Genomic DNA, 72,089 nt, shown 5'->3' on the forward strand with positions numbered 1-72,089 from the left:
TGCCTCCTCCCTTCCTCCAGAGCCCAAATTTTTCCTTCTTAGTTCTTCAAACTTACAAAAATTAAGTCAACCCTTCTGCTACCTCTCCCAAACTAGCTAAGGTGTCCAGGTTCACTACCCATGAGCTCCTCTCCTCCCAGCAGTTCTATCTTCCTGACTTGATCATTTGAAAATGTTTGATAGGGCTTTTCATTTTCTTCTCTGAGAAGCCAGTTTGCTCTTAAGAAATAAGGTGCCAGGCATGGTGGTGCAAGCCTTTAATCCCAGCATTCACAAGGCAGAAACTGGTGGATCTCTGTAAACTGGAGTACAGTCCAAGTCAAGCTCCAGGACAGCACAACAACATAACAGAGACCTTGGATCAAAGAAAGAAAGAAAGAGGGAGGGAGGGAAGGAGGGAGGAAGGGAGGGAGGGAGGGAGGGAGGGAGGAGGGAGGGATGGAAAAGGCTGAATGAATGAGTAAATGAATGAATGAATCAGAAATCAGTTTATGCACAGCAAACTGAAAAGCCAGCTGCAGACTTTGAGAAGAAATATCATGGAAACAAGTAAGAGTCTCTTCCCCTAAAGCAAACAGCAGAGCCGTGGAGATGAGGCCACAGGTAAAGGCCCTGGCCATCAATCCTAACTTCCCGAGTTTCCTTCCCATGAGCCCTGGAGTGGAGGCAGACAGCAGATGTCTGCATGCAGCCCTGACTCTACCTGTACACCGTAGCACGTGCACACCCACCAACGCACACACAGAGAGATAAATATAATTAAGAAAAATAAAATCAAAGAGACTATTACAGCTCCTTGGTATGTAATTTAAAACTTCCTTTTATCCAAGGGTCAAGTTTAATTTCTCAAACACTGTCAGAATCTCGTGTTCCACTCTGGATATGAATGTACTTGCAAATATACAAGAAAGCAGTAACTGTACTGTAGTGGCACTGTTTGAATAATACTAATAGGCAGAACGTAGTGAAGTGGGAAGAGTCACTTCTGCCCAAGTTCCTTTTCAGGGGTGGAGTGGACGGGGAAGGCACAACTTGACAATGTGCTGTAGAACATGGGACGGACATGCAGCACATCAGCAGAGCAGCCACTATGAGGCAGAGGACCAGAAGCTGGAGGTGATAAAACCCAGTCCTGACCTGCTGCTGGGGCTATAGTCCTGGTGACAGCGGACTTTAATGTCATGATACTATAATCCCTTTCAGTCTGGCTCAACCACCACACACAATTCACAGTCATGGTTTCTGCCCCATTTTAATTTTCACTAAAACCACGGTAAATCAAATAAAAGGCTAACAATGGCTAGTCCTGAACCTTAAGAGTCCGTTCTTGGTTTGATAACCACGTAGGGTCCCTTCAGTTTGCCATATATATTCTTTAGCTGCATTTGTCAGTTCTTCAAGAAAGAAGTAAACACCTTGGCATGTGCGTTAAGAGACTGAAACTCACCTCTGGTTAAAAGAGCTCCCTAAGATGATTACTGGCTCACCAAAAGGTAATAGTGGGAAAGAAAGTAAGGCTGTCGCATGGAGCCACCATGATCATAGCACAGCACTGCCCAGAAACATTCCTCATGGTGCTATGAAGGGGACCAAGTGAGTCACGGGCTTGCTGTGTAAATACAACAGCCTGAATTCAAATCCCTAACATTCGTGCAAAAGCCTAGCCCAGTGGTACACATCTGTAACTCCAGGACTGCATGTGGGACAGGCGGATCCCAAGGGCTTGTTGGTCAGCCAGCTGAGGCAACCATCGAGCTCCACGCTGATTCAAAAAGAAAGAAGGGCTGGAGAGATGGCTGTGGTTAAGGGCACTGATCGCTCTTCCAGAGGTCCTGGGTTCTGTTCCTAGCACTTACATGCTGTTCACAACCATCTGTAACTTCAGTTCCAGAGGCTCCAACTCCCTCTTCTGGCCTCCTTAGGCAGTACACATATGTGGTGCACAGGTAAAACATCCATACACAAAAAGTAAAAGTGCATAATTTTTTAATAAAAAGAATAAAAGAGCAGCCAGGTAGGGATAGTGACATTTAATCTCAGCACTTGGGAGGCAGAAGCAGGTGGATCTTTAAGTTTGAGGCCAGCCTGGTCTACAGAGTGAGTTCAAGGATAGCCAGGGCTGCACAGAGAAACCGTGTCTCAAAAAAACCAAAAGGAAATAAATAGAGAGCAACTGATGAAGACATCCAGTGTTGACCTCTGCCCTCTATACAAGGGCAAGCGTGCACGCACGCGTGCGTGCACACATACACACACACACACACACACACACACTCATGCATGCGTGGGCTTGTTGTACTCAGATCACCCCAACATCAACTACACTGTTAGGGTGCACCTGTCTTCAAAGGTACAGGGAGTGAACTCTCCTGACCTTTCTTTCACATCTCAGCCTCTTATTTTAGAAGCCTAGGTAGCTTTATGGACATAAATATAACTCCCAGTCACGAGGGTCCTCATATTTTTCATTATAAATTTTAATACAAATAATTAGTCAGTGAGTTTATCTCCCCTTGGACATGGTAAGTGCATTTTAACACTATTTGAAAGATTTTGCAATGAAAATTGTAGAGCTGTAGTTTTGTTTTGTTTTGTTTTCCATCCAGAAAACAAGGTTCACTTTGTTGGACACATTTCTCTTGTAAAACCAGGAATTATTTTTTTCAAATATGAATTTCGATTTGAACTTAATATGTAGTCTTACAGCTAGCAATACCGTGTCCTCTTGGGACACCAGAAAGCAACCGTGTTCTGTAAAACTTCTTGGTTTTGTATTCAGTCCAACAATTTATGCGACTGCACCAAGAAAGGGGTGTTCCATTTTTTGCAACATTCAACTTAAAACATAATAAGCCGAATGGGGAGGAGGCATGATTAAGAGCCAAGACGTAAACATGAGAAAAGTAAACATGAAAACAAATCACTTTAAGAAATCATTTAATTACGAGAAAATTAGCCTGGAAATTGCAGACTCCCAAACAAATTGTCTACATAAAGACAACAGCTCCTTTACAGTCATGGGTTTTTATTTCTCCTCCAGACAATCCCGTCGATTGAACCTAGTCTCTTCTGGCAAACGTTAGAATATATGGGATCTTTTCATGTTTAATATTCCATAAAACAGGACTCACTTTTCTTCCTGAAATGAGAATGATTTTGCTTCAGAGAGGTTTCAGATTGCTCTCTTCTGACTACTTCAGTGAGCCCATCCCCAAAGGCAGCGGGAAAGCACAGAGGCTGTTTTAGCATTGGTTCCTGTCATTCATTCACCTCATTTCACCAGCCCAAGTACACACTCTGAGAAGAGCTCCTGAAGTCCTGCAGTTTCAAATTCCTTTTGTAACTCCTCCAGTGTTGAATACTCTTTGACTTCAAACGCCAGAAACCTGTATTATACAAGAGAAGCTCATGAATATGCGGGGATTTGTCAGAGGATAATTACCCATTCAGTTGCTTTTGCATCTGCAATAGTACTAAATTATACCTTTTGTGTTCCGTTTGTACTTTTGTTTCAGACAGTACACTAATCATTTTCTCTTTGCATTTCTTTCCACTTGAGTCCACATCTACTTTGGAGGTTTTCTGAAGAATCAGGTACTCCTAAACGATAATCATCGGTAGGTTAAGTGCAGAGCGTGTGTTAAACGGCACAAGTCCTGTTCTAAAGGAACCGTAACCCACAGACGTTTTCCTGCTTAAAGAGCATTCTCAGAATGTAGCGGTGAGTGACACGGTGTCTTTACATGGCTGGCAGAACACTGCTCCGGTGAATGCAGGTGTTAAGATCAATAAGAACCAAGCGTTCACCTTTAAGTCTGGACTGGACCACTACTAGGGTGAGTTATTTAAACCCTCTGTTGTTTAAACCAATTATTTAAACTAGTTACTTAGGCTGGTTCCTCAAAGTCTCTGTCCACGCCACACACCTGGACTGGTGAGAGGATCCACCTCCTGGTGAATCTGGGACAGCTGAGAGAAGTCAGACACGCAAAGCACCTCTAGGACGACAGCCTTCCAGGGCACAGAACACTGCTTTACAACAACCACTGCTGTCACCAAGCTGGCTGCAAATGGGGCCATCAGGTACACCACCTACTGCCCACCTGTAAATGTACCTGCCGGCTCCTGTCCTAGTATACAATCATTCATATATATATATGTATGTATGTATATGTATATGTGTGTATATATGTATATATATGTATATATGTATATGTATATGTGTGTATATATGTATATATATGTATATATATACATATATATATACAAATTCATGTAAAAATGACATTTTAGAGAACGTTATTAAAAATGTGTTTGTCTGAACTAGTAGAATGATGGCCATAAATACATATACATGTTAGTAACTCATGATTCTGTCGGCAAATGCTGCATTTATTCTAACGTGCCTGAGCTGACCACAGACAGTCAGAGCCTTAGGTAAACGTGAACGAGGAACTGGTTCCCCATTTTTGTCAGCTAGTATGTTACTCTAAAGGATCAAAGGTTGTAGTACACACAGATTGCCTCAAAATCTGTGGTCCCTCGGTTAGGCCCCACTGCGGGCTGTAGATTAAATCTGGTTTCTTACTTTATCCATAGCAGAAGCCAGCATGGACCTTGCTAAGCAAATGTCAGTGAAGGTTGGGGGTAGAACCCACCTTGGGAAAACTCCGGGCTTTAAGATTACAGGCTGTTCGCGCTCAATCTGTTTTAAGTAAGATCCTCTGCAACTGTGCCTTGCCCACTCTGCCAGTGTAAAACTTATTAAGTGAGCTGTAGCGCTGTTAAAATTTAAGACATAATAAGCAGGTTTCCTTGTCCGGCTCCTCATAAAACAGGCTAGGGGGCTTCCGGATGAAAGCGCAAAAGTCTGAGGATGACGGCTTTGAAAGCTGCCGCTGGGACAAGTCAGGTGGAAAGAAGAAGTCAGTCGGGAGGGGTGACATGCTGACAGTATTGCCGACCCTGCTTCTTCTGAGGCTGGCTCTCAGCTGCAAAGGACAAGCCTTCCTCTCAGGTACCACAAGCACAGCACTGAGTGCCGGGGTGCACGTTTAAGTGCCTGCATGTTGGGAATTTTGCAGCCTACTTACAAACATACTCCTTGTTGTGCTGAGCTATGGGAAACATTAAGATGTACAAGCTTTTCATTCTCGTTTATACAGAAGCAGCTTCTCATTAATACAAAACAAATACATGTCCTCGGACTTTCTCAAAAACTGCTGCTGGTGCTGGAGAGGTAACTCAGCAGTTAAGAGCACTCTGTGCTCTCTCAGAGGACCTAGGTTTGATTCCCAATGCCCAAATGGCAGTGAATAGCTGCCTGTGACTCCAGTTCTAAGGATCCAACACCCTCTTCTGGCTTCCTTCGGCACTGCTCATACATGGTGCACAGACATGCATGCGAGCAAAACACCATACACATAAAAAAATAAAAAATAAAAATGAAACTATCAATTCATTAAGTGGCATAATTTTTACATTATAAACTTATGCTAACCCTGAATCTTGCAAGTTTATAACTGTTGTTACGGACAAGACACCACTTTTTTTTTTTAAGAACTGGGGAAAGATGGGAGGTGGGGGAGGTGCCTAGAGAGATGATGGCCCAGTGGTTGAGAACATGGTTGCTCTTCCAAAGGACGTGTTTGATACCCTGATCTCACAGTCACCTGTAACTTCAGTCCCGGGAGATCTGGCACCCTCCTCTAGCCCATGAGCACCAGAAACTTTTCTAAACTCACAAGGTGCACAGACATATACAGAGAAAATATCCACACACATAAGATAAACAAATATTAAATAGAGAGAAAAAAAACCAAAGTACCATTTTACATGACAGTAGGCAAATCAGAAACACCATGCTTCGAGTATCCCACTTTTATAAAACACACTTAAAAATACACCATGTTCAACAGAAAGCAAGCAGATTCATATTCAAAATGAAGTTTTCCGGCACCTTGATGTTGCTTCTGTCTCCTTGTAGTAAAATCAGTATCATTTTACCCATGAACATCAGTCTTCCTGTCAGCCTTAACTCTGAAGCCCACTTCTCCACAACTTTCACATATTTAGTCCTCGCTCTCATGTGATCTAAACGCAAAAGAGTCATCCACAGTCCGCCGTCCACAGTTGAGCTTTCTGGCAGAGTACACGTCCCATTGCTGCTCTCTGTCTCTGTCTGGCTGAGGATGTGTCTGAGATTCTGCTGAGTCCAAAGAACCAGCTCGTGAACCATCGGTTCTGACAGAAGCCTCCTGGCTTCTCCGAGTAGTTTCTCCTTCACGGTAACACACTGGGCCCTGGTCAGACGTTCCGAGTTAACCGAAATGCCGGGTAGACACGATGGGTAACCGGCTGGTAAGTGGAACGCCAACTCTAAGGGCACATCCTCACCCGCAAGTCCTTCAGCTGTTGTGTGAATTCTAAAGACAGCCCCATCTGTCTCTGGAAGACATCCAAAAATAATCATTAGCTCTACATAATTCAATCTCAATGGAATACTAATCAGTTAAAATTTTCCCTTTTAAACCCCAATTTATTTCTCAGAGGAAAACTCCGAGTTTATTTTATGAAGAGACACACAATGCAAAGAAAGGCATGATTTACAGGTCATTTCCCCCCCAGTCATAAAATACATATGAACAGCACCACACAAGTGCACATGCTATTCACTCTCTATCACCCATCTTCACGGAATTATCAAAAAGAGCAGTTTTGATTCATTAATTTCCTTCCACATTTCTCTGATAATTATGAAAATCATGAATCAGCTCTTAAGTTCAATGGAGGAGCAGTGTGGAACCTGGGTGGTGGCGGGGCCATGCAACGCAGCTGACTGGCTGGGAGGCTGAAAGTGACGGGACCCAGTCTTCTGATTCAAATACGCTCACGTCAGAGTAACCTGAAGGCAGCAGGATGACCTGAACCGGACCACACAGCCTTCAGCCTCCACTGGCTCCCTGAGAAGGGGCAGAGCTCGCCTAGGAGACGAGATGAAATATTCTGCTCTCTTTCAGACGTGCTTGGCTTCCCGACTCTGATGTGTTCCACATCACTTCACCCCACTTTCCAAAAAGTTGATAAAATGTCAGGCTAATTCATTCTGCGGGGGGCAAAAGTGCCCTGATCAGAGAGTGGAGAAGGGAGCCAGGTCCAGACACAGGGCTGTGGGGCGAGCCTGCCTCTCTACGCTCTTTCTCTGTGCCCCTGCTCTATTTCTCAACACAGGAGCAGCCAGATCCTACACCTGGATGGCTGCCTCAACAAAGGACACCTGAGCACACCCTCTGTAAAGAACCTCACAGAACACGGAAATCTTCTCAGCCATCTGATCCCAACGGTATATGAAAGCTGTTGGGTTGTGACCATATAGGACCAAGCACATCTGTTACAGAGTGTTTCTTTAATAGATGTCAATACCAGCTGCCAGGAACTATATTCAGACACCATTCACAATCACAGGCAGTAGCCATTCCAAAGACCATATAGTCTTTTCTTTTACGTATGTAAAGTATATGCTATATAAAAACAAAACTTTTGGGGTTGGGGATTTAGCTCAGTGGTAGAGCGCTTGCATAGCAAGCGCAAGGCCCTGGGTTCGGTCCCCAGCTCTGAAAAAAAAAAAAGAAAAGAAAAAAACAAAACTTTTCTAAATGCTATCACATGCTTCAAGTCTCTTTGTTCCTCCTTCCTTCTCCTAGCATACTATCATCATCACTATTATTATTATTGGGGTGTGGTGAGGGTTTGGGGGAGGGTCAAACAGTTCTGCCTCATCATCTTGGAGGAGTCTGGCATTGTCAGACCCTTGTGCAAGCATCTCCACCCACTGAAACATCTCAAGGCTCCCCTTTCTCTCGCTGCATTCATCTTTTTAATGGTGTATTTTACTGTCAAAGTGGGCTCCCATAGTATCAGTTCAGTTACTATATTTTGCTGTGTAGGGCTTTAATGGGCCTGTAAACAACACAGGATCAACAGGCAGAATAAACTTGTCAGCAAACGTGCAGTGAGCCTACATTCTCTCTCAATGAGGGGGTAGAATCTTTACTCTTTGATCATTCGTCATTCCACAAGCATACATTGAGTACCTGTCAACACCATGCACTGTGCTGTTCAGAAAAGAATGGGTAAGACACAGATCTGTCACCATGGCTCAGTCCAGGGTGGACACAGATCTTCCTGAATGTCTAGGCTACACCTGCAAAGTCTGCCATTAGAGATATGTGAGCATACGGTTTCTTTCTTTAAGGGTTTTGTGTGTGTTTGTGTGTGAAAGAGAGACAGAGACAGAAAGAAGCACAGAGAGACAGAGACAGAGACAGAGAGACAAAGAGACAAAGAGAGAGAGACTTACATAGTCCTGGTTGGCCTGGGGCTTACTGTATAGGTCAAACTGCTTCCCAAATGCTGAAATTAATGGTGTGCTTTGGCATCCAGTTTTAAGTGTGTGTAAGTGTGTGTATGTGTGTACGGCAGGGGGTGGGAGGGAGAGAGTTCCCTGTGGCCTCTCTCAGTGTCTGTGGAGCTTTCCTCTGGGTCTGAAAGCAGATGCTTTCTGACCAGCACAATACGCATAGCATATTCTTCTAAGATCAAAAGTTGAGAAAAATTTCAACAACTTTCATAAGAAAGGAAGGTCTATCTTTTATTAAATGTATTTACCAGATATACAGAAACATTAAAATTATACAGATTTATGTAGTGTTTATCATGATATTTTGATACCTTGTAAATCAAGGTAAACTTACTGATCTCCTGAAGACTGTGGGGTTCTTAAGCTCAGTGTCCCTCAGTGTGACAAAGACCCTTAGTGTACAGTAACTATGCATCTACACCCACTTAACCCATGCACTACCTTGTGCATGACAGTCTGGATGTAAATTGCATGCCACAAGCTCATCTGTTTGCACACTTGGTCTCTGGTGGGTGGTGCTGTTCTGGAAGGTTGTAGAACTTTAGAAATATGGGGCCCTGCTGGAAGAAATGGGTCTCTGTGGAGTGGACCTTCAAGTTTATCCTCTGGCCATACTGGTGTGTGGTTTCTGCCCTAATCTGTCAGAAGCCATCTAGGAAAGGCTGAGGCATGAAAGTGAGTTTTCTAGAGATGGCCCACCATTTTGCATGCCCTTCAGTGGGTGACCTCTGAGATGCTGGTCCTTAGAGGATCATCCCAGAACTGCTTCTTGCTGCTGCTATGCCTTTCCTGTCACTATGACATAACCTAATGATCCCTGGGTATCAGCTGCCCTATTGGGCAGATTTCCTGCAGATCAACATGAAGATCTACTCTCATACAGTAATGCTGTATAGACAAATCGATGGTTTCATGATTTTCTGATAATGATTCTATAGAACTCTTAAACTGATACAAGTAATCTCAAGCCTCCTATAGAATAAAGCTGCAACTGGAGCTCTGCAAACCTTGACATATCACAGCCTAGTTGAACAAGGATAAGAAAGCAGGCTTGGAAGAAATTTGTGATCGAGGAAAAACATTTATTCTTGGTCAGGTCCAAGGATGAAGTCACATGTGTACACTATGATAAAAACACGCCCATGTGAAACTGTTGCTTTGAACTTATGAGCTTATAGAAGGAAACACTACTTTGAACTTACTATCAACATCCTTCTGTATCTCCCTTTCGTGCAACATTTCATCTATGAGGTAATTTTATAAAGAACTTCTCTCTAAGAAGATATAAGTGGCCAGAGAGAAGGAATAAAGTTTGGCATTTGAAGCTCTGCTCCATCCACCAAATGTATAAATGTGCCATTTGGGACTCAGCCTCATTCATCAAATGTATATGCCTGACTGTCTATACAAACATACATACATACATACATACATACATACATACATATGAAGGTTTATGTGTATGTATGTAAATATGCATGAACACTTGTGGAATTGTTGAGACAAGTGATCAGGCCTGGTCAAAGTGTGTGTATATCTGTGTGTGTCTATGTGTGAGCTTGAATTCTCCCTTTTCCTCTTCTCTCTGGCTAACAAAGAGTTAACAAGCTCCAAGCCACTCTCCTGGCCACCAAGGAATCCTTAAGCCAAAGAGAAACTAAGTTGTTTTTGTTGTTGTTCTTTTGTTTTGTTTTTTCTTAATCCCCTCCTGCTAACAGCAGGAGTTAATTACCAGAAGCTTTTGGGCTTAGAATAGCAAAGAGTTAAAGGAAGAGAAACTTTACAAAGAGTAAGCAACTTTTGACCCCTACAAGGACTGATGCCACCCATCACTGCCTGCCTCAGTCTACCTGGATGCCTGGCTGGTCACTTAGACATGAGAAAAACAGCCTCATTCTCCTGCGGCCACAGCTGAAAGCCCTTCTGGAAGCCACTCTTTTCCCACCATGATGAACTGTACTCTTAACTATGAGACAGAATAAACCCTGTTCTCTCCCGTTTTCTTGTGTGGTGTTTGCTCACAGTACACCATGAGATGTGAAACTAAGAGAATTTACCCAACACACACAACATGCTGGGCGTTCAGGGAACAGTACCATCCATCACCACTTGGGGGTGCTGCCTCCTTCTTGCTGAAGTCAGGAAAGCTGCCCCTGGCCCAGAAAGTGGCAACTGCTGGATCACTTGGCAATATATACATTTTTTTCTCTCTCTCTCCTGCTCTTTCTTCTCTCAGAGAAAGAAGTGTCTTTCTCCCACAGCAAATCCTCCCACCGTAGTGTCTTATTCTAACCATTATAACTTCCTGTCCATTTTCTCACCCTTTCTGCTTCTTTCTCTTACTTAGAAAATGTTTGCTTATAAAATACCACAAAAACCCAATGCTGCTAATTCCCCAACAAGCGTCAGACCTCTCTCTCTACCATTTGTCAATCTCCACAAGATATAACTTTAGCCACCTATTCCCATTTTCGCAGAAACCAGCCTCCCCATAACTGCTTAAACGGTAACTTCTAATGCCATTTCTCTCTGAAGCGTCATTCTCAAACATGACACATGACCTCTACAATGCTACTCTGAAGAATGGGGAGAAGTTAACAGGCCTGGATTGCTTAGATGAGCCTGAGTCCTTAGAATATTCAGTCTGATAGAAGTGTGTTTGGTATGCTTAAGGGTTTGGAACCCATGGCCCGAGAGAAGCTGAATGATTTACACTTAACCGTGGTACTGTGGAGAATCTTCTTGCTCTGAGGTTGAAGTCAGCCATGCAGGTGTGCATTCCTACGTGAGGCCTGATGGAGGCAGACATTTTAAATTGTACTGAAACACCTGCTCTCTGAAGCTTCAGTCTCAAATGAAGCTATCACCTCCTGACTGCTACTGTGTGGGAAAAGTGCACTTTCCGGTTGGCCACACTTCTCCCAGGCATCGGATGCTTCTGTAAGGATCCGGCAATGCTTGCACAAGTCCGCCAGAGGACCATGTCCCGTCGCTTGCTCGTGGATTCTCCTGTGCCTTTCCTTGACGATTTGCTCTCCCCTGCTAGTGTAACAAAAGGCACTTCTGAGTTTAACAGATTTTCTGTGTCTTATAAATCCTTGTAGGCAATCCCTGAGTTTTCCCTGGAACTTCACCTCAGGATTGCTTCTTGCAGCTGACTTGACTTTCCTGACATTTTAAATTAACATAATAGTCCCTGGGCACTAGCGTATTGGGCAGATCTCCTGCAGATCAACTTAAAGATGAACTTTCATGAATTAATGCTGTTTGGATGAATCAATGGTTTTATAGAACGCCTGATTTGATTCTAATAATCTTAGGAGGAAAAGTTTTAAGAGATGGTGTTAGTTGTTTTGCTGGAGAGGTGTAATAAAGTAGAATCGAGGATGGAATGAGTCCACTCCTCAGAACAGTAAGTAAAGTCTGCATATAAGAAATACAATGAGCTTTCATAATGACACTAAAAAGAGAAATAGGCTTGGGACAAATTTGTGTTCAAGGAAAAGCATTCAGGTCCAAGGATGAAGCCACAGGTGTGTACCACGATAAAACAAGGCCATGGAAAACTGTTGCTTTGGACTTAATATCAACAGCCTTTTGTAACTCCCATTTTGTGTACCATTTTATCTGTGAGGTAATTTTCTAAGAACTTTTGTCTACAAAAGGGCCCGAAAAAAATAAAGACGGTGTGGTGTGGTGTGGTGTTGTGTGGTGGCTTGGAAAGGTCTGTCCCATCCATCCATCCATCCATCCATCCATCCATCCTTCTATCCAAATGTATATGTCTGTTTGTTTATATGTACATATATAGGTACATGTGCATGTATGTCAGCACGCATGAATACGTGTGGAGTTAATTGAGACAGGTGGTCAGGCCTGGCCCAAGTGTGGATGTATAAATGTATATGTGTCTGTGCAAATATGCCTGTGTAAAGGATCTTAATTCTTTTCCTTTCCTTCCTCTCTGGCTTACAAAGAGTTAACCAGCCAGGTTAATGGATGACTTCTGACTGCCTGGCCAGAGTGCTGGCAATAAATCCGTTACCTAATCCCCCACTGTCAGGCAAAAGGTGGTAATTCCTCTGGGGCTTCTGGCCCCATATAACTAAGAATTGAAGAGAGTAAATATTATCAATACTAAGCAACCTTTACACAAAAAGCAAAACCAAGCTCCTCACCCCCAACCCCCTTAACTACCACCCCCTCACCCACCTCACCCCCTCACCCACCTCACCCCCAACCCCCTTAACTACCACACCCTCACCCACCTCACCCCCTCACCCACCCCTGCTGATGATCTGCTCACTCTCCCAGAGCAGAGCAGACCCAGCCATGGGCAGGCTCCCCAAAATTATACTTAACCCAAACTAACTTTTTCTCTACCTCTGAAGCATCCCAATTTTGTCTTTAAAGAGTAATATCACCCTCCCCAAATGGAGAAGGATTTAATAAGAAACATGTTTTATAGCTATATAGATTTTATAGCTTATAGCTTAAGTTTTCGTTACTGGCCATAACCATGGATGTCGTAACTATAGGAGTCCTTGAGACCTGTGCTGTGCTAAGTAACAGACCTACGAATGTATGCACCCTGTTCCTCTGACCCTGAGTAGACTTACCCGCATGCGAAGGGCCTTTGCAGACCTGAGTGAGGGGATGTCACTGGCCAGTGCGTGCCACAAACACACACCAGAGCAGCAAACTAAGGCGCTATCTGCTAAGCAAATGAGAAGAACTGAACAGGCCCCATTCTGATGTCAAATGTGGTGGGAGACCAATCAATTAATCAATCACAGGATCTCTTTAAAAATTCATCTTCTCCCCAAGAACTCTTTAGGGGACAGGTGGAGATGCAGATTTTACCCACTGACTCATGAAGCTCTGCTTTAATCTGATGATGGAGGAAGAGGCCCCTCAGGGATGGGGTGCAGGTATACAGCAAGAGAGGCAGGCAAATGGACTCCCAGGGGCTGGGGGCGGGGCTGGGGGGGAGCATCACTTCCATCAGTCTGATTTCATCTGGGTGGAAACTGACTTTGGACTTCTGGCCTTCACAACTTCATTCAGTACATTGAAGATGTGCTGTGTTTAAGCCACCCACAGGCGAGGACTGGATGCAGCAGCCACTGTGCACCACTGGTAGCCCCTGTGGTAGCCTGTTACTCTGCTACATAAAAAGCCAGCATGTTCCAGCCCAGTGCAGTACATGAACGAGGACAGTCCAGAGAAAGCTGCAGGAGGCCAGGCAAGTTTTTACCTTCATTCTTGTCTTCCTCCCCTTCCTCCTCCTCTCCCTTCTTCCTCCTCTTCCTTCCCCTCCTCCTCCTCTTCTCCTTCCTTCTAATTTATCAAGACAGGGTTTCTCTGTGTAGCTCTGGCTGTCCTGAAACTCACTCTGTAGACCAGACTGGCCTCAGACTCACAGGTCCACCTGCCTCTGAGTCCCAAATGCTGGGATTAAAGGTGTGCCACCGCACCCATTTCCTTTGTCCTTCTGTTATTTTCTGGTCAGCACAGAACTCTCACTTTAGAAAACTGGGAAGGAAAGCACTCCTTACATATTCAGAAGGAAAACTGCTTTGGTTCTTAACACTGGCAGAGTCACAGTCTTCCTAATTGATCTCCCCGGCCAGTGAGTGCCACAAACACACACCAGAGCAGCAAACTAAGGCGCTATCTGCATAAGCAAATGAGAAGACCTGAACAGGCCCAGTTCTGACGTCAAATGTGGTGGGAGACCAACCAATCAATCAATCAATCTCAGGATCTCTTTAAAAATTCATCTTCTCCCTAAGACCTCTTTAGAAGTGTCTCTCTCTTTTTTTTTTTTCTTTTCTTTTTTCCTTTTCTTCTTTTTTTTCCGGAGCTGGGGACCGAACCCAGGGCCTTGGCTTGCTAGGCAAGAGCTCTACCACTGAGCTAAATCCCCAAACCTAGAAGTGTCTCTCTTACCCTTTCATGTTTGATTTGCCCTGGCCTCCATGGCAATAACCAGCTCCCCTTGCTCCAGAATCCTTGTGTGTCTCGTTCTCTCAAAGTCTACTTCTGTTTTTTTGTTTTGTTTTTTTCCTAACAAAAAAGAAAATCGTTCTGCTCTAAAGTTATTATCTGCTTTGAGGTTATTTAAAGTTACTAACGGCTTAGCAAGAGAATGGGTATCAGAAATCGTTCATCCAGGGTTACTCTTTGCCCCCACTCCTCCCAAACCAGGACAGCTAGTACCTCACAAACACCATTCTCCACACACCTCCATCCTAAGAGCTCGTGCCCACCCTACCAAAGTGAAACTCCCAAAGACCCAAGGCTTATCTGGGTCCAAGACGGGGCATTTCCACCCAGCCTAAGCCTTCTAACAAAGATGCAGGGCTTGCTTTCTAGCTCAAGCTCAGACGCACATCAACTATTTGCTTGGAACAGCATTGATGTTACAACCACAACTCAAACTGAAAGAGACCCGAATCCTACTCTTCCTAGCCCAGGCACACACAGAACTTTGGAAGATGAGGCAGGGGGATCTAGAGTTCCTGGTTACATGGGTAGATCCTGTCTTGAAACAATCAAACCTTAACCTTTCCCGAAGACACGAAAAAGAATTCATATTCCTAACATGGCAGACAACAGAAGTTCAAATAAAGAAACTGAATTAGACCCCAGGTCCCATTCTGATTCTGTTTCAAAGGTTTCTCCCTACCTCATCCCTACAACACACGATAAATACACAATCCCATCACAGTGATGCTGGGAAAGTAAACAAAATCTATGAGAAGGAGGTCTTTAGGATTTGTTTAGTGTGCATCCAGAAACCATTTGCATAACATATGTAACTCACGTTCTCTGCACTTGCTTTATTTTGCCCGGTTTTTAACACGTCCTCAAAGCCTTTGCACAGAAAAGCACTCAAAAGCCTCCCGCACACTCCTCGTGCTTCATGAGAGCAAGATTTTCTTTACTCCCACTCCCAGGCCACTCGCCACAAATACGCATACAGAAATGTTGCTTTACGCTTACATTGTTTGTAATCCTCCGAGATTGTTACACACAGTGTCTCTGGGTTTTCTCACGCTTTCATTGTCCCCGGAGAAGGAAACAAGACAACTAAAGAGAATGGAAGGTAAAGGTGGCGAAAATGATGTCTAAGACTATGCGGATTGTAGAGAGGTGCATTCAGCCAGGACAGTCGGCAAACAATGTCAATGTGCACCCATAATGGTTTTGCAAGAGGGTGGAATCCAATCCGAACAACACAAAACCCTCTGGGAAGCTCTCGCCAGCCTACTATGTGATGCACTTGTGTGATTCCTCTCTTCTGCAACTTTTAATCCCGTAAGACAGTTTCCAAAGTGCAACTCCATTAATAATGAGCGCCGGCCACAGTGATATACTCTCCATGACCCCACCAGGAAAATGGATATATTCAGAAGGGACCGCACACATGTATGGTTGAAGGGGAATGTGCCCTGCACCAATGCCGCCACCACCACCACCACCACCACCACCACCACCAGACCGTTCTGACTATAAGCCAGAGCCCACCCACACTATTGTTCCGGATGCTCAAATTGTTTCATTCTCAACGCCTGGATTGTTTTACTAAGAACTTTTCCTGCACCAATCCCTCTGCTACAGAGGAAGGGGACAGAGGGCCAAGCCCAGCCCTGTGAGCTCGGTGGTTATTTAATCTATGTGATCATTTGTGATCTTCAATGTGAAATAAAGCTAAGAAAGCCTCTCTTCAAGAGCCACGTGAAGCCACAGCAAACCTGGCACCTGCCTTGACTCACGGGATGGGGACGGGAAACGCCTGATTTTTTATCCCCACTGCTTTCCACAGTTAAATATACGGTGTTTACATTATTTGCAACCCTAAGAGATTGTCACACACAGCACCTCTTCCTTGGAACTTCCTCTAACATCTGAGTGGCCAGGATGTAGATTCCCTCAAATTCTTAACATAAATTACTCCCCACTAAACTGAACCCATTTATTCAAGCCTTTTCAGCTCAGGACCCAAAGAGTTGGCCCTTAGGGTCAGCCTGGGCCTTCCTGTCTTACAGAGAAACACAGGCCCACTGCAATATTCTTCTAATCCCACTGAAGACAGGAGAGACTTATTTGGCAAAGGCTAGGAGTGAAATGATGGGGTACAGGGTGATACCCTGACTGCCACTAACAGTGAGGGTGGTAGCCACGCAGCCTGCTACCCTTAGTCTGCTCGGATAACAGCTCCCACTGTGAGTGTCAAACATTCCTGTTTCAATTGCTGAACTGTTCTACTCTCCAATGAACCTTCTAGAAACAAAATGTCCGAAGTTGTTACACTGAATTCCTTTATAATTCAATTACTTATTGATGCCAGAACACTGAATTAAATTAATTAGGAGGCATGACTTGAAGTCATGCTCAATTTAAGAGCAGATAGAGGGCTGCAGTGTTCTCGGTATTAAGACACCTCTCTCTCTCTCTCTCTCTCTCTCTCTCTCTCTCTCTCTCTCTCTTTCTCTCCCCACTTCTTTTTGGGGGTCTTTCTCTGGCCTATCAACAGTATCTAATGGTCAACCATGAATTTATAAAGCAGTGTCACCAGACAACACAGGTTCGTTCCTCCCAGCTATTGCAAGTAAGCCATGATACAAGAACTCAAAGACACAAGTGATCCCTTTAAATATCTGCCTCAGGCAGAAACAATTATCAATAAAGAGATTTGTGGAGACAGAGGAGATGCTAACCAATTAGGATGCTACCCAATCAGAAGAGGGTGACAAATCCCTACAATAAATCCTTTCATAGGGGGATCTTAAGGAAGTTTCAAAAAGATAAGACAGGTCTAGGCACTTAAAAAGAGAGCAGCTCCATTTTTCTAGAAAGTTCACATTGCCTGAAATATCACAGAGCACCACAAGGGTCTGCAGATGGGTGCGTGCAAGAAGGGATAAAAAGAAAGGGTGAACTCCCAGAGTCTCTGACTTACCATATGGAAACCCAAAGCCCTCTTAATGTAGCTTCCTTAGGTCTAGCACTTTTCACACTTTGTTCTTAGAGGTAAGCCAATGTATGGTCAGAGAGGCGATTTCAATAGCAGTTACAAAGTAACAGTAGAGTGATGGCTCCTATTGACGTCAGAATGTACATGACTTATGACAGCTCGGGGGAGAAGGGAGGATGATCTGCATCAGCACACTTTCCCAAAAGGGGGGAGTCGGGGGCACTTAGTGGTCAAGAGAATTGACTGTACTTCTGGAGGTCCTGGGTTCAGTTCTCAGCACCTATAGGGCACACGGCTCCCAAACCTCAGTAACTCCTATCCCCTGAACGCCCTCTTCTGGTCTCCTTGTGCAGTGGGCACACATCGTACAGGTATATACTGGCAGGTAAAACACACAAACACATTCAGAAAAAACTTTAAAACTTAAATGTGTGTGAGTGGAAGAGGGAAACCAAGGCAAGAATGAAATTTCAGCTTTTTAAAATAAAAACAACAACAACAATAATTGCTTTACAGATTATAAACTCTCAGAGAAGGGGCTCGGTGTCATGCCTATGTTAGAAGAGAAGGCATTCATGAATGCGCGCTGCATGATTACACATCTAGCAGGAGTCTGGAACTGGCTGCCACTTTTCAGCAGCCTAAAAAGATAAAAATAAAAAAATTTTTTTAAGAAAAACAAAACGAAAAATAAAATAAAATCAAAGCCAATCAACTCTGGAGAATTCAAAGCTTCACCCAACCTACAACAACCTTTTCCTGACTGCCTTCCCCGTGGCTGACAACCAAATACTGCGTACTGTTGTCAAGGACGTAATGCACAAATGCTTATGGGGGTACTGACTATTTGGAGGGGCTGGATTCCATGAGGAGGGCAGTGCGCACTGTTTAGTGGCCAGAGAGCACAGGGGAGAAGGAGAGCGAGCTCGGGGAAGGCACTGCCAGCGCAGGCCACCCCCAACCCCGACAACTCCCCTCCCACTCCTACGCAAGGCCACAGGACACCGGGTCTCCCGGGTCCCCGCAGTGGCCGCAGGGTGAGAGGCAGGGTATTCACCTGAACAGCTCAACATCTCCCACTCGTGGGGCCCGCAGAAGATCGCGGCCAGCGCCGAGAGTTCCTGCCTCATCTCCTCCGCCATTTCCGCGTGACCAGAATCCGAAGCCGCTTCCGCCGCCTCCCGGAGCAGAGCGCGCACACGGCCACTGGGGGGCGCCCGAACCTCACAGCCCGGCAGGCTGGGGTGGGCGTGTCTATGGGCGTGGCGAATGTCTGAAAGCTCCGCCCAGGCCCTTTTGCTCTCTAATTCCAATTCGAAGTTCCTTCATTCCCAGAGTTTTTGCCCCCGTTGTTTTCTAGAGCTGAGAGAGACCTGTAAAGCCCCAAAGACCCTACAAGAACACCCAAGCGTGAACCCCTGTGCTTGACCTACACTAGGCTGGGAAGAGATGGAGAGAGTAAAAGAAACCTAAACAAACAAGAAAAGCCAAACAAGGCGAGCCCTTGGTCTTTTGAACCTTAGGTCCCGAGATGTTGCTGTCAGTGATCCTCGCAGTCGGGATATTTCAGAAAAGACTTTGATAATAACCTCCAAGATACTGAACTGGTCACTAGCCCCAGGCTTACAGACAAGGTCTAGATTCCCGGGCCTCTTTTCTGTCAAAGGTGCAGAAAAGAGGAGGGAAGATTGAGAGGAGACTCCCTAACTAGTGGGATAGGGTCCAAAACCATAAACTAGCTTTGACAATTGGTTTGGTTTGGTTTGGTTCGGTTCGATTCGGTTCAGTTCGGTTCGGTTTGGTTCGATTTAGTTCGGTTTGGTTCAGGTGATATTCGATGCATACAATATAATGTGTCTATTTCCACTGTGGCCCCTGAAGCTTAATGGTGAAATCACCATCATTGAATCTTGACCTAAACTTTAAAACACATGCAGTAACAATGGGATAACAGAACGGTCAATGCATCGTGTTCCAACCTCGACTTTGGTGAGCAAAATTAATTTGTGGTAAATAGTTCTTTCTAGGTGTGTTTAACTTGTTTTTTGTTTTTGTTTTACAAATAAAAATTTTAAATTCTGCAGCTCCCAGAAGCCCTGACTCACTCGGGGAGGTTCCCTACCTCTAGTTTGTATCAGAAATAACATTCTGTGTACATCAAAGAACTTAAGTAGGTCTACAGTAGCTCATTTCACTGACTTCTACAAGTCAGAATAATTTTACCTGGCCCTGATCCCAATCACCATTTCTGTTGCTAAAGGGGAATTAGAAAAAGGAAGAGAAATTGGCTTCCAAGCAGAGAAAGGAAATCTGACAAGATAGACCAGAGAAGCTTTCCCAGGGATGCCCTGAGATTTCAGTGACCCCAAGCAATTAGGGACCATGCTGTGCACATAATTAGAAAGATAAAGGTTTATTTAAACACATAATTATCTATAATGTGGCCAATTTGTATTAGAAGAAAGAAAAAAATAATTCCTTTGAGTTATTTCCAAAATAGCAGTTCAATCAAGTTCAGTGGGTTCGTAATTAACTGTTAGAGAGATTTGGGGAACAGATTACACTTTTGATTTACAATATCACTCTGTTATTCAATTTTAGTTTAAAGTCCAGTGTTACTGTTAAAAGTAATGGAAAAGATATTAATGTGGTTATTTGTCATATTTGTTAAGGTGGTCCACACAATAATTGAATAGCTCTCATCCTGCTTTTAATTTTTCATATTCAATGTGTGATAAGAACGAAATAACAGGAACAGTGTGATTCCAGTTGTCAGCAGGATTAGGAGGCGCTCACCAGAGCCTGCTGTCAGCAAGGGGTCCGTGAAAATTGATGTAAAAATACAGCCATCTATTACCGTACTTAAAATTTTCTGGTCAGTGGGTTTCTCTTTTGCTTTCCTTCCTCCTGATTCCTTAACCTGTTTTTCATACTTCATTTAGCATGTTTAAATAAAAAGTCGATGTGAGTGTCTTTTAAATTGACACTACCCTGAGACACTGAAGTCCCCTGAATGTGTTTCTTGCACTCTGACATTTAGAAGTAATCATCACAGAGGCAGTGTAATGTCTGCTTGGCATTTCTCACACTAGGAAAGTGGCAGGTACGTGGCAGATCTCTGAAGCTACCGCACCATAATCATTTTTCTTGTAATAAAATTTCTTCTAGTCGGCGGCTACTGAAATTCTAAATATTTAAATGTGGAGTGCACGTCGGCTGTGAGAATATTATCAGCCTCTATCCCCACCTCCCACAAATACACACACCAATGTGTAATTTGCCAAAACAATATTACCCTCCGACGTATTTCTAAAGAGTAGTATCCCCAAGACTCGGATGGGAAAGGACTTGTACCCTCTCACCTCAGGTTAAAGCCACTAATCCAGGAAGTCAGTATAAACAAGTAGTTCTTTTAATTTTCCCAGAACAGCTCTACTGACTGCCTCAGGAGTGCTATGTAAACTTAAATACTTGAGTCTAAAACTGTAAGTCAAAACCCACTTGCACAAGCAGTTAGGATAGGTGAAATGTTAGTATCCCGAGAAGAGCTGAGTGGGTTTAATAAGAAAAATTATGATCTGAGAACGTTAAAAGAATACTTTCAAAAACTGCTGGTCTGAGGGTGTAGCTCAGTGGTGGAGCACCTGCCTGGGCTGCTCAGGGTCAGCCCCTAAGCTAACATTAAACTAAGGAATGTTAAAGGCCAGCTTCCTATGGAGAGCTAACTGGGAGACGCTGTGCCGCCCTGTGTGTGTAAAGAGTTCCTGTGCTCACTCAGGTCTCTATGTCCTTGGACTCTGACTATTGTTGAGACAGATGTCCTTGCTTTCACTCAGTCTGGTCTTCCAGCTAGATAAGGAGATACAGTCTGCTGTAGTCGCCAACTCTCTCACCATGTTGTAGGTACGAGAATTGCCACATTTTGTTAACCAAGGTGAAGTTCAATGTCCTCACAGGGTTGAAGGCAGTGGGGTTGGAGCATAGTATCAATGACATTATTGCCCACAAGTTGCCCGGAGGAAAAATTATTTTGTAATGTTCAGGAATGTTGCAAGCTTCCGAAAGGGTAGAAGTGGGCACTATTAACTGACCGCACCCACAGCTTTCTTTTCTGTTACAGAGTCAAAGTTTCAAAATTATCTTTCGCCATGATGTCAAAATAGAAACAGCTCAATTGCATGAGAATTTGGCCCAGATTTCTGTGTTGGGTCAAGATACGCCAGCACCATGTCCAGATAATCTGTATTTGCTCAAGCACATCCATTGCTGTCTGCTTGTGCTTGTCTCCTAAATACAAATGGTACCAAAACAGCTCCAATTTGCTTTGTGGGAAACTGTCCCCGGGGCAATGTCCACTGACAGTTCAATACTTATCAATGTTATCCAAACAACTCGTGGTTATCATTAGAGTTTTAAAGTCTGTCTAATTAAATTAATACCTAATGCTTACTTCTGGTTGCGACTATCAATATGTTCTCTTCATTAACTATATTTTCTCACAGTCTACGACTAGGAGAGCCAGTGTTTATTATCTGAAGGAACTATAAATATGCAAATGCGGCTGTTTCAGAGAGACAGTGATTGAAATGGAGGGACATAAAAGGAGGCCCCAGAGTGGGGTGGCAAAAGTGGAGTCTGGGGTTCTTAAAGGCAAACAAACAGAAACACTGGGGGAAGATGGTATGACGGGAAGGGGAAAGAGTAGAGAAGGGGAAGTAGTGAGGAAAAAGACCCACAAAGGAGAGAAGGCTTAAAGAATGCGGGTTCATCTTAAACAATGACAGTCTGAAATTTTACTCAGTAACAGGTTGGGAGCAAAGAGGGTTGGGTGTGCCATGAGCAAGTGGGGAACCATAGCTTATTCTCTCAGCTGTGGGGCTTGTGGTCTCTAGATTCAACATTGTTTTCTAAATGGACTCAACAGCTCGTTTCTTCCGAGTCTTTAAGTTTTGAAAGATGGGTGGTTTAAGAGGAAGCGCAGTGAGGAAAGCAGAGGGGAAAGAAAGAAGGCGCAGCAGAGCAAGCTGAGGAGGACAGAGATGAGTAAGGATGCTAAGTCCACAGTTAAGAGAGTCTAGCTGAAAGGACGAACGGCTGAGGAATGGCTCAGATGGGAAACACACAGAACCTAAAGCTTCGTGGCCTCAGTAGCACACATGTGCTCCTCTCTCACGTGTTCTGGTCTGGAGATGGTGTCTAGACCACACTTCGGTTTTGTGACTCTATTCTAGCTTGATCCTCAGTGTTGTGTGGATCATGGTGACCTGAAATGTTCCAACCGCCAGCCATGTCTTCACCCATCCAGAAGAACACAGTCCTGTCGGACGCTGTTGGCTGGATCTCAGTCCATGAATGTTGTAGTTAAAGGAGATATGAACATCAGTATACCATGTTTAATCAGAGAGACCATGGACTCAGCTAAATATCGAAGAAGAAATTAAGTGTCATTATTCTTATCATTTATTATGGAAAAAGGGCAATGCCACGAGGAAGCAACGGGCTGTCCCTGCCACATCAAGTTCAATGCTGGCCATGAGATTAAGTTGTCACACAATTCTATAGACCCAGCATTTTTCCTTCCCTTGACCCCCACCACCCGGAGCCCTATCATACTGGCCTGCCTTCATTTTCTCACAACGTTCACCACTATCTGAAGTCACTCTGTTTATTTGTGTCTTGTGGCTTCCCATGCTCTGGTCTCAATGTCTGTGTCCTCTTCAAGGTCCATGACCTGAATGTGGTGGCATTTGGGAGGTGACTATGCTATCAGTGTAGAGCCCTCACAAATGGGATTAATGTTCTTACCAGAGAGATTGAGTGAGCTTCTTGCCCTTTCAACCAAATAGGGACAAAGAAAGCAAGCCAACCTGTGAGCAACCTGTCTCAGTTAGGGTTTTATTGCTGTAAAGGGATGACATGACCATGGTAACTCTTATAAAGGAAAACATTTAATTGGGGCTGGCTTACAGTTTAAGAGGTTTTCTCCACTGTCATCATGGTAGGAAGTATGGTGGCAGGCAAGCAGACACGATAATAGAAACATAGCTGAGAGTCCTACAACTGAATTGTCAGGAGCAGTAAGAGAAGGTGGCACTGGGCCTGGCTTGACGATCAGAAGTCATAAAGCCCACCTCCAGTGACACACTTCCTCCCAGGAGGCCACACCTCCTAATAGTGTCACTTCCTGTGGGCTTTTGGGTGCCACAATGAGTAAATAAAGTACAGTCTTCCCTACCCTCTAGGAGTTGGGCTTCTAATCTATCTGGGCCACGAGCCCTCTGTAATGGAGCAACAGAAGTGTGTGGAGGTCCACTGGAGAGGACCCAGGAAAACCTGTTTTAGATGTTATGGTACAGGCTTTTCCATCCCAGAGAAAAGGATGCTGGTCATGAGATTAAGTTGTCACATGTTTTTGTCTTTTGTTTTTGTTTTTGTCTGCCAAGATTCATGTCGCCAATTCCACAATGGTGGGATCTGGGTGTTAGACCTCTGTCAGCATTCTTCAATAAGCCTGTGTGGAATGGCTTTCTTAGGGTTCGTAGGAAGAGGGTCGCATAGTCATATAGTCTGTGGCACAGCTTCTTGGTGATTAGTGATTATAGTGTGGCGTCAGAGCAGACTTGGAAGATGATACATTTGATCAGCAGCAGGAGACCACAGAACGAGAGGCATTTCCCTTCCTGCTTCAGGAGTTTCTCAGAGACCATCTATTTCCCAGGGACCATGCTTCCCAGGGACTGTGTATTTCCCAGCAGTGGAACAAAGATGTAATTGTTTTCTTGGTCTTCTTTTTAAAATCTCAATCTGAGTCAAAATAATAGTCCTATGGTGAGAGTGTTTCTGTCTTTCCCTGTTGGTTTTCACTTGTTTACATTGTTCTCATTTTTTAGTGGGAAGAAGTGAAGAAAAAAAGAAGAGGAAGAAAACCTCCCTTCAGACTTTCTTATCGCCTACTAACATCTAACATTGTGTCTGCTCCCTCTCCACCTGCTTCTGCCTCCATGAAACAAATCTTTCTTAATTCTGACCAAAGATGAACACATCTTTCTGCACAGACTTAGTGACCTGGGTTTAATCCAAAGGTTATGATTTAATCTCGACTTGTCCATACATAATAATAATGAATTAAATATATCTATATATTTAAGACAGAGTTTCTCTGTATAGCCCTGGCAGGCCTGGAACTTGCTCTGTAGACCAGGCTGGCCTCACGGAGATCCACCTGTCTCTGCCTCATGAGTGCCAGGATTAAAGGCGTGTACCACCACACCTGGCTCCCACTCCCCACTTAATTTTTTAATTAAATATTAAAATCTAATGCATTTCTCTAAATTTAAGGGGTTTTTTTCCTTTAATGACATTTCATTTTATGTGTATGAGGGTTTTGCCTCCTTTGTGTATGCGTACTACCAACATGCCTGGTGTCTGACAAGGCCAGAAAATGGTGTCAGATCTCCCAGGAGAGTGTTAGATTCCTGGGATTGGAGTTACAGATGGGTATGAGCTTTCGTGTGGGTGTTGGAAGAGAGCCTTGGTTCTCTGCAAGAGCAATGAGTGCTCTGAACCACTGAGCCAACTCTCCAGCCCCAGCCCTTCATTCTTAAGTATGAATCCCATACTCCCTCTGAATCTGAGCTTGGGACCCCTCTCCCACATCTCCATCCTGCATATTTGTAACTTGCCAGGCCACACTGTGATTGTTCACGTGTATCTACACTCACAACAGAGAAATTGTGCAAGTTGTAGGAGTTGTTTCTATGGCTGCATAACTGTATGTCCAACTCTTCTTTATTTTTTGAGGTAGAATCTCCAAGAACTTTTAATTAGTTCTGCTTTAATGGATAGAAACACCTAAAAATACTTTTAACATATTTACAGGCAACTTTCTTTTGCATCTTTTTTTTTACGTTTTTTTCTTTTATTGGATTTTTTAAATTTACATTTTAAATGTTATCCCCTTTCCCAGTTTCCCCTCCAGAAACCTGCTATCCCATCCTCCGTCCCCCTGCTTCTATGAGGGTGCTCCCTCACCTACCCACTTCCTCCTACCTCCCTGACCTGACATTCCCCTATACTGAGTCACCTAAGGTTGGCAGGAACAAGGGCTTCTCCTCCCATTGATGCCTGACAAGGCCATCCGCTACTATATATGCCCCTGGAGTCATGGATCCATCCCTGTGTACTCTTTGGTCGGTGGTTTAGTCCCTGGAAGCTCTGGGAGGTCTGGTTGGTTGGTATTGTTGCTCTTCCTACGGGGTTGCAAACCCCTTCAGCTCCTTCAATCCTTTCTCTAACTCCTCCATTGGGGACCCATTCTCAGTCCAATGGTTGACTATGAACATCTGCCTCTGTATTTGTCAGACTCTGTCAGAGCCTCTCAGGAGACAGCTATATCAGGCTCCTGTCAGCATGAACATCTTGGCATTCGCAATAGTGTCTGGTCTTGGTGACTGTATATGGCATGGATTCCAAGGTGGGGCAGTCTCTACATGGCCTTTGCTTCAGTCTCTGCTCCACACTTTGTCTCCATATTTCCCTGGTGAGTATTTTCGCTTCCCCTTTTAAGGTCTGAAGCATCCATTCTTTGGTCTTCCTTCCTGAGTTTCACGTGGTTTGTGAGTTGTATCTTGGCGATTCTGAATACTTGGGCTAATATCCACTTATCAGTGAGTACATACTATGTGTGTGCTTTTATGATTGGTTTACCTCACTTAGGATGATATTTTCTAATTCCATCCATTTGTTTAAAATTTCATGAAGTCATTGTTTTTAATAGCTGAGTAATAGTTCATTGTGTAAATGTACCACATTTCCTTTATCCATTTCTCTGTTAAAGGACATCTAGGTTCTTTCCAGGTTCTGGCTATTATAAATAAGGTTGCTATGAAAGTAGTGGAGCATGTGTCTTGGTTGTATGTTGGGGCATCTTTTGGGTATATGACCAGGAGTGGTATGGCTGGGTCATCAGGTAGTACTGTGTCAAATTTTCTAAGGAACTGCCAGATTGATTTCCAGAGTGGTTGTACCAGCTTGCAATCCCACTAACAATGGAAGAGTGCCCTCTTTCTCACATCCTTGCTAGTATCTGCTGTCACTTGAGTTTTTGATCTTAGACATTATGACTGGTGTGAGGTGGATTCTCAGGGTTGTTTTGATTTGCATTTCCCTGATGACTAAAGATGTTCAACATTTCTCTAGGTGCTTCTCAGCCATTCAATATTCCTCAGTTGAGAATTCTTTGTTTAGCTCTGTACCCCATTTTTAATAGGGTTATTTGGTTCTCTGGAGTCTAACTTCTTGAATTCTTTGTATATATTGGATATTAGCCCTCTATCAGATATAGAATTGATAAATATCTTTTCCTAATCTGTTGGTTGCCATTTTGCCTCAATGACAGGCCTTAAAGAAGCTTTGCAATTTTATGAGGTCCCACTTGTCAATTCTTGATCTTAGAGCATAAGCCATTGGTATTCTCTTCAGAAAAATTTCCCCTATGCCCATGTGTTTGAGGTTCTTCCCCACTTTCTCTTCTATTAGTTTCAGTGTATCTGTATTGTGTGGAGGTCCTCAATCTACTTGGACTTGATCTTTGTACAAGGGGATAAGAATGGATTGACTTGCATTCTTCTACATGCTGACCTCCAGTTGAACCAGCACCAGTTGTTGAAAATGCTGTCTTTTTTCTACTGCATGGTTTTAGCTCCTTTGTCAAAAATCAAGTGACCATAGGTGTGTGGGTTCATTTCTGGGTCATCTGTTCTATTACAGTTCTACCTGCCTGTCTCTGTACCAATACCATACAATTTTTTTCGTTACTGTTTTGTTATATAACTGGAGGTTAGGGATGGTGATTCTCCAAGAAGATCTTTTATTCTTGAGGATAGTTTTAACTATCTTGGGTTTTTTGTTATTCCAAATGAATTTGCAAATTGCCCTTTCTAAGACTGTGAAGAATTGAGTTGGAATTTTGATAGGGATTGCATTGAATCTGTAGATTGCTTTCAGCAAGATGGCAGTTTTTACTATATTAATCCTGCCAATCTGTGAGCATGGGAGATCATTCCATCTTCTGAGATCTTCTTCAATCTCATTCTTCAGAGACTTGAAGTTCTTGTCATATAGATCTTTCACTTGCTTGGCTAGAGTCACACCAAGGTATTTTATATTATTTGTGACTATTGTGAAGGGTGTCATTTCTGTAATTTCCTTCTCAGCCTGTTTATCCTTTGAGTAGAGGAAGGATACTGATTTTTTTTTTTAGTTAATTTTATATCCAGCCATTTTGTTGAAGTTGTTTATCAGCTCGAAGAGTTCTCTGGTGGAATTTTTGGGGTCATTTAAGTATACTATCATATCATCTGCAAATAGTGATATTTTGACTTCTTTTCCAATTTGTTTCCCTTTGACCTCCTTTTGTTGTCTGATTGCTCTGGCTAAGACTTTGAGGACTATTTTGAATAAGTAGGAAGAGAGGGGGCAGCTGTCTAGTTCCTGATTTTAGTGGGATTGCTTCAAGTTTCTCTCCATTTAGTTTGATGTTGGCTACTGGTTTGCTGTATATTGCTTTTACTATGTTTAGGTATGGGCTTTGAATTCCTGATCTTTCTTAGACTTTTAACATGAAGGGGTATTGAATTTCTTCAAATGCTTTCTCAGCATCTAGTGAGAGGATCATGTGCTTTTTTCCCTTGAGTTTGTTTATATAGTGAATTATGTTGATAGATTTCCATATATTGAACCATTCCTGCATCCCTGGGATGAAGCCTTTTTGATCATGATAGATGATTGTTTTGATGTGTTCTTGAATTCGGTTTATGAGAATTTTATTGAATATTTTTGCATTGATATTCTTAAGGGAAATTGGTCTGAACTTCTCTTTCTTTGTTGGGTCTTTGTGTAGTTAAGGTGTAAGCATAATTGTAACTTGAAAGAAGGAATCGGGTAGTGTTCCTTCTGCTTCTACTTTGTGGAATAGTTTGGAGAGTGTTGGTATTATGTTTTCTATGAAGGTCTGATAGAATCCAGCACTAAACCTATCTGGTCCTGGTCTTTTTAAGTTTGGGAGACTTTTAATTCTATTCCTTTATTTCTGTTGCTTTTATTTCTTTAGGAGTTATGGGGTTGTTTAGATGCTTTATCTGATCCTGATTTAACTTTGGTAGCTGTTATCTGTCTAGAAAATTGTCCATTTCATCCAGATTTTCCAGTTTTGTTGAATATAGGCCTTTGTAGTAGGATCTGATGATTTTTTTTTTTTTTAGTTTCCTCAGATTCTGTTGTTATGTCTCCCTTTTCATTTCTGATTTTGTTAATTTGGATATTGTCTCTGTGCCCTCTGGTTAGTCTAGCTAAAAGTTTATCTATCTTTTTGATTTTCTCAAAGAACCAGCTCCTGGTTTTGTTGATACTCTGTATAGTTTCTTTGTTTGTACTTGGTTGATTTCAGCCCTGAGTTTGATTATTTCCTGCCTTCTACTCCTCTTGGGTGTATTTGCTTCTTTCTGTTCCAGAGCTTTCAGGTGTGCTGTCAAGCTGGTAGTGTGTGCTCTCTCCAATTTCTTTTGGGAGTCACTCAGAGCTATGAGTTTTCCTCTTAGCACTGCTTTCATTGTGTCCCATAAGTTTGGGTATGTTGTGCCTTCATTTTCATTAAATTCGAAAAAGTCTTTAATTTCTTTTTTAATTTCTTCCTTGATCAAGTTATCATTGAGTAGAACATTGTGTAGTTTCCATGTGTATGGAGACTTTCTGTCATTTTTGTTATTATTGAAGACCAGCCTTAGTCTGTGGTGATCTGATAGGATGCATGAGATTATTTCTATCTTCTTGTAACTGTTGAGGCCTATTTTGTGTCCGATTATATGGTCAGTTTTGGAGAGGGTACCATGAAGTGCTGAGAAGAAGGTATATTCTTTTGTTTTAGGATGAAATGTTATATAAATATCTGTTAAATCCATTTGGTCATAAGTTCTGTTAGTTTCACTGTGTCTCTGTTTAGTTTCTGTTTCCATGATCTGTCCATTGATGAGAGTGGGGTGTTGAAGTCTCCTACTATTATTGTGTGAGGTGCAGTGTATGCTCTGAGCTTTAGGAAAGTTTCTTTTATGAATGCAGGTATCCTGGCATTTGGAGTATATAGATATTCAGAATTGAGAGTTCATCTTGGTGCATTTTTCCTTTGACAAGTATTTAGTGTCCTGTCTTGTTTTTTTTTTTGTTTGTTTGTTTGTTTTGTTTTGTTTTGATAACTTTTGGTTGAAAGTCTATTTTATTCTATATTAGAATGTCTACTTCAGCTTGTTTCTTGGGACCATTTGCTTGGAAACTTCTCCCCCCCGCCCCACACCTTTTACTCTGAGGAAGTGTCTGTCTTTGTCACTGAGGTGCATTTCCTATATGTAGCAAAATGCTGGGTCTTCTTTACATACCCAGTCTGTTAGTCTATGTATTTCTATTGGGAAATTGTGTCCATTGATGTTGAGTGGCTATCTTCTTTGGTTAGTTGAAAGATTACTTTCTTGTTTTTTCTAGAGTGTAGTTTCCCTCCTTGTGTTAAAGTTTTCCATCTATTATCCTTTGTAGGGCTGGATTTGTGGAAATACATTGTGTAAATTTGGTTTTGTCATGGAAATCTTAGTTTCTCCATATTGATTCTCCATGGTGATTGAGAGTTTTGCTGGATACAGTAGCCTGGGCTGGCATTTGTGTTCTGTTAGGGTCTGTATGACATCTGCCCAGGATCTTCTAGCTTTCATAGTCTCTGTTAGGAAGTCTGGTGTAATTCTGATGGGTCTGCCTTTTTATGTTACTTGACCTTTTCCCCTTACTGTTTTTAATATTCTTTCCTTGTTTCCTGCATTTGGTGTTTTGACTATTATGTGACAGGAGGAATTTCTCTTCTGGTCCAATCTATTTAGAGTTCTGTAGGCTTCTTGTATGCTTATTGGCATCTCTTTCCTTAGGTTAGGGAAGTTTTCTTCTATAATTTTGTTGAAGATATTTCCTGGCCTTTTATGTTGGGAATCTTCACTCTCTTCTATACCTACTATCCTTAGGTTTGATCTTCTCATTGTGTCCTGGATTTTCTGGATGTTTTGGGTTAGGAGCTTTTTGTGTTTTGCATTTTCTTTGATGTTAGTGTCAATGTTTCCATGGTATCTTCTGCCCCTGAGATAATGTCCTCTATCTCTTGTATTCTGTTAGTGATGCTTGAGTTTGTGACTCCTGATCTCTTTCCTAGGTTCTCTATCTCCAGGGTTGTCTCCATTTGTGCTTTCTTTATTGTTTCTATTTCCATTTTTAGATGCTGTATGGTTTTATTCAATTCCTTCACCTTTTTGATTGTGTTTTCCTGTAATTCTTTAAGGGATTTTTGTGTTCCCTCTTTAAAGGCTTTTACCTGTTTACCTGTGTTGTCCTGTATTTCTTTAGGGGAGTTGTTTATGTCCTTCTTAAAGTCCTCTAACAACATCATGAGATGTAATTTTAAATCAGAATCTTGCTTCTCTGGTGTGTTGGGGACTTGCTGTGGTGGGAGAAGTGGGTTCTGATGATGCCAAGTGGCCTTGGTTTCTGTTGCTTAGGTTCTTGCACTTGCGTCTCACCATTGGGTTTTCTTGGTGTTAGCTGGTCTTGCTGTCTCTGACAGTGGCTTGACCCTCCTCTAAGTCTGTGTGTCAGCACTCCTGGGAGACCAGCTCTCTCCTGGAGGGGTCTGGATACAGGGAGCTGTATCACAGGGTCAGCTCCGGGAGCAGACAGAAACCAGAAGAATTGTGTCCCAGACTGCTCCTCAGTTCCTGTGTTCTGAGAGCTCTGGGCAGGTCTCTCTGAGTAGAAGTGGTGCTCTTACCTGAGTTCTCAGGTGTGTCAGCACTCTTGGAAGATCAGCTTTCTCCCAGCAGGATCTGGGTACAGAGAGCTATGACACAGCTTCAGCTCCTGGTGCAGATGGAAACCGGAAAGCTGTATGTTCAACTTTTAAAACAGTACCTGGCTTACAAAAGGTTTTCAAATGTAAGCTGAATGAAGAATGAATGAATGAATGAATGAATGAATGAATGAATGAATGAATGAATGATGGTAACTGGGGAGATGGATCTGTCAATACAGTGCTTGTAGGTCTCATCTAAAGAGCTGGGCAGGATGAGCAGAATGTCAGCACCCACCTATAATCCCAGCTTTGTGCAGGCAGAAACAAGAGGATTCCTGTGTACTGCACAGCCAAACTCCAGCAGCAAGTTCTAGGTTCTATGAGAGACCCTGTATTAAAAATTAAGATGAGGAGAGATTAAAGAAGGCACCCTGTATCAATCTCAGGTTTCCACATGCACAAGCCTGTGCACACACGAACAGAGAACAGAATGAGTGCTTTAATACAGCATATAATCAAACAGGTTAATGTGTATGCTTCTTACCACCTCCACAGTGATTTTTACTCCATTTCCTTATCTTTTGAATGTATCGACATACTGACACTCAGCAATGTTAAACAAGCAGATTGCTATCCAAACTTTACTTGATTCACATTCGGAGTGAATTCAGATATACAGTGAGCAAAGGATTCGGTGATTTTTCTCTGCCAAAGCCTTGCAGTAACGTACAGGGCTGGTAGAAAGGGCAGACTTCTCACATTTTACACTTGAGTTGTTGTTCACAGTTACTGTGTCATTTTCCATATATATTTGCATAAATGACTTTAAGGTGATTATTAGAACTTATACATAATATGGAATTTGGGCATTATTCTAATTTTTTAAAAGATTTACGTATTTATTATATAATAAGTACACTGTAGCTGTCTTCAGACACACCAGAAGAGAGCATCAGATCTCATTATAGATGGTTATGAGCTACCATGTGGTTACTGAGATTTGAACTCGGGACCTCTGGAAGAGCAGTCAGTACTCTTAGCCACTGAGCCATCTCTCCAGCCCATGTTGCAGTAATTTTTTTAATCTCATTCAGTGGTCTCTAGTCCACCTTGATCACTCAGTTCCCAGATAAAAGACAAACAACTCTTATATTACGATAAGCCGTATGCACTGGAGCTGGGCAGGTATCTACCCTCTGTACTATTATGTCTACTTTCCTGCCATTAATCCTGAGATATGATAGCCATTGTCATATTCCAATTCCTCCTGAGCCAGTCTTATTCTAATTGGCCAGTCCTCATAGCCATGTTTCATGATTCAACAACACCATAGTGTCTTCTCTCTCCACCTTTTCCTCTCTCTCCTCCTGGTCTCCTGCCTCAGACCTCAAGCCCAGGAACTGAAACCTCACCTATCTCTCTCTGCCCAGGTATAGGCTGAAGGCATCTTTATTCAACCAATAGTTTTAAATTAAGGGTCAAGGTTATAGAGAATCACGTGGTGACATGATGATTCTCTCATATCTGGGGGCAGGATTTGGCATTACAATTCATAGAGAAAAAACTCAACAAGGCATCTTTGGGCCTAGTCTAGAAGTCACTTTCTGGGTGAATCTATGTATTCTGTGGTGTGTGTGTGTGTGTGTGTGTGTGTGTGTGTGTGTGTGTGTGTGTACAGTGAACTTTATTGGTGATATTCAAGAGATTAGGAATGACCTCCCTAACCTCCCCCCATTATTATGGGGGTCTGGGATTGAAACTGTGAGGGAGATACTCAATATTGGGAGCCGAGTTAGGACAGAGACTCCACAGCAGCCAAGAGCCTCTGTTTTGCTCTCAGTACCATTGCTGGGGTGGGTGGTCCAGGGTTTCTTCTTCCTTGGAGGCCATGTAGGCCATGAGGTCCACCACCCTGTTGCTGTAGCCATATTCATTGTCATACCAGGAAATGAGCTTTACAAACTTGTCATTGAGAGCAATGCCAGTCCTGGCATCAAAAGTGGAAGAGTGGGAGTCACTGTTTAAGTCGCAGGAGACAACCTGGTCCTCCATGTGTCCCAGATGCCCTTTAGTGAACCCTTGGATGCCTGCTTCACCACCTTCTAGATGTCATCATGCTTGGCAGGTTTCTTCAGGCAGCATGTCAGATCCACAATGGCTACCCTGAGGGTAGGAACATGGAGGGCCATGCTAGTAAGTTTCCATTCAGTTCTGGGATAACCTTGCCCACAGCCTTGGCAGCACCAGTGGATTCAGGGATGATGTTCTCATGACATAGCTTTCCAGAGGTCCTATCCACAGTTTCTCTGAGTGGCAGTGATGGCATGAACTGTGGTCATGAGCCCTTCCACGATGACAAAGTTGTCATGGATGACCTTGGCCGGGGGGTGGGGGGGTGGGGGTGGAAGGGGCTAAGCAGTTGGTGGTTCAGGATGCATTGCTGACAATCTTGAGGGAGTTGTCATATTTCTTGTGGTTCACACCCAACACAAACAAGGGGGCATCAGCAGAAGGGGCAGAAATGATGACGCCTTTCAAATGGGCCCCAGTCTTCTCCATGGTGGTGAAGCTGCCAGTAGACTCCATGACATACTCAGCACCAGCGTCACCCCACTTGATGTTGGTGGGATCTCGCTCCTGGAAGATGGTGATGGGCTTCCTGTTAATGACGAGCTTGCCATTCTCAGCCTTGACTGTGCCATTGAACTTGCCATGGGTAGAATGATACTGGAACATGTAGTCCATTGTAGTTGAGGTCAATGAAGGGGTCATTGATGGCAACAATTTCCACTTTGCCAATTGTAGAGCAGAAAGGAGTTCTGGTAACCAGGCACCCAATATGGCCAAATCCGTTCACACTGCCCTTCACCATCTTGCCTATGGGATGTGGCTGGTACTACATAAAAAGATGCAGCCATTTCTGGAACAAGGAGTGGAGAAAGGAAAGAAAATTGCTACAAAGTTCTGAAACAGAGGGCTGGTGTGCTGTACACACATGTATACATCACACATAGGCACATGCATGTGCACAGACTCATACACAGAGAAAGAATTTCTAGAATGGTGCAGTGAATCACCACTTTTCCCCTAGAATATGAGTATTTGACCTTGTGGTTGAAATCAGACCTTTAAATCAGAGCATGGAAAGGCAGAAGGAAGCTACGATACTCCTGGGCTTTGTTTTGTTTCTGTTTTTCTAATGGACTATCGATTTCAAATTTTAATACCAAAATAAAGTATAGATTTCTTCTTCCCAAAAAAAAATAAGGATCTAAAAAACCTCACATTAATAAAAGATTTGCAATTATACAAAAAATAATCTGGCACTTAAACTCAGCCAATCAATACAATTTTACAAATCAAAATAAAATTTTTTCATCTGAAAACGTGAACCTGGGAAAACCAAATGTGAAATGTAACTGGAAAATTACAAATTTTTTCTTCCAAAAAATACTAAGCACCCCCGACCCCTAAAAGTGATGTTAATTCAATAATCTGCTTTCAAGTTATAATATATTGTCAGGTCCAAATACTCCTCCAAATTCTGGTGCCCATGCCCCTCTATGGAAGGAGCCATTCTTCGTCACCCTCAGAAGGAGCGAAGAGCGATTTGTGGTTAGCACAGCAAAGCGCATGTGGCCTCCAGGCTCACTCAGTACCCTGGTTCCTTCCATTACCTTATCCTATCCTAAACTTCTACAGCTCACAGGCTTCCCTCGCCCCAGCTTCTCATTCCGTATAACCCTGCTCTGTGGGTCCTGCACTAGCCTCTCTCTTTTTGTCTTTCTCTCGTGGTCCACTCTCTCATGGACTCCTTTGCCCTCACACTCTCTGTCTTCCTCTCTTGCTTCTTTCCCTCCTCCCTCCTGCCCTGGACCAGGCTACCGACCATGTTTTATCTACTACATTCTTTTCTTGCTCTGATCTTTTCCAGACGCCTCTGGCTCTGCTCCCCTTCGTATTTACAGTAAAATCCTTCCCCTCAACCATACCTCAGAGCTGTCATGTCCTTAGCTACATATCTGGTGCCAAAACCCACATTTCACACTCACATTTGAGGAACAGCTACTCGATTTTTAATATGATGATATATAATTTTCTAGTACAGGCGTTTGCTGTGCTAAATTCAAAACTAAATATGGTTTAAATTTTTTGTTAGCTTTTTAAATGATTTTTTAAAATATTTTACTCATTTTGTGTATGAATATTTTGTCTGCATGTTTGTCCTCTGAAGTGTGTGCCTAGTGTCCATGGAAGTCAGAAGGGGGACATCAGATCACCTAGAGCTAAAGTTACAGATGGTTGTAAGCCACCATGCCACTGTGGTAACTGAACCTGGGTCCTCTGCAAGAGAAACAGAGCTCCTAAGATTGGAGTCAGCTCTCCAGCCTGAATTTTCAATAGCTTTGGACTGTGGCCTAACTTAGCGATTCAAGAAACTATTCAAGGGGACATGATTTTTCTTGTAACTTTATTACTTTGAACAACACTTTAATAAACGGAAAGCAAGAAAAGGGGAGAGACATGTACCTGCATACTAGCCACACCTACCTGTAAAGTTCCTATTGGCAGGTGGGCATTCATAGAACCAATGTGAATCTAGAAGATTCTCTGTCTGTTTGTCTATGGGTATCTCTGAAGGTCTATCTGACACTCCTTATTGACTCAACAGGTATCCAGGACATCCCTTTCGAAAGGAAACTTTGTCTTTCCAAGTCCATCAAAGGAGATCTCTAGCTCATACTCACAGACCTTGGGGCACCTCAGTCATTCTCTGGAAGTGAGAGACAGACACCCTGCTCTTTCCAACTGTACTCAAATGGCTGGGAGAGCAAAGAGGAAGCACTCTGTGACTCACCAGCATCTAGTAGTGATATTAGAATATTTACCTGCTGATGGAGTATGGGCCCTGACTAGCTTAAAAACCACCATCCTGACCAAGCCTCTAATCTGGCTACAGCAATGCTCTCTGATGGGCACCCTAAGAATCAGTAGTTAAACACAACTGGTACAACCAGAGTTTGCAAGTACATTTAAAAGCATGTTGTCTTACTTAATCCTCAAATTTTGTTATATATGCATGAACATTTCTTAGTTCCTGGTCGAGAAAACAGAGGTTTACAGAACTTAAAGCATTAAATCATGCGTCAAATAATAGGAACCTAGGAATATGACTGCCTCACACAACCAGCCTGTCCTATTCTTTCTCAGTCAGTGCCCAACACTAATTAACAGGATAAGAAGCTGTCTAACTTTTTGACACTGTGTTGTCTAAACAGGCATCAGAAAAGGAAAAGCAACAAATGGAAGTGTTGAGCCAGGACTTAAGCTCTGTACCATTAGAACCACTACTCCCAGAAGTTTCCACCAAGTGGCTTACTTGGCCTATTGAAATGTAAAATGCACATGGTATGCACTCATTGACAAGTTGATATTAGCCCAAATGCTCAAATTACCCAAGATGCACAGACCACATGAAATTAAAGAAGGATGACCAAAATGTGAATGCTTCACTCCTTCTTTAAAAGGGGGACCAAAATACCCATAGGAGGGGATAGGGAGGCAAAGTTTGGAGCAGAGACTGAGGGAACAGCCATTCACAGCCTGCCCCACATGTGGCCCATACATATACAGCCACCAAACTAGACAAGATGGATGAAGCTAAGAAGTGCAGGCAGACAGGAACCGGATGTAGATCTCTCCTCAGAGACAGAGCCAGAATATGTCAAATACAGAGGCGAATGCCAGCAGCAAACTACTGAACTGAGAACAGGACCCCTGTTGGAGGAATTAGAGAAAGATCTGAAGGAGCTGAAGGGGCTTGAGACCCCATATGAACAACAATGCCAACCAACCAGAGCTTCTAGGGACTAAACCACTACCCAAAGACTATACATGGACTGACCCTGGACTCTGACCTCATAGGTAGCAGAGAATAGCCTTGTTGGGGCACCAGTGGAAGGGGAAGTCCTTGGTCCTGCCAAGGTTGGACACACAGTGTAGGGGATTGTTTGGGGGAGGGCGGTAATGGGGGAAGGATGGGGAGGGGAACACCCATATAGAATGGGAGAGGGAGGGATTAGGGGGCTGACGGACAGGAATCTGGGAAAAGGAATAACATTTGAAATGTAAATAAGAAATACCCAATTTAATAAAAATTAAAGAAAAAAAAGAAAAAGGCTCCAAACCTCCCCTACACACACACACATACACACACACACACACACACACACACACACACACACACACTCAAGAAATGCTAACGATTAGAGGACAGAAATATGTGCACACCACACTTTCAACATTATCTTTAATAACCTCTCCTCAGCTGCTCCCAGCTTCTGCAACCATCAGCAAGTAATATGAACTGAGAAGTATGGACCCAAATCACTGACTTCCTGGATGAAATTCATCTGAGATTAGTCGTAGTAAGCAAAGTAGAAAGTTGTAGGGTCTTTTTAAGTGTTAAAAATTCACTACCTTAGAGAAAGGCAAATATCATGCTTTTTCTCCTTTATGATTCCTAGAAAAAATATAACCATGTAGGTACAGGAATGTAGAAGTAAAATAATGTAGAAGTAGAATGTAAAATGATGCAGAAATAATCTAGGGGAAACTAATGGATGTGTGGGAAACAGAAGAGAGGGCATATACTCATAGCACATTAAATATTTATGAAAATGTCCTTATGGCTGGAGAGAAAACATAATGGTAGAGTATTTGTACAGCATAGGGTGGGGAAGGGAGGAAGGAAAAGAAAGTTAACCCACAAACTTCTGATATCAACTCCCAGGGTACAACAGAAACAATGTGAAAATCCAACATAGCATACCTCCTTCACAAATCACCATCCTACAATAATGGCACCTAATGAAATGCCCTGAAAGAACTTCCAGACAAAGGACTTAAAAGAACAAGTATAAGTATGCTCAAACAACTCAAAGAAGACATGAATAGATGCAGACAAAAACAGATAAGAATGAAGTAAAAGAGTCAATCCAATATATGAAAACAGAATTCAGTAAAGAGAGCTGCTGAAGAGAACTCAAATGGAAATGGATGCTGGAGATGAAAAATTCAAGAAGACAAATAAAAGTCTCACTAAAAAGCCTTTCCAGAAGAGCAGACCATGGAGAAAACAAACACAAAGCTGGAAGACAAGGTAAAGGTCACTCAGAAACAGTCAGTAATAAATGCATGTATGTGTAAGTGTGTGTATATACATGCATGTAGAACATAGAACAAATCTGGACACCATGCAAAGACCTCATCTTTCAATTAGAGGCATAGAAGACGTAGAAGCATAGAAATACATTTCCCAAACCAAACAAAAAGAGGTGATTATGTTATGGGGAGAGCACTAGTGGTGACCATCTAGACACAGTTTATAGCCTGAGTTTATATATTGCGATTCTTTATTTCAGCTGACTGCAACTAAACTCAGGTACTTAGGATCTAAGCATAGACCCAAGGGTCCAAAGCATGGGTTTTTAAAGGCAGAAACCACATTGTAGCATCTCACTCCGCAGTGCCATAAGGTTTTGCAGAAGCAAGCAGTTTAACAGAAGCAAAGATAAGCAGTTAACTGGAGGGCATTCCACACAAGCAGGCAGTTACCATAAGCTAAGATAGGCTAGCTAAGTGGATCTGACCTCAGGTTCCCAAAATAGAGTTTGGTAATTTTCCATGGGATTCTCCATGAAGGAGATAAAATTCTAGTTAAACCTGAAATGGCCTCAGCAAGAATATTAATCATATGGGAACAAATGATATACCAATAGATAGGACCAGAAATGAAACTCCCAACAACATAGTATGTTAAAACATTAAAAATATAGGGAAATAACAGGCATTAAAAGCTGCAGAAGAAAAAGCCAGGCCCATCAAGACAACACCTGATTATTTGACAGAAACTTTTAGCACCAGAAAGACCTGGAAAGATGTATTCTGCAATTGTGGAAAATCACAGTTGTGAAGCCTGACTATTATACTCAGTAAAACTATTAAAAATCAAGGGCAAGGTTGAAGAGATAGCTCTGCTGTTAACATGCACTAGCTACAGCGGACCTGGGTCTGATTCCCAGCATCCACATGGAAACTCACTGACTGTTATTCCACTTTCAGGGATGCCCTTACCGATCCCCTTTGAGGACTAGGTATGTGCTGGTGCACAGACATACATGCAGACAAAATATTCACACATAAAGTAAAAATTTTTTTAAAAAAGTTAAGGTAAACTAAAACTTTCCATGACAGAGAATAAGTGATGATCACTAAACAGAGGGAAGGAACATGTGGGTTTGAAGGACCTGGGATAAATAAACAATTCCAGAACCATGTCAGGGTTCTAAGGAAATGGCATAAAGACTGTGAAACAGCAGGTATTAATGTTTCCTCCTTGTGGTGACCACAGCAGTTACAAGGGTTCTTCTGACCTTCCCTCATGTTGTTATATTTGAAGACTTTGTTCCCCCTAGATGACTCCCTCCAACCTGTGGCTTTATCATCTATAATCCACTCTCTCCCATACAACTGCCCCAAATTCTGAACTCTTTTCCATTGTCTCTACTTGATGTCTTAACTTCAGTTGTCTTTTCCAGATGACCTCATACTTAGCCTCTCTGAAAATGGTTGTACTTTCCAAAGTACACTACATATCCAAAGAAAATTAGTGTCACCTAATCTAAATAGTATAATTAATCTAGGTAAACCTTTGGGCCCCCTTGGGTTGCCAAATTTCATCAACTAAACATATCAAATCTATTCTCATAGGTGACTGTCTTTCACGATTCAGAGCCTTGGCAGTCCTAGTTGAGACTTAGCAAATCACTCCTAATAACTTGTAGTACCCCATCATTAGATTTCCTCTTGAAAATGCTCCCAGTGTCCCATATGGCATCTTTTGCTCCTAAAATCTGCCTTAAACATCTGCTCTCCAGTGCCGGGTCACCACTAGATATGGTGTCACATGCCCAGTGAGAGAATGCTGCCTCATTGCCCATGTGGCTCTGCAGTCTAGTCCCACAGATAACACAGTGTGTATCCAGTGACAATCACTGAATCCTCCCTGTCAGTCTCTCTTCCTCCAGCCTGTCCATCATGCTCCATTCTCCTTATGTGACCTGAAGACAAAGCTCAACATTTGTCTTCCGATTTTTTCCCAGGCTCATTTCTCAAATAGGTTTTCGCTTTATACAACTCTGAGAAGGAAAACTAAGTTAAGCTAGAGAGCCAGTGAAATGTCTCTGTGAGTTAAAGTATTTGTCTCCAGGCTAGACTACCTAAGTTCATTCTCTGGGGAGTCCAATGTGGTTGCAGAAGATAACTGATTCCTATAAGTTGTCCTTTAACCTCTATCCATGCACCCTGGCAGGTGCACGCCCACCCTCATACATACACACTAGATAGATGATAGATAGATAGATAGATAGATAGATAGATAGATAGATAGATAGATAGATAGATAGATAGATAGGATAGGGAGAGAGCAAGCAATGAAAAAATGTTAAATCAGGCTAATGATGACAAACTCAGTGCATTGTTCATGTTTCCTTGTCTCATAATATTGAGGCAAGACCTTTAAAATTTTTGTCTTATTTTTATTTTTGTTTTTATTTTATATATTTTCCTTTCCTCCTTTTATTCTACAGTACGTGTGTGTGTGTGTGTGTGTGTGTGTGTGTGTGTGTGTGTGTGTGTGTATACATATACATTATGGCTTCTAGTTTAATGTGTTTATGGGATTCCTAAATATATGAGCACGTGAGCTTGTGTGTCTTCTCTTGGCTTCTTTTCCTTCTGATTGTTTTGTCCCATGCTGATGTGTTTATTTTTGTTTTATCTTATTTGTGATAGTTTGTATATGTTCAGCCCAGGGAATAGCACTATTAGAAGGTGTGGCCCTGTGGGAGTAGGTGTGGTCTTGTTGGAGTAAGTGTGTCACTGTGGATGTGGGCTTTAGAACCCTCATCCTAGCTGTCTGAAAGTCAGTATTCTGCAAGCGGCCTTCAGATGAAGATGTAGAACTCTCAGCTCCTTCTGCACCATGCCTGCCTGGATGCTGCCATGTTCCTGCCTTGATAATAATGGGCTGAACCTCTGAACCTGTAAGCCAGCCCCAATTAAATATCCCTATAAGAGTTGCCTTGGTCATGGTGTCTGTTCACAGCAGTAAAACTCTAATTAGGACACTATTTTATTTTATTATTATCCTTTGGAAGCCTACTTGTTTTCTAATGAGAGACAGAAAGGAAATGGATCTGGATGGAGAAGTGGGGAGGAACTGGAAGGAGAGGTAGGAGAAACTGCAATAGTATATATTATGGGAGAGAAAAAAAACTATCTTCAATAAAAGGAGAAAATCAAACTGTACTAGCAATAATTAACTTTGTAATTTGGCCTCCTTAAGATTGTGAAATAAACTTCCATTCACCCTTTTAAGTGTTTTCAGTCTCAGGTAAACTGGAAAATAAAAAAGAAAGGAAAAACTAAAGGTCACAATGATACTTGCCAAGAACCTCATTGCAGAAGTAATCTCGTTGCTCTAAGTATTTTGAGAATTCTAAGTACTGAATTGGCTCTTAGCCCTCTTTCTGGAGATAAGCAAATACTGGAAGCACACTCCAGTGACCTCAAAAACACAACAAACAAAGAACTAGCACTTCTGTGGATGGAGAAAGAGTGGGTTTCAATTTTAATTGAAAAGTTAACATTTGCCGAAGCACAAGAAGTTCTGCCAGGAAATTTAACTACTATCCACAAATAAATACTGATTTATTAAAGACATTTGTTGTGTAGATGTTTATCTAACCTAGAGGCTGCTTAACACAGGAATTATTCAGCATTCTTTAAATACATTCATCAGCAAACTACAGTCACCACATCCAACCTGAAGGATTTCATTAGTCAGGTATTGACTTTGGCTTTGAATCTGAGGCTTGCTCAAGGGAAAGGGAGAAGCCAGACAGGGTTGCAAACATACCTGGCTTCTCTTCTGAGAAACATAATTAATTGCCTTAGTCGGGGTTCCTATTTTTGCACAAAACATTATGACCAAGAAGCAAGTTGAGGAGAAAAGGATTTATTCAGCTTACACTTCCACATTGCTGTTCATCACCAAAGGAAGTCAGGACTGGAACTCAAGCAGGTCAGGAAGCAGGAGCTGATGCAGAGGCCATGGAGGAATGTTACTCACTGGCTTGCTTCCCCTGGCTTGTTCGGTTTGCTCTCTTATAGAACCCAAGCCCACCAGCCCAGGGATGGCACCACACACAATTGGCCCTCCCACCCTTGATCTCAAGTTGAGAAAATGCCTTATAGCTGGATCTCATGGAGGCATTTCCTCAAGGGAGGCTCCTTTCTCTGTGATAACTCCAGCTTGTGTCAAGTTGACACGCAGAACCAGCCTGTACAGTAATGGTTATTTATCTTAATTTGCTTAAGACTCTCTTTCTGGCCAATATGACTTACCCAATTAAATATTATGTTTAAAGCACCCGCTCAAAAAGAACCTGTCCTGGGAGAAAAGAGGATATGGGTAGAATATATGTAAGTGGTTCAAACGTCATTCTAAATTGTCTACCTAGTTTCAAAAGTCAGGAAAGGGTGTGTTTGGTCCCTCTTGGGAAGAGCCCATGAGAAATGTATGTTTATTGATTCTGTTTTAAGCTTATGTTCTTTTAGGCGAAGTACTATGAGAATGATGGCTGAGACCACACACGTTCCTATAGTAACAAGCAAAGTCTTTTTTAATGTTTAAATTGTAAATGTTAATTCAAACCAGGTAGGCTTTTACAAAGTGACTTCATCCATAGAACCAACAGAGAAATGAAGGGATCAGACACTTCCGGAACCCCACTCCATCCTCCCATAAATCCTAGGCGACCTATAGCATCACAGACGATTCGAGCCCAGGACGTAGCTTCATGTAAATAGATCACATAGTGACTATGCTTTTGCATCTGGTTTTTCAGCAGCAGGATGAGTTTAGCCAGGCAATAGTGGCGCATGCCCTTAGTACCAGCACTCAGGAGACTGAGGCACTCCGATCTCTGATTTCCAGGCCAGCATGGTTTATAGAACAAGTTCTAGGGCAGACAGAGCTACACAGAGAAACCTTATGTCAAAAACCAAACAATAACAAAAAGAAAACAGAATGATTTCAAGCTGTGTTCGTTCGACCCTTCACTTTTCTGTTCTACAGCTGGGAACACCTGAGTTGTTTCCATCTCCTAGGATGAATCATGTCCATGCATACACATGACCTGAAGGGGGTGAGGGGAAGGGTTTAACGAGAAATGGTTGGCAGAGAAGTTTTTCCTGTTAAAAACATGAAGCTGCTGCAGAGAGACTTGCGTGATCCCGTGTCTGAGTCTGGCATGTGGTATACTTCTTTAATCCCTGCATTTGTGAGTTCAAGGCCAGCCTGGTCTACCTAGTGAGTTCCAGGCAAGCCAGGGTTACAGAGAGAGATCCTGTCTCAAAAAAAAAAAAAAAAAAAGTAGTCTACACAGACAACTCTCCTGTGTGCAATCATTGCTCAACCAAATCACCACACATTCAGTGACTCCTACAAGACAATTTTGTTCTCAGAGGGTTCTAGAAATCAAAGGCCCAGAACAGGTCTGTAAGGTCTAAACTCAGTGTCAGCGAGGCTTCTGGAAGCTTCAGCATAAACTTATCTCACCTCTTTTAGATTTTATTCTCTGTGTGTGTGTGTGTGTGTGTGTGTGTGTGTATGTTCCTTTGTGTGCAGGTGCACATGTGTGTGTGTGCATACATGTTCCTGTGTGTGCAGACGCACATGTGTGTGCACACATATGTGCTCATGTGCATGGGGGGGGGCATTCCACAGTCTCCAACCACACTGTTTTTAGAGATGAGGAAGGGTCTTTTATTCATCTGAAGCCTACCAAGCAGGCTAAAATGACTGGCTAGTGAACTCCAGGGAACCCCATCTGACCCTTATAAGGATTCTCATGACTCCATGGAGCTATGGAGCTAGTTAATCCAAGATGATCATGTTCCTCAGCCTTGTGGGAAAGTCTCCTTGCCATGTGAGACAACATACTTATAGGTTTTGGAGATTAGCAGACAGACATTCTTGTAGGGTCATCAGTAAATTGAGCACACCAATCCTCAGAAATGATTTGTCTCCTGTTTTCCAGTACACTTACTCTCAGCAGAGTAAGACAGAGCTCAGTGTCTTTTTATCCTATGACCTCCACCTTTCACCAATATCAACAGAGTAAATCTGAGGTGGAGTCTGGCAGTGAGCCCTACTCCATGGGCATTCGTGGTTGCTTAATGAAGCTATCATCATTTTCTGCACCCCAAAGCATTCTGGGAGATGAAAAGTTGTCTTGTGCCACTCAGTGCCCTCAGTTATGGCTGGCATGGATGTTTCTGTTCTGAATTCCAATCTTAGCCAAAACACTTAAGATCTTCCTGCATTTGTTTCCTCATCTAAAAAGCTGAGCATGGAGAAAGGCAATCCGGACAGCAATACTCGTTTCAAGTGGAAATAATATGTATTCAAGACTCTGGTCTTTAGATAGCATGATTTAAATTAATAGGAAGCCACGTACCCTGTCAGTATAAGATGCTAATTAAAGGGGAAACTGAGTCAGGCATGTGCAGCATCCTGCATAACTGTCACATTTTTGTTGTTTGATTTTTGAAGGGGAAAGCACATTTAATGAAAGAGCTTGCTTTTTGAAAGTTGCTTGACAAGGCCAGATTATAAGAAAATAACATGTTTCCTCATACTTATTTACACGGAGCCTTGAAAAATAGCTCTCACAGAGTGCCTGATAAGTGTTGAACTACAAGATGAGAGAGACTTCAGATTGCTATAGACAGGTTGAGACATACATACATATATATATATATATATATAACTTTTATTGTTTATTTATTTGTTTGCTTATTTATTTTGTGGTGTGTGTGTGTGTGTGTGTGTGTATGTGTGTGTGTGTGTGTGTGTGTGTGTTAGAAACAGCCTCACTGTGTAGTCCAAGTCAGCCTCAAAGCCCTGGTCCTCCTGATTCAGCCTGTTGAGAAACGTCGTGTTAGTTTAACATCTAATGATTCTATTAGCACTGTGAGCTAAGCTTTGGCTAATGTAACACCAACTGGGCTTGAAATAAGAGCTAATCTGGGGGGGGCTGGAGAGATGGCTCAGTGGTTAAGAGCACTGACTGCTCTTCCGGAGGTCCTGAGTTCGAATCCCAGCAACCACATGGTGGCTCACAACCATCTATAATGAGATCTGATGCCCTCTTCTGGTGTGTCTGAAGACAGCTACAATGTACTTATATAAATAAATAAATAAATCTTTAAAAAAAAAAAGAGCTAATCTGGGGAGGGGATCATGGAAAAGGCTGGTAGTTGTGCAGCCCTTTAAAACAGCATCAGAAGGACAAGCTTATTTGTTTTCACAATGCTGAGGTTCAAACCAGGGTCTTGCATAGGGCAGGCATGTATTTTACCACAGGGCTACAACCTTGAGAAACTGTATTTATGATTTTATATTTGAAAAATGGAAGAAAAACATCTATATAGCGATTGCAGTAAGGTTAGGTTTAAAGTAAGTACTCTCTAGTATTTATATCCAAATAAGTGATGTATCCAAACTGGCTGGAAACTATAGGGTGATATGTATATGAATTTTTAACTTTCTAGAACCTTTGAGCTAAATTATTGGGTTTCTACTTTGTCATTAGGAAAATGGAACTGATCAGTGATCAGTGCACACCACCTGCAGATCCAGTGGTCATCTCTAAACTGCTTGCAATGTTCTGTTTATGTCCCCTGTAAATCTACATATGGAATTGCTAGCTCTCAGAGTGATGGTGTTAGAAGACAGGGTCCTTGGTCGATTGAGGAGTCCTGAAGAAGACGGTTAGAACCCTATAAGTGCAAAAGAGCTCACTGGTCCCTTCCGCCGCATGAGGATACAATGAGAAGATGCTTATGAACCAGGAAGTGGAAATCAGAAGCCTTCGCCAAACACCAAATCTGCCAGTGTTGTTGTCTTGGGCTTTCTAATCTCTAGAAATTTCTTGAGAAATTTGTGTTGTTTATCAACTGTCTGATCTAAAGTGCTCTGACCAGACTGAGTCGCTGCTTACATAATTCCAGTCCTAAATGGCATTTCTGTATAACTGGATTACAGGCCAATTTTCCTCGTTTTATTTTGGCAAGCAGGTTTTATTTCTATGATTAGAATTAAAGTAACCTGCAAAAAATAGCTTCAGGGGACAGCAAGATGGCTCCGTGGGTAAAACTGCTTGCTATGAAAGTCTGATATCCTGAGTTTGACACCCAGAACCCAGTCACAAACACACGTTCTCTGTGTCTGTCTCTGTCCCTCCTCCCTCCTTCCTCCCCTACCCTAACCCCCTCTTTTCCTTCTCTCTGTTTCCCTCTTCCCTCCCTTCTTCCTGTCTCCCCCTCTTTCCCTCTCCCTACTCCACACAATAAGAGTAACTTTTTTTTTTTTAAGTAGTTTTGGGTCTGAGGATGTAGCCCAGTTGGGGGAGCACTTGCATAGCATGAGAAAGGCCTGCATTTGATTCCTAGAACTACATAAACTGGGCACAGCTATAATCCTAGCATCTGCAGGGGAAGGCGGGATCAGGTGTTCAAGGTCATCCTCAGCAAGTAAATACCAGGTCAACTGAGGCTACACAAGATCCTTTGAAAGTTTGTCCTCCCCCAACCAAAAAAGTAGTTCTAGAGTCCACATAATGTTTTATAAATTATTTTTAAGTGTGTGTGTGTGTGTGTGTGTGTGTGTGTGTGTGTGTGTGTGTGTGTATGGTCAGTTCGTTCAGAAGCCAAAGGGGGGAGCTGGATTCCATGAATCTGGAGTTACAGCCCGTTATGAAGCACTAGACATGGATTCTTGGAACCAAATCTCTTAGGGCCATGTACACTCTTAATCATTAAGCCACCACTCCAGCACTCCGTCCCCAATATATTTTATAATTGGTCTATAATTTAATAATGAGCATCACAAATCTAAGCACCCTGACATATTTTAATCAGAACCTCTAAATATTTAGAGTTAAAATCTTGTCCCCACTGCTCCCCCTGTACCATTCCTTCCTGTCTCCCTCTTCTAAGGCTATAGGAGCACCTTCCTCCCATTTGTTCAAACCAAATCATAGAAGCCATCATTTGTCTGGCTTTCCCCTCACCTAGCCCCACAAGCAGTCTGCCGAGAGCCCCTGTCAGCTTTCCCTCCACAATCCAATCCGAGCATCTCCATTTCTCTTCACCTCTATTGCCAACACTTTTGTCTGAACCCACGTTTTACAGAGTTGTTACTGCAGCCCAGTGGTGAATGATGGACTCAGTCTAGTAGCTGACAACCCGCACATCTTCTTCTGCAGAGAAAGGGCATACAAAACCTTAGGGTGAATCCCTCATGCTTAGGGTACCATGCCGTGGAATTTTTCTTTATGAGTATGTATTTATGTATTGGGTCACTCATGAAATATATCACTTGCAGCTAATAATAATAATAATAATAATAATAATAATAACAATAACAATAATAATAATAATAATTCACAGAGCTTAGAATGTGGTAGCTGTCTTATCACATCTCTCTTATTACATTCTGTATCTCTCATGGCTAGCACATCCCACGCTCCAGTCTTCCTGCCACTGAACATACACCCGAGTATCCTCACCTTAGGGACTCTGTACCAGCTTCCTCCTGATCTTAAGGCAAACGTCACTTCCACAAACCCTTTCTAATGTCCCCCTCATCTCTGTGTTTATCTGTTTCTCCCATAGCACGTACACCTCTCTGAAACTACCTGATTTATTTCTGGTCTTCAGGCTTGTTTATCATCTCTGTGTTTGCCGGAATGGAGTCCCAAGAGGACAGAGCCTTGTCTGTCTCCTGTGCTGACTCCTCTCTGAAACTACTCGGTTCATTTCTGTTTTCAGACTTGTTTACCACATCTGTGTTTGCTCGAATCGAGTCCCAAGAGAACAGAGCCTTGTCTGCCTCCTTTGCTGATGTGTTGCAGAACCTAAAATGCATACATACACTATATAACATATAGTGGATAGATATTTTTGATTTACTGGTTTACTCAGTGCAAATCCTATGCCAGGACTGCAGAGATAACTCAGTCGTTAGAGTTCTTGCTGCACAAGCATAGGACCTGAGTTTGATCCCCAGCACCAATGTAAAAGACTGGGCTTGGTGGCACATGCTTGTAATTGCAGTGCCAGGGAAAAAGAGATCAGTGGATTTCTGGGGCTAGTCAGTCCTTCAGCCCAGCCCATTTATACTCAATACAGTATTATTTTTATTTTTCTAAAATAGTACCAATGTTTTCCATTTGTTACTTTCCTTCTTTATGAAACGTCTCTGTTAGACAGTCTATCTACTGACTGTAGAAGGTTAGAATGAGGAGTGCACTGCAGAGGATGCCATCGCCAAGCATACAAAGAATATTGCAAGGAGCAAACACATAAATCTACTATAAGCAATGATAAACTCTGATCAAATTACTTCCCCAACCAATTTGTCCAGGCTTTGACTCTCTACAAAGTCCACCAAGTGGTTTTAGCATCCTACAGAGCCTCTGTCTGTCTGTCTGTCTGTCTGTCTGCATCTCTGTCTCTGTCTCCCTCTCCCTACCTCTACCTTTCTCACAAGCACACACCAAAAAGAACAAGGAAGTCTTATCAACAGCCCTGATTACCCAAAAGTGGGTCAGTCAAGATAACTAACCCATTAATGACGGATTGACCTTTCAAAATGACAGAAGTTCCAGATTGTTTTAATGAGAGAAGAATAAATAACTAAGTATTTATGTTCTTATTAGTCATCCGTTCTCCATCTTGATGACATTTTACTACTGTAAACAAAGAAAATGGGTGCTGTATTTGGATAACACGGAAAAAGATGTTTATATTTTCCAAAGGTTAACACTAAGATTCATTTTTTTTTAAATCAAGTGGTTTTTAAGCATACAGGAAAAGCACACCATTAAAACTTTATCTGCTTCTAAGAATGTTGAAGCATTTAGGCTTTTTTTTGGCTCAGTTCACCAATTACAAGTCATATCATCTTTTCCTACTAGGGCTGGACGTAGAATCATCACAAGTAGCTTCTTTTTTTTTTTTCCCCCGGAGCTGGGGACCGAACCCAGGGCCTTGCGCTTGTAGGCAAGCGCTCTACCACTGGGCTAAATCCCCAACCCTCACAAGTAGCTTCACTCAAGGACATAGAGTCACAATCAAAATTAGAATGTAGGGCTGGAGAGATTACAGCTCAGCGAATAAAGAGCTTGCAAAGCAGGCATGAGGACTGAAGTTCAAATCCCGAGAGCCCTTGTAGACAACTATAGTAGCACACCTCTATAATCCCAGTGTTCCTACAGCAAGATCAGAGGCACAGACAGGAGGAGCCATGAAAGTTTAAGGGTCGGTAATCTTCTACCCACAGCAGCAGCAACCAGGAGACTCCATCACAGTCAAGGCAGAAGACAATGACGGAGGCATAAGGTAGTCTTCTGAGCTCCACACATGCACACCCTCATTCACACACACAAAGTGCTGTGTACACATGCACACATACAATTTTTTTAAAATAGAATTTAGGCTAACTCCAGAAACATATATGAGTAAAAACAGTACTGTGAAATCTCTGACAGGATTCATACTCAGAGTCTGCCGTGCCTTGAGTAACACTTCACCTCAATTCTAATTACTGTAGTGTGCAAGTAATAGACTTTGAAAGAGAAAGTGGGCTGGAGAGATGGCTCAGCGGTGAAGAGCACTGACTGCTCTTCCAGAGGTCCTGAGTTCAAATCCCAGCAACCACATGGTGGCTCACAACCATCTGTAATGTGATCCGGTGCCCTCTTCTGGTGGTCTGAGGACAGCTACAGTGTAGTCATATACAATAAATAAATAAATAAATCTTAAAAAGAAAAAGGAAATGCTTCCGTACCCCGTTTGACCCAGTGATGGCGGCAGGTCTGCAGTACACAGGTGTTATTACACTGAAGCACCGCGCTTTATTAAGAGAGAGAGAGAGAGAGAGAGAGAGAGAGAGAGAGAGAGAGAGAGAGAGAGAGAGAAAGTGGACAGTTCAAACTCCCAGTTTACAGATGAAAAGGCAAACACCAGCAAGGTAAAAGCATCTGCTAAGAGGCAGAAACACCTGTCTAAGGTCATCAGGTCACCTGTCTAAGGTCACCTGTCACCTGCCTAAGGACACCTAACAAAGGTCACCTGTCACCTGTCTAAGGTCATCAGGTCACATGTCTAAGGTCACCTGTCACCTGCCTAAGATCACCTAACAAAGGTCATCTGTCACCTGTCTAAGGTCATCAGGTCCTCTGTCTAATAAAGGTCATCTGTCACCTGTCTAAGGTCATCAGGTCCTCTGTCTAACAAAAGTCACCTGTCACCAGTCTAAGGACAGCTGTGTGCTGGAGAGGCAGAAAGGAGCACTAGTATCTAGATCCCCAGATGAAGCAGCTTCTCATCTGTTCCTTCCGATCTTCGTCTGTGCTCCCACAGCTGACCCGCACCATCCCACACTCCAAGCGGGTGATGGAGTTCTCTGGTTGTTCTAGTGACTCACTCGATGGCCAGCATGTACCGCACAGAGGTTAAAACAAATGAGCTGTTCCTAACAGTTCCATTTGAACACACACAAGATGTAGTTACTGGGAGAGGGCACGCACACCATGACAAGCACATGGTGAATAGAGGACATAGAGGAGGATCAGGACCATCCTGCCAGTCTGATAAACTTACATTTCTGTTTTATTTTTATAGTAGGGGAAAGAGAACCAAACCCCCTCGTATGTGGTGTTAAGAAGGACACAGACCGGGGCTGGGGATTTAGCTCAGTGGTAGAGCGCTTGCCTAGGAAGCGCAAGGCCCTGGGTTCGGTCCCCAGCTCCGAAAAAAAGAACCAAAAAAAAAGAAGGACACAGACCAGGAAGGGAGGAAGGGGCTGCAGGCTAAAGAGTCAGAACAGGTAAGCAGTGGGTCCCCCCCACCCCACCCTGCGGTAGAATTTACAGGTAGATAAGATTAAGCAGATGGATTTGGGGAACTCAGGGGTAGGGACTGGCGGTGTCCCATGAGGAAACATAGACAGGAGGAAAGTGCCTCCTGTCTCACCTCTGATCAACTCACAAACTGAAGTGGTGATCTACCAAGGTCACAAATGCCTGCTCAGGACACCTTTGGGACTTAATCACAGCAAGGCTAGGGTCTCCTTGAGCCACTGCTGTCCCATCTAAAAGACCTTCTGTTTAAACTCCGGAGCCTGACCAGCCTTTTCTAAAGAGCTAAGGCTTGATGGGCGGGGCTGACCCCACCGGGAGCCAGCACAGCAAGGAACTTCTGAGGGTTGTGAGCAAATGGTGTGAATGGCTGGCCAAGAACATGACGTACTCAAGACGTCTGAGGAGAAGATAGTGACTGGTCAGAAAGGCCGTCCAAACATCAAGTGGAACTTGGAGGGCTCACAGAAGGAACTTCCTCCAAATTTGCTTCTCCTTGCTGCTCTGTGGAAATCACTCTGTTCCACCACCTTCACCGTGTTCGAAGCAAAAGATTGACTTTGTTCCTTTCCCTTTGAGGTGGGTAGAGGGTCTCCTGAAGAGCTGCTGCCAGCGCGAGACCCAGCTCCCCGCCCCCCCAACACACACCCTGGAGTCTGTGGCTCAGTAGCTCAATGGCTGTCTCAACTCAGTTCCACAGCCTTAGTCATGAATTTACCCCGTCTCCTCTCTTCTGCCCCCTCTAGTCGTGCTTGTCTAGGTGCACACTCTGTGGACTAAGCTGGCCTCTAACTCAGAGATCTGCCTGCCGCTGCTGCTGCCGCTGCCTCCAGAGTGCCGGGATCAAAGGCGTGCACCACCACGGTCCGGCTGTTGTTTAGCAATTTGTTTAGCCGTTTCTGTCACTCAACCTATCTCTGTTCTTCACTCATCTAATCTGATGCTGAGAATATCCCTCAGATACCATTTAAGTCAGATTTCCTAAAGCGACTCTCAAAGCTTTGCTTTAACCTTCCTAATTGCCTTGTTGCAAATTAAAGCTCTTCCTAAGAGCACAGGGGAGCTAGAAAGGCTGTCAGAGACACTTCAAACATTATTCTAATGTTGATAAACCCAAGACTCTGAGCCATGATTACTACAATTCAGACACCTTACATTTGCCAAATCCCTCATCTCCAATTCTCAACTCAGTCCTTCCCCAAGGTGTGGCATCCATTTATATATCCTTTCTGCCCAAAACACAGCTTTAAAACACTGCTCACTTCACCGTCCAGATCCTGCCATGGCGAGCCTGCCTGGCAGCACAGATCTAGCCAGGAAATGTAATTGTTGGGCATTTTGCTACCTACAGGGACAGATCCAGACTTAGGGTCTTTGATAGGGCAATCCACCAGGCGCATGGCTCACTGAGATGATCCCTCTGCTTGGAGACCTTTGCTCATTGGCAGTAGGTGGGAATATTGAAAATATTTGCTCTTAGAATAAATGATTTTGAAACTTCAGGTAAGATCATGCCCTAGGTAGAAGTACATAGCTATATATATTGCATTTTAATATTGAAGCCACGAAGCCCCTTATACTATAATAACCATAAGAACTTTATTTACCTTAATTTCTGTAGCAGGAAATCTAGAGTCATTCTCTCTAAGGTAAACGTGAGAAGGAAATAGTTGTTTTCTAGAAGTACTTTGACCTTGAAGAAACCATTGTAGGAAACAGTGACCATTTTCTCTTATCTCCAGAGTTGTTTTTCATTAGGAGCCGTACAGCCTTTGCATGACTTTGGTCACAGGACAGTCCCGGCACACCTGGAATGTGTTGCATCATTGAGTACTGAGAACAGTACACAGGAAGGACCAACGTCGCAGGGCTGTGATGTTTTCCTTCAGGAAACGTAGAGATTAGATTAGGGACTTGGGTGTGAGGAACTTGTTTTACCCCCCAAACAACTTTTGTGTATCAATCAATACATATGCTTTTGTGTAGCTCTTGGACATTCAGTCCACTAAGGCTGGGTCTCCCTGCTGCCAGCAAGGCCTTAATTCATCCCTGAGTGACCCTCTTTCTTTGACCATCCTGTGGGACTCAGAACACTGACAGATTTCTGTTAATTAAAATTTAATATAAGCATTACATTCAAGTTGTCCTAGTTCTTGACATCATTTCCTTTTGGGTTTTCTTCCAAATTCCCATTTAACTTTGACCTTTAGCCACAATAGAAATGTCCACCGTCCATGGTACGTTTCACTACTCCTAGGTATAATCAGAGATGTGGTAAAATGACAAGAGATGTGGCCAGGGTGGTTAGCTGGAGGTAGGGGACAAGGGGAGGGGCTGCCTGCGATGGGCAAGGAGTTGGGAGCACTGTGCCCTAAAGGCAATATACACCAGTCCCTCGAGCTGCGCTCCATGAAGAACCTCCATAAGTATGGAGGGATTTTAGTCACTTGCATGAGGGAAAGTGACACATTTGGGACAGCATTCTTCTAGGGATGCTTAGGGACCATCCAGGGGAAGAAAATGTAAATAAACTTTGGTTAAGACTGGCCATTAGGGGAACTAATGAATTACATCCGAGACAGTCCAGGGTGTGGGAGACATTTTATTTCCTGCGAGTGGTTTTGATCCTGTCAGCTCCGCCTCAGATCTCTCAGCTGGGGTTGCTGTCCCCGTTTAGAGGCTCAGGGCTCCTACTGCGGTTTTGACTCCACATTTTAGGCACATTCAGGAGCATGACTCATGGTCCTCTCTGAAGGCAAAACCACTTCAGCCTCTATTCACTCAGTGCTCGGCTTCCTGATCTGCTGATACTCCAGACCCAGATGCAAGGCTCAGACCACTTGCAATTTGAGAGGCCCAGAATTTCAGCCAAGACACTAGGCAAAAAGCACTGAAGCTCAGGAGAGGCCAGCGGGGCAAGGAAGGAAGGAAGGGAGGGAGGGAGGGAGGGAGGGAGGGAAGGAAGGAAGGAAGGAAGGGAAGAAGGGAGGAAGGAAGAAGGAAGGAAGGGAGGGAGGAAGGAAGGAAGGAAGGAAGGGAGGGAGGGAGGAAGAAGGAAGGAAGGAAGGGAGGGAGGGAGGGAGGGAGGGAGGGAGGGATCTGTCAAAGCTTCACTTAATCCACCAGAGCCTAATGGCTGGATAGCTCCGTCCTGTTAAGCATAAACTAAATGTCTGCAGCTTCAGGTTTTCTCTGAGGCCGGAATCTCACATGGGAAAGAGGGGGCAGGGAGGGCACTCTGAGGTATGAAAACCCACCTTCGGGATGCAGGTCGTAGGATTACGAAATTGGAAGAATTTGGTCTCAGCTCACTAAATACTATGGAAGCATACACCGTGTAGACAGACATTTGCACTAAATAAGTGTGGCTTTATTTTTCTTTCACAAAATACAAAGTTTTGCACCACATTACAGTAGTGTTTTAACAGGGAGACTCCCAAGGTGTCCGCTGGGAGAGGGGAGTTACACAATAGTCATTTGTGTCACTCTGAATACTGAAGGGTGCTGTCCAGGTAGAACATGCAGGTTATTGCTTAGAACTTGCATAAACTTCAAAATGGCTCACACACGAAGTATACAAACATTTCAAAAGTTTAATGAAAGTACCGAAAAGACACTTTCTATCCCTTCAAACAAAGCACAACCAGACACCAAACCAAAGCTCCTAGGTTGTATTTTAATTACTGATACATCTTAGTAACACTGGTTTACAAATTATCTGGTCTTATGTTTTGTAAATAAAACTCAGTCTTATGGAAATTATTAAGCATATCTTGACAATATCATATATTATAGCATCAGAAAAAAACGTACATATCACTATAGCGAGTGCATGTCCTGCGGTTCGAAAGTAGCGTCGGCAAATAAGATCTACGTTGAAATGTTATTACAAACCCAAACAACTCAAAAACTTCATAATTTATCCTACTTGTAAGAGTATAATCTACACAAAAAATTCCTTAAGGAAAAAGCAGACACAATCCGCAGAAACTATTCAGGCAACAAACAAAACTACAGGGCACATTTTTATTTACAGCCATATTTTTAAGGTTCCATTAACCAAAAAAGGAGCAAATGATTCTAACACACACCAATGGCAGAATTACATAAAAATGCAAAGAAAAAAACTGAAATTTCCAGCGAGAGGTATGGAGCAAATAAACTGAGATTCAGAAACGGTTTTAACTGGGTTTGGTCTTATGTGTAGGACCTAATAAATATCAAGACTGCTGTTCAGAATGGATACATGTGAATGCTTTCCATGCAAACAAACCCGTCTTTCGAGGCTGTCTACTGCAATAAAAAAACAAAGTGTGACACACTATCCAGTAGGTGGGAGTTGAAGTTCGGATCACAAAGGTACCAGGGTTCAAGTCCCTGGGTGTTGTACTCGAGAAAACACTAAATAACTCATTAGCTGGGAAGTCTTAAATAAACAGTACCACAGAAGTCTTTTATGTTGAAGAAAACTCTATAACAATGCCAGACCTTACCTTCATCAGAACAGCTCTGTTTTGCAACCTCAGTACTGCCATGGGGTCTATAAAGAACATTTATATAATTAAACACACCTACAATAAATCCCCAGCTGAAACACTTTATAAAACTCTTATTGCTAAACCAGTTTAAGAAAGAGCTTACAGATGTTTCTTAATAAAACCATAATCGCCTTTGTTTCATGTTGTAAACAGGTATTATTATACGCTGACTGGCTTCCTGTCGCCTCTTAATAAAGTGTGGTTTGTCAGATCTTTATTTACACCTCCTACAATGCTTGTGTCCATGAGGAAACCTGTTTGTAAACTCTGAAACCCGCCACAAGAGACTGAGAAGCATCCAGATGAGTGGGGTGTCTCAGGAGGAGACATGGGGAGGCCCTGGCATATGGAAAGGGGATGCTGAGGTCTGCGGGGCATTGGAGATGAGCGAGCCGGAGAGCTCAGCCAGGAAACCACCAATAGAGGAAGAGCTAACATCTCTGGAAGGAAAACCAGTCTTGCTGTCTCCCCCCCACTCCGGGCCCTGTGGGATTTGCTCATTTCCGCACACATCATCCGAGTTTTGCACCAGAGTTAGCTTTCAGTAGCTTTACGGTGAGCCAGCTGCGGGTAGGGCTGGGAAATGTGCGCGCGCATTCACACCAGACTGTTCACACCGGAAGATTGCCGCTGGTGCGCTGGGTCACACCTGCTGAGAAACACTCTGCCCGAGTAAAATGTTTACTCTAACCGAGTAAAATGTTTCCTTTTGATGAAATCCAAAGCGCAAGATGCATAACCTTCCAGGAAACATTACCGGTGCCTGTAACCGAGTGGGCTTTTCCACCGCACAGACGGCGGAAGCACTGGAAGCCAGGCAACGCATAGGAACCAATCGTTAAGCGCTTGTTTGCAGATTGGAGCTAACAGCAGTGCAGGAATAAACATACGCAGGTATGTTAATGGGGTCCTGTGGGACATGTTGGTTTTTCTTAAAAATGAAAGGAAGGAAATGTGTTAGGATGAGACTTTTCCCTTTGTGCATTCGTGACAAAGGCATTTGCAAGTGCCTGAGAAATGCCACCAGGAGTTAAGCTGAAACCTCACAAAGAACTTGTCTCCAAATGCCCAAGGCCTGAGAGGAAGCAATTAAAAAAATCCAACACTTGAACAAAACTTTGAGTTAAGCAAATTATTAAAATTTATGATAGAATTCCATCCAAATACCTGTAAAGAGGCAATTTTCCAAACCTTAAGGACCCAGTTTATCCAAAGTACAGCAGGGCAACTCTCAGAGATGGTAAAATCTACCATTATTCCTCTTAACACATGACGGGTCCATGAAATAACAGAAAACAAGCGAAACAAAACAGAAAAAAACCCACTTCTATTTTAAAAAGCCAACGTACTAGAGTACTTTGAGTTAATTTCTTTGCATGCATGCATAACTCCATTTTGAATTTCAAATAAATGCAAACAATCCCTCAAGTGATTTTAGACACAGAATGCGAATTCTATGAACCCAAGCTCGAAAAATTTTAAGTCTCACACATAAAATATCGAATGCAGGATCCCCGATCTTGCATGTTATCAGTTTATTTTTGCTCCTTTTTTAAAGTTTGTTTTCTAGAATACTACATATTCAGATTGTCACTAATCTTCTCTAGAAAAATAGAGTTGCTTAAAAATTTATACCAATTTGCTTTTATTTTCTATAAATATTTTAAGACTTGTTAAATATCAGAATGCCTAATAGACTCATTTAAATTAATCCACGTAGCCAAAATACTTATATCTAAAATATCTAGCAAAAATTTGTCATTCAATAAATGAAAATGTCATTGTTTTAATAAATACGATCACAGAACAGCAAGATATAGCCCCGGTGGGCGCTGCCTGCAGTGGCAGTATGCAGGACATTTCCAATGCTTGTCCTTCTATAAAGGATGTGGAGAGTTGGAACTCCAGATGCTGCAGCTAATAAGGATTGCTAACAAAGGCAATGGCAAATCTTGGTTCAATGTTTGGTATTCTGAACAGACTAACCGGTTCTATTGATCAATGATAATCAATCGATGATAACAGCAATGATCAATGATACATATGACCTTTTAAGCAGGAAACACTCATTGCCTCCATGAAGACTCAGAACTACATGCTACCATCATTTTGATGGCAAGTTTAAAATCTGTGTTCAGAATTGTAGCAATATCCAAAAAGCCAAAAATATTTACCTCGAGGTTTATCCCTTTCTTAGTGAATTTCCAAAATAGTTTTTTAAGTGTCTTCTCTCTTTAAAAAAAAAAAAAGCCCATTTTCTTGTAAAAGAGCCACAAGCGATAAACTCATTTGCATTCCTACACAACCAATACACACTTGCAAGTCTAGGATGGAGACAGCAATAAACTTAGCCAGCCATTACCAGTGCGACATCAGCTGCTTTGAAGACAAAGGCCTGTCTTTTATGTGACTTTATCTTTCAAAGTAAACACACCAAGCACAAGACAATGAACTTGATTTTTATCATTTGATTGACTGGAATTTCAATTCCCATCTTTAAACATACCAGAACTTGCCAGACTCTATCTGTACTGGACAATTAAATTACACTACATTACATTAAATGTTTTGATTACATTCCACTAGTCTCCTTTCGTCGTCATAAGATGAATAATGAGAGAGTCAAACGCTCTCCTTCAGTCTGAGACTCTAAATGGATTAGATCTTTTGGTTTAGGTTCAGTTAAATTCAAGTATTCACCACTAATTGGATTAAGTCTGTTTCTTAAGAACAATCATTAAAGTCAAGTGCTTCAGAAGACAAAATAAATAAAGGCAATAATAGCTAAGTAATAGCAATAATAGCTATAATTCTATATTTGGATTACAAGAATCAAAGTAAAAAGAAAAACACCCCCACACACACGCACGCACACATTTACTTTTTTCTCATAGAATGACAGTTTTGATAATCAGAATACTTGGGTTAAGTCACCTTCCTTCCTTCCTTCCCTTTAAGAAAAAAAAAAAAACAGCAAAGATAAACTGAGCAAGCCTGAGTAAAATCTATGAGTAAAGCACAAACTCTGCCTTATCTGCAGTTTTAGTCTCAGCAACAACACGAGGCTGATTTCAGAAGCGTTCCAGATGTTCTGGTGTCAGACTTGGAAGTTGGGAAGATTCTGCAAGAATATAATCCTCATTGGAGAAAGTACAAGGCACCAGAGGGGAGGGCCGCAGTGTTCAGGACCTGTTCTTAGGGGTCCTCCTATCAGCCCAAGTAGTAGTCATCTACTGGTATTCACTTTCAGAAGACATTCGACCAAATGGGCCACAAGATGGGTCTTAAACCTTGCCTCACTATAACATTTTAAAAATATAATTGGATAAAGCACTAAAGACAGAAATAAAGCAGCATCTGAAATCTTAAAATGCATAAAGTATTTTCAAATAGGATATTATCAACATGAGAAATACTCCATCATAACAGATGACTGCATATTCCAATGACACTGTGTCATTTCCGGTGGCCTGGGCATCTTGGCAACTTAGACATGAGGCCTTGCACAGGCACTGACATTAGCAAAGAACACAACGGACAGCTGCTCACACACGGTCTCATTCCTTCAGCAAAATGGGTGGTGGACAGAGGCCACCAAATCACCAAACCATTTCTACCCTTCACGTACACTGAGAGTTCAGAAAAGTTTTACCACTCTACTTACAACTTTTATTTAAACCTTTCGATTTCCATCCATGCCTAAAAATATAGAAGCAAAGAAGAAATCCTGAAATGAGAACTAAATTGCATTTTCTCCTGTCTAAAGAGGAAAGAAAGGAGAAACGAAAACACTGAGAGCGCCACAGTAACAACACTGCCTGACAGCGGCCGGCACAGAACTCGTCCTATCAGACAAGACAGTGGAATGAAGATGGTCTGTGGACACAGCTGTCTGATGAAGCCGCCTTTAATCGAGTTTTCCATTCTGAAGGCTGTCCTTGGCTTTCTCTTGTCTGATGAGAGAGATGACTTTCATGCATCCTTTTGTGATTTTGATCATCCACATGATGTTCATCACATCTAAAACAATACAAGAAGAGATCCAGACAAAATGGACTACAGATCCAAGCCTTATGTAGGGTTCTGTTCCGTACACGGAGTAAACGTAGAAGTACATTGGAGGTATCGCGATGATCCGCACGATGAAAAAGACCACGGTCATAAGAATTCCATTGATGACATTGACTTTGGAAAACTTGGGGTACTTCAGGACTTCAAAGAACCATCTGATAAGAGAAGTAAAGACATCATCACACTCATTCCACAGCTTGAGAATCTGCCCCTACTCTCATGCTTTAGACCGAAGGAAGAATTATTCAAGGACCATATAACAACTTATATGGAGGGCTGCGGAGATGACTCTGTGGATGAAGTGTTTTCTATGCAAGCATGGAAACTTGAATTCTGATCCCTGGCACTCAAAAAAAAAATGTTGGTGTGAAAACACCCTAGTAACACTAGTGCTGGGAGAGGGGAGCTCAAAGCAGGCAGATCCTGGGAACTTCCTGGCCAGCTCAACTCGCTGAAATGGCAAACACCATGTTCAGTGAGGAACTGTCTAAAAAGATAAGATGGAGAAGCAGCTGATGAAAACATCTGGATGTCAACTGTGTCAATGTGTGCTCCTGACCACACCCATAAGACAATTTATATCCATGTGTGTGCATGACCACACCCACTGGATGAGTTAAATGAAGAGGCAAAGTGCCTTGAAGTCAGCACACTATAAAAGAACAGCTGGAGGAGCCATGATACCTACTTCTGGGAAATCACAGTAAAGCTACACTCAAGACACATGGCAGTGAGAGAAACCAGTGTCACAGAAACCTCAGAGATAGATAATACAAATAGACTCAAGTGACTTCTGACTCTGACATTGGACAGCTCAATAGAAAAAGTATGCCTTTTCCCCACTGTGCAAAGATCCATGGGTTGTTGGCAGAGAAATTATCTCAAAGTAGATTAAAAACCTATATGTAAAATGCAAAAGTATAAAAAATCCAGGAAAAGTTTGATGAAAGTTTTTAGCTATAACACTGAAGTGCAAGCCATGGGGGTTGTGGGAGGTGGACATGACTAGTAAATTGGTAATCTGGACTTTGCTAGAATTAAAATTTTGTACTTTGAGGCCAGGCATGGTGGCATGAACTTTCAATCCCAGCACACAGGAGGCAAAGGTAGGCAGATCTCGAGTTCCAGGCCAGTCTGGTCAACTTAGCAAATGCCAGGACAGCCAGAGCTTCACAAGAAACCATGTGTCAAAAACAGACAACAAACAAATAAAATTTTCACATTGAAAGAGAATAAAAAAGACAACTGCACAGAAAATACAACATTAATGTGTGCCAAAACACTATATCTAAAATAATACTGGAGGGCTGCAGAGATGGCTCAGTGGTTAAGAGCACAGACTGCTCTTCCAGAGGTCCTGAGTTCAACTCTTAGCAACCACATAGTTGAATAGAAGAATCTGATACTCTCTTCTGGTGTGTCTGAAGACAGTGACAGTGCACTTATATAAAACAATCTTTAACACAGATCTTTAAAAAATAAAATACTTAAAACTCAACAATATGGGAACAACCCATTCATAACGGGTGAAAGGATCACAAACACGCCATTACAGATGCTCCAACATGTAGAGATGGAGAACAAGCATACTGAAAAACACATGCAGGAGGTTGAGATGGGCTCATGTTTGAGCCTGGGCAGTTTGTGACAAGTCTGGACAATGTGGTACGGCCCGCATTGTCATACAGAAAAACCCCATCATGCTGAAAGATCAAAAACGAACGTTCAACACTGTCTGTCACAGGAAAGCATCAAGATGGAGACAGGTTCAGCCCCTTCAGAAGGCAGTGTAGCAGCAGCTGTAAAGCTACACACTGAGCACACAGCCTAGCTTTTCTAACTGACGAAAACTCAGCAAGCATACATTGCTGTTATAGGAACAGCAAGCCTGAGTGAGGCGCTCGATCCACTTCAGCGAGGTGAATGGTGCTGAAGAGCGAGGAAGGTGACAAGGACAGCTCTCCAGGAAGTTTTGGCAGAAGCAGGTGAGACAGCCACCGCTGGGGAGAACTCTGTGCCACATTAAAGGGCTCGGATTTTATCCTCTAAGCGGCAAGGTGCTGTGTGTCATTTTCCCTGTGAAAGATGATAGCACAGAGGGCAGAGCTGGAGGGACCTCAGTGGTCTGCAGCCGTGAACCTTTTCCTCAAGGAAGAAGATGACGTGGACATTCACATCGGACTCTGGAGACTAGACGCCTGCCCTGGTTCAGCCCTTTGGCTTTGTGGGTGTTGGGCTAAAGCAAGCATGGGAAGCAAACAATTGTGGTGGAAACCCAGTGAGAATACACAGCAGCGGCAGCAGCGGAACAGCCAGCAGAAGTCTGTCTGTCTGTTCTCAAGCAGCACTGTCCAAAAGAACTTTCTACACCCTGAAATGACTATGGCTGTGCTGTCCTGTTCGGTAGGCACGAGGCATACAGGATTGGAAAACTGGCTTGGAACCCTAGGAAGCTGATGACCTTGAACTCCTGAGCCCCCTGCTTCTAATTCTCACTACTGAGATCAAAACACATAAATGGCCTTAAAGCTGCTAAACATTATCTCCTGGAACGAGTAAGATTAGAATATGAGGCATGGGCAATGATAAAATGTTAACTATACTTCTCCCATTTCTTCTTCTCTGATTTGCAAGGGAAATGACAACCTTCTGTCCCTTCTGTCCCACTGCACAGAAGAAAGAAGGAAGGAAGGAAGGAAGGAAGGAAGGAAGGAAGGAAGGAAGGAAGGAAGGAAGGAAGGCAGGCAGGCAGGCAGCCAGGCAGCCAGGCAGCCAGGCTAATTACCTGCACATGTGTGGAATGCTTTTAGAAGAACATGCTTGTCTAGGACAGCAAATGACCCAGGAGGGTGTGGATGTGGTTGACCCTCTCAGGATGCTACAGAAGCTAGTCAGCTATCTGAATACTAGGTAAGAGAACTCTTAGACCTGGAGAACTCGTCTATGCCAACAATATGAACTAACTACACACGATCTAAAGACCTAGGTAACCCAAAGTGTGTCCAATGCAAAAAGGATGCGCCCATGTTCAGGACCCTGGCCACTCCCTGCTGTGCCCAGACTACATGGTTGCCAGTGTCTGTGGACTCATTCACAAGGCTCGATGTGGGATAAGCTTCATATCTGATTGGAGATTACTGTTCCGTGATATCCCACACTAAATCATAAAAGCTTTCTGTGGGTTTGGGATTTTGACTGAAGACTCGAATTTGGGGGAAGAAAAAGATGAGGGATCTATACAGGAAGAAAGGTGAGAACAGCCCACGGCTGAAGCACAGAGATACAAAAGCAATCCTCAGTAGTCACAAACAAAGCTGGAACACGTCACAGAGAACTCTGAGAAGCAGAGAGATGAGTAAACAGGATGCTTCTAGTAAGAACACTGGCTAGAAAGAGGACCACAGGGCTCTGAAGTGGCCAAGCATGGAGAATCTGCAGGCTGAGTGTAGAACCAGACCTGGAAAGGCAGGCACAGCTCAACTGCTTAGACTACAGTGCAACAGACTCAACAGACCTCGTTAAATGAAGAGTAATGGTGGACTTATCATAAAGACTTTCTCCGGGGGCTGGAGACATAGCTCAGCGGTTAAGAGCACTGACTGCTCTTCCAGAGATCCTGAGTTCAATTCCCAGCAACCACGTGGTGGCTCACAACCATCTGTAATGGGATCCGATACCCTCCTCTGGTGTGTCTGAGGACAGCTACAGTGTACTTATATATAATAAATCTTTTTTTTTAAGTTCCTTTAAAAAAAACTTTCTCTGCCACAGATATCAGAGAGGGGGAAATGGAAGCAGAATGAGGCAGGGGGATGAGTATCCTCTTCTTCCTTCAGGACCTTAAGGGCAGGCTACAGTCAAGACTAGCTTTCAAAGAAGAGAACAGAGAGAAGAAAGCATTTCCTAGTTGGGGAACCTGGCAAACTTCACCTTACCCAGGTGGTGAGTGTTGACAATGTCATGGCCAAGCATCCCTGCTAAGGCACAGCAGGAGGAGCACCTATCTGTCCTCACTTCATGAGCCCAAACTGGGGATACTGTATGAGAAACTGGCCAGTTCTCAAAGAATCTAGGTGAGGAAAACCAAGGGAAGTCAAGAAACCATTATGAGGCAGGGAGATTCTACTAGACTGGAGAGCCAGCATATCCAGTGTGACTCTCGGCCAGATCCCACAAAGAATGAGGAGACTACCTGAGAGTCTGGCCCACCAACTGTCAGAGCTGCAGCTCTCTGTTCTCACAGAGAGTCTTTGGTAAAGAGAGATGTGGACAGGCAAGAGGTGAAATGGTTTGAACACTGAAATGGAAAGTAAAACTACAAAAATCATGTACACAAATATGGAAGGTTTTGCTGTGTAAGAGTCAAGGAACTCTGAGGATATGGTTACAAAGAGAGAGAGAGACCAATGAAAATGTGAGCCCCAAAAACCCTTTCAGACCTCACTTGTACACTTTCCTCATTTGTGCAATGTGAACAATCACTCATTCCAGATTTTCTATCAAAGGTTCAGCAAAAGGTTTCCACAAATCGACATTAACTGCGCACGGTAAAAACTGTAACATCTGTAACCTACCTCTGGGTTTCCATAAATCAACATTAACCACACACAGTTAAAACCGTGAGATCTGGAACCTACCTCTGGTTTACAAAGGGGCTGGAAAGCTCAGCAAGCAGGCGGAAATTGGCAATGTATGCAAGCACTCCAATTTTCTGGATGAAAGACAGAAACAGTGTCAGGGACTTACCAAAACATAATATTACGAAATGTCCTAGACATAGTCATTCCTGTGTATAATCCATTGCTATAAAAACAGACCAGGCTTCGGCCTTTTATCATTAAACCGACTTTCCTCTTTTTTTTTTTTAACACCTTTGTTTTTTGGTGTAGCAATGTAAGCTTAACTGTTTGTATGGGCACCATAAGCATGCCTGCTGCCCTGGGAGACCTGAGCAAGTGTCAGATCCCTGAGATCTGGAGTTGCAGACAGACAGGCATGGGCCATCACATGGGTGCTGGGAACTGAGCCCAGAGCCTCTGGAAGGGCAGCAAGTGCTCTTAACTACGAACCATCTCTCCAGCCTCCTGATTCCCTCCTTCGGACTTAAGAGATGTGCTCAGAACTCTACAGGTGAGCAGTAGGCTGCCACACACTGAGTCACTTAGCACTGCATGTTCTCCTAGGAAAACAGAAGGCCAGCCACTAGCTCACTCTGAACTAACACACTTCACAAACCATCACGGACTCCTCAAACCACAGCAGGAAGAACAATACATACAAGTGAGAGTTCCTAAAGCTAAAGAGTCTTACAGTCAACATCTATAAAGATCCTGTTAATGTCCAGTATGAAGCTTAAACATCTCAAAGGTGGAATCATCCCAGAGCATCTGTGGGCAAGGATATACTTGCTAAACACAATTACACGCCAAATCTGGCCATCGTATTTGATCTAGAAATACATATTTATCAATCAGAAGGTTCTAGAGCTAACACACACACACACACACACACACACACACACACACACACACACACACACGGGGGGGTGGGACTCTTTCAAAGTTGAAACATAATATTTAGCATATTCTACCAATTCATTACGATAGAAAATACAGCATACAACAAACATTAAAAAAAATTCTTAGAATTTTATTTAATGTACTTTTTAAAATTGCCAAGAGATAGACTGGTGAGATGGCTGTTTGATACCTGGATCACACATGGTAGGGGGTAATTTGTTCTCTGACTTCCACACATGTGCCTACACACCCACACACACCCACATCCACACACACACACACACACACACACACACACACACACACACACGGTGGGGGCGTATAAAATGGAGTCACCAAGTTATGATACATCTCAGATAAAAGTCTGCCCACCCCTAATCCAATAGATGTACACAGAACTTGGCAAACTATTTTCTGGCCAGGCATGCCATGCTAAGTTAAAAAAATGAAGCATTAAAAATTGGATTTTTATCCGAAAACTTTTTTTTACTACTTATCTACGCAATTACTTGGGGGACTTAAAATTCAGCGCTTGGTCACAGAATTGCTTTACTGGATCTACTGTTTCCTATTTTCAAGTTCGTTGTCTTTGGTGACATTGGAATGTCTGAGTAGGAAAGGAGGAGGACTAGCCAAAGACCAAGCTGGTGGGCAAATGAGCCCCGTGTGTGAAAGATGGGCCAACTTGTCACGGTGACCCAGAACACTGGGACCTAAAAAGCAAGCGTGAGATGTCAGGATGTGTGTTTACACGATTCACACAGGAAACATGTGAAAAATAACAGTGCCAATTATTAGTACCTCAAAGGCTTCTCTTTTGTTCCTTTGCTGTTTTTCACTTACAGTCCTACCACCGTTCTTAAGCCTTACCCCTGTTGAACACTTCTGTTTAACAGGGTATACTCTATGTTAAAGCTATGCAGCACATTCTAAGAATAATATAAACACAACAAGACCACTAACAGCATTATCTAGAATAAGTTTAAATTTTTTTCTTCTGTCTCATTATACAGCAGGGTATTTTTCTTTTCTGTTCCCTTTTTCAGTAACAGTTCTTCCTTACCCATGACAGCCTGCAGCCTAAGGGGGAGGGGCAAACCCTGTAAAATGCTCCAATGAAGCGTGAGCTTTGGCTTGTGTTTCAGCTCCTCAGCCAGCCGTGTCCACTGTCCACTGTCCTTCCACTGTGACAAGCCCAGGTTACATGTTCTCCCAATAAAGATGCTAGGATATAAAAATGTGTTTTGACTGCAACAGCAAGCCTTTTAGAATTACAGAAATTAAATTTCTGGTTCCCGAGAAACATCCAGCCACGGTGTAGCTAAAATCTTAGTTTTAAGAGACCAGCTGCTGTTAGTATAGGTCCTTTGCTGGTAGGAGATCATTCTTTATACCACCCATGCTGAAATAGATCTTGTGTCTTCATACTCTAAAGACCTCTGGACTCCCTGAAAAGTTATGACAGAGTCTTGTTTGATGTTTTCTGGTAGATTTTGTTGATTTGAGACAGTATCTGACAGAGATCATGCTGACTTTGGACTCCCTAGGTAATCAGAGATGACTTTGAACCCCTGATCTTCTCAGCTCCACCTCCTGCTTCTACATCAGATACTAAGTGCTGCTATAACGCTCAGAGCTTTCTGCATGCTAGACAAGCACTGGACCACTGAGCTGCAACCTAGACTTTTATGCTTGCTAGACAAGCACTGGACCCAGGTACATTCCCATCCCCTACTTTGTATTTAAGCTTTGAAGCTACCTTGATTTCAAAAGTTGAGTAACTATTGTATGATTTTTCTTGCAATCAACATATAACATCAAACAACTCAAACACTGATGGTTCTCTCCTCCAAAGTCAATGCACTCAGAGAAACTGTCCACAAATATTTGCCTTACTCTACTGTTTCATTTCATTTTATGAGTTTGTATGTAGCAGCTGGCTTTTCAGCATCTTTGTGGCTAGCAAGAAGCATGGCTGTCGTGTAGGCATTTGTCTTTGGATACTCTTATTCTCACACAAAGTTAATTTTTTAATTAAAAGGTTCTGCAGGTTTTGATGAAATTTAAACATGATCAAATACTTTATAAAATCCTCAGTATCAGAAGCTGCAACAGGGTGTACAAGGAACTTAGCAGGTAATGCCTTTCCCCACCTTTGGCAAGACATTTACATACTGACAATTGGTGTCACATTTGTGTGACAAAATGTGTGCGTGTGCTACCTGCCAAATATGCAGATGAGCCACACCTCATTTGCATGTTAACAATGTGCCTTCAACTCTTAGTTTGCTTTCCATGTCTAAAATCTTTACAAAAATGCAAAGTTCAGTTAGAAATTCTGTTTTTCAAAAGCACTCAAAGCAGGTTGTTGCCATGACTCCTGTTGTCTGATCACTGCTCCCACAGACAGAATCAGGTCTATGTTATAAGGGGTCAAAAAATCTTTTCAGCCCCAGGATCCTCCTCCCCCTAACCACTCTGTCAAGAAGAAATCTGAGTTACGGCCCTGGAATTAGGAAATGCAAGCTTATTCGATCTCATGTAGCGATGATCAAGCTAACTCAGGTCCTGCTGCTTTCAACTGAGCATCACGTCTTTCTGGAAGATGAAGCAGGTACAGCTTGTTCAGATGTAGCTGCCCATTTCATCCCAGACGTGTGGAATCCCATGACCTTCTGTGCCTATTAGTCTCCTTTCCTAAAAACTGGGTTGATTTGGGAGGGCTGTAACAGAACTGAGTGCTGGGTGGATATGAAGGATCTCAAGAGGATATGTCACAGCTCTGGAAGGCACAAGGCACAAGTGCAGGGGAAGGTGAGAACAGGTATAGTCTATGAAGGTCAAGGAATTCTCTGCTCCGCCCTTGCTACCAGCCTCTGATGGTTCCTCCACTTTGGTGGCCTAACTCCTCTCTTCATATAGAATTCCTGGTCCCAAATTACTCTCTTCTAAATGGACATAGTAATGGTGTATTAAATAAAAGGCCCCTCCTACTGCAGTATGAATTCCTCTTAGCTAATTATGTATGCAAGTATACCTATTTCCTGTACACCTTCAGAGGTACTGGACACGAGGACATTCAACATGCTGGAGGAAACTTAATTCAACTTGTGCCAATGTGGAGTCCCCAGTTCTTTTCTGCATTTTTTACTACATTTCTTTTTACTGCATTTCTCTGTAATTCAGTTACAGGTCATGTGATATGTATGTATATATATTTATATATAAATACATACATGTACCTAGACGTACATATATATACATACAAATATACATGCATGGGGCTGGAGAGATGGCTCAGTGGTTAAGAGCACTGACTGCTCTTCCAGAGGTCCTAAGTTCAAATCCCAGCAACCACATGGTGGCTCACAACCCTCTGTAATGAGATCTGGTGCCCTCTTCTGGCCTGCAGTCACATATGCAGGCAGAATGCTGTACATAAAATAAATAAATAAATATTAAAAAAAAAATACATGCATGTGTGTATGTGTGTGTATATATATACCTATATACATATATGTTTCCATATATAAGAATGGCGACCTTACATCAGTGATATCTGGGCATTCTGGTATCATAGGTCATCTCATTTTTATTATGTAAACTCTTAGAACATATAGTCGCTCTAGAAAATTCAACTTATAGATTAAGCCAGTGCTATCTCGATGCAAACCCCAACTGTCAGTCCAAAATCTGAAGTTCGAGAGGGGCTGTGGCTGCCCACAGTCCCAGCCACTTCAGTTGTACCCGAATGTCCCACTGATGGGTGATCAACACCACAAACTGTAAATCTGAGTTGCCATGGACATTTCCACATCATGGGAAGGGTTTCCTGGGATGGAGGACATTCTATGTCTCCCATGGGTAGGTCACACTCATTTTTGTTTTATTATAAATTAATTTTAACTTAATATGTAACAGAGGTCACGTTTGCAGCTAGGAGACAAGGATGGAAATCAGAACAGCCTGACCTGTCCAATTTGTGCACATGAAGCACTTTAAAATACAGGAAACAACTGCCACTCACGTTGCAAGTTCATGCATATTTTATGTGCATTCTTAATAAGAATTGCGGTGACTTGTTAAAAGTACAGATGAGCTTGTCCAGAAGAATTGGTTGGGGGTTGAGATGGCTCAGCAGACAAAAGCGCTTGCCGCTCTTGCAGAGGACCTGGCTCTGGCTCCCGCACCCACACCCGTGATGCTCCATATCCACAACTACACATACAGACACATACATATAAAGACAATAAAGCCTTTTAAAAAGTGAACTGGCTGTCGCATTTGACTTAGAGGGGTGAAATCTCGGCATGCTGGCACACCTGCTATCCCAGCACCGATTTAGATTCCAGCCAATGTAAGCTACATAACGAGTCTCAGAACAATAAATTTAAAAAAAAAAGATTAGAAGAATAATTGCTTAATTGTACATAATTCAAATAAAATAAGAAAACCAAAGTTCACTGCCTTTTTTCTACAAACCCTGTAGTAAATTAATGCAAGAGAAGTCATGCAAAGGGAAAAGTTATTTTTAATGGGATTCTTACTTGAACCAAGTGCAAAATCTTTTATTTTGTTCCAGCAATCTCTCTATTTTTGGCTGTGCCTGTCTGTCTGTCTATCCGTCCTCACCTCCCTTCTCACTTTCTTTTGAGACAGAGTTTTGCTGTACACCATAGCGAAGTCTTCAGACTCTCATTACACATGAGAGGCAAGCCTTGAATCTATGATCCCCCTGGCTCACCTGGGAATGCTGGGACTGCAGGTATGGGCCACCTGGTCTGCTCAGCCACTCCTCACAGTAGTGGACTCCCACGTTAACACCCATGACAAGTGTCTCCTCACTGAGGACATCGTTCCCTCCCCTCCGCTAAAGGCAGCTCTTCTTCCAATCTGGTTTTGATGAACAGCGGTCTTCTTCTTGGGACTAGGTGTTTTAAAAGTTCAGCATGTGACATCATTATGCCCAGTGTGATAGAGCTAAGGTGTTCCAAAGTACGTCAACTTTCCTGCCCAATGACTTCCTGTGGCCTTCAAAAGATAAGTGCTACTGCCAAATCTTTATAGTAATTTTTACTTATTTATTCACTGATTTGCTTATTTTGTATCTATATTTTGTTGCCTATGTGTTTGTATGTGTGCCGTGTGTGCCTGGTGCCAGGGAGGCCAGAAGAGGGTGTCGGATACCCCTGGGTCCTGAGTTACAAGCATATGAGCTGCCATGTGATATTGGGAATTGAGCCAGGTCCTCTGGAAGGGCAGCCAGTGACTGCTGAGCCCTCTGTCCAGCTGTCCCGAATTCTTAAAAAAATAATAATTCTAAAAGACATACTAAAGTCATAAGACATAGTGAAGTAATAAGGTAGCAAGAGCCTTAGTCTTAAAGTTTTAAGTTTTTCCTCTACAGTTAATGGCAAGCCCATTTTCAGGAAGCAGACTAGGTTGAAAACAGTCACTGATCACTTCTTCTAACTCCATTCATAGTTCACAGGTTAAAATGTGGCCTTTAGCCAAGGCATCAAATCACTGCCAGAGACAATGTCATTTACGATATCCTTTAAACCTCACGTTATTGGTAAAAAATAGCACCTTAAAAGTGTCTTTCTCTAACTATATTCACCCAAAGTGCACATCGTCCACATTGTAAGAAAACGTGAGGCCTTCTAAATTCTCTCCTCCCCAAGAAAATCTTCACTTTCTTTTTTTTTTTTTAAAGATTTATTCATTTATCATATACAAGTACACTGTAGCTGTCTTCAGACACACCAGAAGAGGGCATCAGATCCCATTACAGAGCCACCATGTGGTTGCTGGGAATTGAACTCAGGACCTCTGAAAGAGCAGTCAGTGCTCTTAACTGCTGAGTCATCTCTCCAGCCCCAAATCTTCACTTTCTTATTCAGAGTGCCTGAGTAAAGGGTCTGGGAATGTGCTAGAAATACATAGCCCCCCCCTTTTTTTTTTTTGAAAAGGCTTCAAATATATTTTAATAAGGTGATGCTGCATTACTACTCCATATCAGGAATAAATCATAGTACAGAAATAAAAATGCACAGCATAGGACAGGCAAGACTAAGAGCTACTGTCAGCCCTTCAACACACACACCCTGTTCCCAAGATTGTACGAGGCCTACGGAGAAAAGCTGTGGACAGCAACAGCAGAGGCACAAAAGTGTAGTCCTTACCCAAGAAGAACGTGGAGGCAAGTTAACACAAGATTTCTTCTAGGATACACTAAAATGAAAACCTGAGATAAAATGTCTTCCTTATGAAGGGGTCACATAGGAGATATAACAGAACCGTATGTATGCTGTAACCTCTGTGGACATTTGTCTGAATTCTCACCTGGGAGTCAATGGAACATTGGGCTAGGTCACTGGAGGACATTTAGGTTCTGTGGTTATACATACATATATATATGTATGTATGTATATATATTATATATATTATATATATATATAATCAGTGTCTCTGGGGTTGAGGCGAATAAAGAAGTAATTAAAGCATGAGAGAGAGAGAGGGGAGAGGAGAGGAGAGGAGAGGAGAGGAGAGGAGAGGAGAAAGAGAATAAGAATATGATCGAGATTAATGGAGCCTGTGTCCTTTTTCCCATGGTTCTCCAGGTCCTCAAC

General features: G+C 42.7%; 2 protein-coding genes across 21 annotated transcripts in view; both read right to left on the bottom strand.

Moving 5' to 3' along the window:
- Positions 1–2,920: 2,920 nt before the first annotated feature.
- Rwdd3 (RWD domain containing 3) lies at positions 2,921–23,535 on the bottom strand. Of its 9 annotated transcripts, XM_087632861.1 has the most exons (6): positions 18,460–18,563; positions 18,150–18,290; positions 18,001–18,043; positions 5,960–6,475; positions 3,485–3,600; positions 2,921–3,386 (listed from the first exon to the last, which is right to left on the bottom strand). In XM_087632861.1, the coding sequence occupies exons 4-6, from the start codon at positions 6,470–6,472 to the stop codon at positions 3,272–3,274; spliced, it is 744 nt and encodes a 247-aa protein (XP_087488987.1). In that variant the 5' UTR covers positions 6,473–6,475; positions 18,001–18,043; positions 18,150–18,290; positions 18,460–18,563; the 3' UTR covers positions 2,921–3,271.
- A 31,142-nt stretch (positions 23,536–54,677) lies between these two features.
- The window catches only part of Tlcd4 (TLC domain containing 4), a 79,188-nt gene continuing 61,776 nt past the window's right edge, over positions 54,678–72,089 (bottom strand). For 11 of the 12 annotated variants that reach the window (XM_087629303.1, XM_087629313.1, XM_087629314.1 and 8 more), the window contains 2 exons: positions 64,576–64,649; positions 54,678–60,093 (listed from right to left, as the gene is read on the bottom strand). In XM_087629303.1, the coding sequence (XP_087485429.1) occupies positions 59,775–60,093; positions 64,576–64,649 (393 nt within the window). In that variant the 3' untranslated portion in view covers positions 54,678–59,774. 12 annotated transcript variants of the gene reach the window in all.

The sequence above is a fragment of the Rattus norvegicus genome, chromosome 2 (assembly GCF_021556685.1).
Source record: "Rattus norvegicus strain SHRSP/BbbUtx chromosome 2, alternate assembly SHRSP_T2T, whole genome shotgun sequence".
Taxonomy (NCBI): Eukaryota; Metazoa; Chordata; class Mammalia; order Rodentia; family Muridae; genus Rattus; species Rattus norvegicus.

Coding starts and splice junctions, on each gene's coding strand:
- Rwdd3 (XM_087632861.1), bottom strand. CDS start 6,472: ATGATTATTTTTGGATGTCTTCCAGAGACAGATGGGGCTGTCTTTAGA. Junction 3,601..5,959: donor GAGACAGAAGCAACATCAAG/GTGCCGGAAAAC, acceptor ATTATCGTTTAG/GAGTACCTGATTCTTCAGAA. Junction 3,387..3,484: donor GTACAAACGGAACACAAAAG/GTATAATTTAGT, acceptor TGTATAATACAG/GTTTCTGGCGTTTGAAGTCA.